Source organism: Pantherophis guttatus, chromosome 6 (assembly GCF_059756535.1).
Source record: "Pantherophis guttatus breed Tessera chromosome 6, ASM5975653v1, whole genome shotgun sequence".
Lineage (NCBI taxonomy): Eukaryota > Metazoa > Chordata > Lepidosauria > Squamata > Colubridae > Pantherophis > Pantherophis guttatus.
The window spans coordinates 22,380,859-22,452,947 of record NC_142068.1 but is presented as its reverse complement, the minus strand read 5'-3'; the positions used below and the strand labels follow the sequence as shown (position 1 = coordinate 22,452,947).

The following is a 72,089-nucleotide window of genomic DNA, read 5'->3' as shown; positions in this document are numbered from 1 at the left end:
AGTACCCACTTTTTGGAATCTGGCAAGAGGAAGATTTATTCCCTTCACTCAAGTATTAGACTTTTCTTCTCTTTCTTTTTCCTTCAGATAGCCACATCACATCTGCATTCCACCCTTTTCCAAAGATTTATTTCTCTTAGCTTTGACAAAGAATGAAATGCAGATGCAGTGTGTTTGTTTTTGGTGTGTCTTTGTGTGTGTGTGTGAGAGAGAGAGTGGGGGGAGAGGGGAAGGAATGGAGAGGAGAGGGGAAGGACTGGAGAGGAGGGAGGGTAGGGTAGGGTAGGGTAGGGTAGGGGAAGAGAAGAGAAGAGAAGAGAAGAGAAGAGAAGAGAAGAGAAGAGAAGAGAAGAGAAGAGAAGAGAAGAGAAGAGAATTCTCCTGGCTTTTTCTAGACTTTAATGAGATATGTGATTGTTACAGGATCTTGTTACTCAGCTTTTCTCTTCTTTCTTATACCCCAGGAGCAGACGGAATCTTTGTATAGTACTTTACCGCTCCTGGTCTTAACACATGCTTCTTCTGAACCTATTGTTGCCTTCATAACTTCTGGATGCCTTCTCCAAGATCATGTCTATGACTCCCTACATATAAACACACAAACACACACACACACACACACACCAGTGGTGGGTTTCTACTGTTTCGGCCCAGTTCAGGTGAGCTGGTAGTGGCAATGGTGAGCTGAGAGCGAACTGGTCCTCTCTGACGGTTAGCTTGGCCCTCCTACCTGCCCTTGCATTATACATACCTTATATTTGGTAGTTGTTAGCCCAGCTGAAAGGCGCAGCAGAACAGACTGCTGCGTCTCAGCTGTTCCATAATACACTGCGCTTGAGCAAAGCGAGTGCATGAAGCAAAGCAGTGATAACACTGGTTGAAACCCACCACTGACACACACACACACACACACACACACACACAAATATACTAGAGAGAAAAAGTTTTGCCAGATACATACAGACACTGCTAAAAAATATATGAGACAAAAGGTTATGCCATTTTGCAGTTATTATGCATCTGTGAAAAAATAGTTTCCCTTTTCTGTTGAATTCTTAAAGTTAGAAGTATCTGTCTTCTTCTAGAGACTTACTAAAGAAACAGAACTTCTTGCAACATAGATAGAGGTAAGAAAGGGGAAAAAAAGAATCAGGAAACTAGTGTGGTGCAGTGGTTAGAATGCAGTAAAGCAGGCTAACTCTGCTGACTGCCAGCAGTTGACTAAGCCTTCCATCCTTCCTTACTTCTTCGGCTTAAGTGCTTTTAAAGGCCTAAAAATAGGACTAGCTTTACTTTATTTATACTTACCTCTGTCAGAATCAGAGTCAGAGTAGAACTGGAAGGGACCTTGGAGGTCTTCTAGTCCAGCCCCCTGCTCAAGCAGGAAATCCTATGTCATTTCAGACAAGTGACTGTCCAGCTTCTTCTTAAAAATCTTCAGTGATGAAGCATCTACAACTTCTGAAGGCAAGCTGTTCCACTGTCATGCTACTCTTCTGCAAAGTTGTTTCTGCAGCTATTATCTTTTTTCTAATATTTTCTCAGTCTATTCTGTGCATCTCAGAGGACACTAAAAACCTTGTTATAAGCAATGCAATAATTGCATGTTTGAAGAGGGACTATATGAGCGTATATGTCTGTACGCACTTGCAGTTTTTATTTGGTTTTCATTACCTGATGGCAGAAACATGAGATTCCTGTCTTTAATGTGATTATTTTTTAATTAGAGCAATAAATAACTCTTCAAATTGCTATTCTAAAGTTCTAAGAAGCACACACTCTCGAATAAGTCCTTCAATAAAAGTGTGTGTGTGTATGTGTGTGCATACAAAAAAGCAGTCTCCTTCTCCCACATTCAGTTCTGCTTCAAAAGATTCATATTGCAAAGAGTCAGAAGAAAAGAAGGACTCCGGAAAGGTCATTTAACTCAATCTTTTTTTGAAAAGAGGTTAAAATGAATGGCTACATTCCAATTATATGAGATGGTTTCAATTTCCTTTTTTTTTTTAAACTCCAAGGCATTTCCTGATGCACACCTACCTTTAGAACTCTAGTTACCTGTATTACTAACATTATTATAGGATAATTCAGCAAATGTACTTTCTTCTTTATTGGTCAGTCATGAGGAAAGTCAGGGAATTGTTCATACTTCAGCATTTTGAACAATAACCAGCACTTCCAAAATTCATTTTTGGAAAATATAATTTCATAGTTAGGACTGGATTCCATGAATATGAAAGCTAACAGTGACTCTGGGACTTTTACCCAATATTGTTTCATTTGTGGTTGCAATTAGGAGGGCTAGGCCCTGTATTGTAGATAGGATCTCAAAGCTGATATCCAGGGATCAACACCTTAGAACAAGAGTATATAGGGCCCGGGTACTTGCGGGACCACCTACTACCACCAATAGCTTCCCACTGGCCGATACGCTCCCATAGAGAGGGGCTCCTCCGGGTGCCATCAGCCAAACAATGCCGACTGGTGGCCCCCAGGGGGAGAGCCTTCTCTGTGGGGGCACCTACTATCTGGAACGAGCTCCCCCCAGAGATACGGAGGATCCCAGATCTGCGCACCTTCCGCCGCGCCTTAAAGACCTTACTATTTCACCAGGCCGGCCTGGCCTAATTTTCTCCCTCTTTTATAAAAGATTTTTAAAATTTTAAATATCTTTTAGTATTTTATATATTCAATTTTAAATTGGTTTTAAAAGTTTGGGGTTTTAAATTTGTCAGGGCCAAAATTATTTAATTTGATTTTATTCTATTTTTTAAATTTTGTATTGTATGTGTTTTTATTGTTTGGCTGTGCACCGCCCTGAGACCTTCGGGAGTAGGGCGGTATAGAAATCTAATAAAATGAAATGAAAATGAAATGAAATCAAATGAGTATCAAACTTAAGGCTTGTGGGTCAGATCTAGCCTGCAGGGTGCTTAGATCTGGCCTGCGGGGCCGCCCAGGAAACAGCAAAGGACCGGTCCACAGTACCTCTGCCAGTGAAAATGGAGCTTGGGAGGGCCGCATATTTTAGCTGGCAGAGGGTTGCAGGAGGCTGTCGCAAATGGAGCTCAGGAGCCTGTTTTCACTGGCAGAGCATTCGGGCCACAATCAGCATGCCCGACATGAGTGACGTCCAGCTGTCCACACCTCCCTTCCCCCCAAGGTCAAACACAACCCTGATGCGGCCCTCAATGAAATCAAGTTTGGCCCTCACTGCCTTAGAAGGTCCCAAGTGATATTCCAGAGTTCAGGAGCTAGCAATAGGGACAATGGTCTAACATCAGCATCTGAGCGAGCATGACCATGATGTAGCCTACTCACTGACTGGCTGATGAATGGGAAAAGGAAAGAAAAAGTGTGATAACAATTAGACTTACCATAAAAAGGCTGACTGGAAGTGCAGGGTATTTGCAGAGGGAGAAAGTAAGGGGAAAATGTGAGTAAATAATGAAATGAGCATCATGATATCACAAGTTTTCTTGTATGCTACACGTATGGGATGGAGCTCCAGCACAATGTTATGACAATCATTTTGACATGCTGATTAAACTGTTGGGTACCAGAGATACTTCTGAAAAAGTCATTTTACACTGCATGATGATGATGATGATGATGATGATGATGATGATGATGATAGAATAGAATAGAATAGAACAGAACAGAACAGAACAGAACAGAACAGAACAGAATAGAATTTTTTATTGACCAAGTATGATTGGACATGCAAGGAATTTGTCTTGGTGCATATGCTCTCAGTGTACATAAAAGATACTTCATCTAGAATCATAAGGTACAACACTTAATGATTTTTATAGGGTACAAATACGCAATCAAGAAACAATATCAATATAAATTGTAAGGATACGAGCAACAAAATTACAGTCATACAGTCATAAGTGGAAGGAGATGGGTGGTGGGAACGATGAGAAAATTAATAGTAGGGCAGACTTAGTAAATAGTATGACAGTGTTGAGGGAATAATTTGTTTAGCAGAGTGATGGTGTTCGGGAAAAAACTGTTCTTGTGTCTAGTTGTTCTGGTGTGCAGTGCTCTATAACGTCGTTTTGAGGGTAGGATTGAAACAGTTTATGTCCAGGAAGTGAGTGGTCTGTAAATGATGATGACCATGATGATCATGATGATATTAATTATAGCCTAATGGGTTTATGTATGATGCCCCCTGTGGTAGACACCCCCTGTGATAATTCCTAATGCAGCTGAGAGGCAGTGGTACTTGTTAGTCAGATTTGGCAATGAACACAAAACATTTGTTTGTACTGCAGACTATTAAATAATTACCTACACCCCACTCCACCCCATATTCAGAAAATCTGAACAGTTTCAACTTAACAATGGTCAGTTTAACCCATGTTGCTTGTTTATAATTCATTATACCTCTGGTATTAGAATATGTAATTCCCAAATATTTGAATGTTGATTAAGTTATTCAATGATACTTGAAGCACTAGATGTCTATGGAGATTCTCAGTCATCCAGGTTGTCCAAAAGGTACTTTTCCAAGAGGCAACTAGACTTCTTCCTTTGTTTTTCCTTGAAGACATTTTGCTTCTCATCCAAGAAACTTCTTCAGTTCTAAAGAAGCTACTTGGATGACAAATTAATAACTAGGTTATTTCAGTAGCTCTGCCTGGTCATATGGACATGTTGCTAGGTCAATGTGGATATCTTTTATTCTTTTTTTACCCCTTCAAATAGGCTGTTATCCATGATAGTCAGACCTTGTTATTTGCACTGATATGTGCTGAGGCAAAGGGATACTTTGCAATATAATATGAAGTAGTAGATTTTAAAAATTTCTCTGTTGCAAATGATCCAGGGGGAAATGCTCCCGGTTCGGACTGGATCACCCGATCCGGTAGTGATGGAGGCGGGTGGTTCGGAGAACCGGTAGCAAAAATCCATGCCTCCCCCATGCCCAGCTGAGCTGCACAATCATCAGAGGCTTTTTTTTTTTACTTTTAAAAGCATTTTTTCTACAATCTCTTCAGCCGAAAAAATGCGTTTAAAAGTAAAAAAAAAAGACTGATGATCGCGCGGCTCAACTGGGATCGTCAAAGGCTTTTAAAAGAAAAAAATCATTTTTTTTCTTTTAAATGCTTCTGACGATCCAAGCTGAGTTGCCTGATCGGCAGAGCCTTTTTAAAAATCTCAGCTTGGATCGTCAGAGGCATTTAAAGTCACATTACCCCCTCACCAAGCCACGCCCACAGAACCGGTTATAACAAATTTTAGATTTCACCACTGAAATGATCGCTATCTTGAAAAACAAGATTATTTTGCACTTTGTGTTGATGCACAAATATTCCACAGTCATATGAAGAACCAGGTTTAACTTTGTTAAATGAAATTGTTCACTATTAAGTTTTATTCTGGACAAATATTTAGATCAACTATAGATGGACTGCATCCCATCTGAAAATGGTTCAGACCTTACATGAGTGTGAGTACAATATTTCTACTACCAGCTAATGCTGCCAAGTTCTTTTTCATTCATTTGTGCCAATCTAAAAAAATAAACAAATATGCAACTGCTTTATATGATGATGTGGGACCAGAATGAATTTATTGTTAAAAATGCTGCTTGCTGAAAGTTATATTTTCCTTTCAACTTTATCAAATTTGTATTTGCATCTCCTTTAAAAGTGTCTAGACTGAACTTATCTGCAATACTGTGAATCATCTGTATCCTTCACCACAACCCCTTGATGGAAATACACAATGCTATGAAAATATTATTTGCAGTGTTGCCAAAAGGTGCCTATGTTCATGCTGTGACACAAATGCCTTTTTGAGATTAAACTAAGCAGAGCTCTATTTCAGTCTATAAAGTTTGGAAGCAATACTTTTTTTTGATTAACCTCTGAACATCACGGTCATCCTAATTTTTGACCTCCAATGTAAACCTAGGACATCACTTTATACTTTCCTTATTCGATATACAGTAGCTCTATATTCCGCTTTATGATCAGAGTAAGCACAAACTTCAAACAAGCAGACTGATACCTCCACCACCCAATCTTAAGAGTGTCTGCAGGGCAAGTCAAAGAAGCAAAAGCAGAGGCCTCTCCCTTTTGTACATGTGTTGAACACACAATGTTTGTAAAAGAAAAGGGCTGGAGCTTCAATCATATAATTGTGGCTCCAGTTCGACTTTTTTTGTCCCAGCGATCAGTACTATAAACAGTCTCTTATGAACTGATTGGGCTAATGTTTGAATATGTTGTTGTTGCATAATTCTGAAATAAATTTATCCTATGAAATGCATCAAATTCAAATTTATTACAGCCCTAATAGCCAAATTCAAACAAAATATCTAGTATTACATCCTTCTATAATGGAAAAGCAATATGTGTAATAGAATCAAAAATAATTAAAGATAAAGATACTAAAAAGATTCCAAAAGTTTCATAAGGCCTTTGCTTTGGCCAAATTGGATGCATTGTCCTAAAGCAGTGATGGCTAACCTTTTCCTGACCTAGTGCCCAAAGCGCTTGCACCCGAACCCCCAAAATGCAATGTGCACATGGGCCCTGTGCATGTGCCCTGCCCCTGTACATGCGCACGTACCCCCCACATGTACCCGCACCTGCGCATGCACGCATGGCCCCTGCAGGTGCCTAGCCCCCCGCACATGCGCATGCAGCTGCCCGACCCTCATGCTCCACCCCCACGCATGCACATGTAGCTCCTATGCATGCGCCCTGCCCCCCCGCACATATGCACGCACCCCCTGCATGTGCAGCAGAGACCCGAAGATTAGCTGGCTGACAGGAGACATGCACACATGTGTGGCAGAGCTGAATTGGAGTGACAGCTCGCATGCCACCATAGAGGGTGCTACGTGCCACCTCTGGCATGCGTGCCATATGTTCGCCATCACAGCCCTAAAGTGTCCTTTTTTTGGATGTTTTAAGGTATTCTATACAGTTATGTTCATGTTCTAATGGTTCAGTAAAACCTGTAAGCTGTATGCCATTATGTTGTGGAGGTTAATAAAATCAATGAACCGTGAACCTTTGTCTCTATGATTTTCTACTTTAACAAATGAGCCTTTAAATCATTTAACAGTAAATGTTTTTATTTACATAATAAAAACATAACAATATATATATAATTAATAAACAGCACTTAGTTACTATGATTAATTATCCTGTCAGCTATATATCTATATCTATTCTCTCTAAGCTATGTTATCTGTGACTATTCTTCGTCAGAAGAAATATTATTATAAACCACCAGAACTACTCTTCTAACAGACTTCCAAACTGCTCACAGTTGTTTAACGGAAGATTATAGAAGAGTTAAGACCTAAGACCTAAGACCAAATAGCTAAGACGAGTGAAGATCGAAGAGCAAAGAGTTTCTGACAAGAATCTCCTTTTATACCGCTAACTATGACAGTTAGGGTAGGACCCTGGAGATTCAAAAATATTAGCTGCCCTCTGATTGGCTTATGTATCTGTCCATTCCAAAAGCCATTAATAGGCACAGCTATAGAGAAATAAATTTTCTCTAACACATTATATTGTTCCCTACGTAACGACTCTAGATAGACCCTTATATAATCTGTCCAGGTACGGAGTGTGATTTCTATTTAATGTTACTTCTTTTGTACAAGGGCTTGAAAATAATCTTTCAAGTCTCCAGTTTTATGCCACAATTTGTACAATATGCTACCCTATTACTTAGAATTGGTATTTATTATCATCTGTGGATTTGTTTTATTATTTTTTGTTCTTAATTATTTTTTATTTTTAGATTCTATTTCACTTGGTTTTTTTTTTTAAAGAAAATGAAATAATGTACTTTAGCTTTAAAGCCTTTTTAAAAAATGTTTTAGCCATTTTTATCTTCCTTTCAGGCCTTGTAGCTTGTAGTTTAAACAACCTAACAATATTATTTCAAGCTTCACTTAGAATAGCAATAAAAAGAAGTTTCTACCAAGGCTTGTATTTAATTTTGGATTCCCTGCAGTAGAAGCTCCCAGAATGTTCTAGACCAGGGCTGTCAAATTCCTGGCCCACGGGACTGGCCATGTCCACACCCAGTTTAGCAAAGGGGGGAAATGTCCTGATACATCACGTGAAACCATAGTGATGACGTGAGTTTGACACCCCTATTCTAGACCTATTGCAGAAGGTAATACAGGATACATTCTACCATTTGGTGTTAGCTAGTTTTATTAACAATTACTGACAGTGTGCCTTCTAGACATGGAAGTGTTGATATATCATAGTGCAAGCACACTGTAATTTGTCTATCATTTCTCTCAAAGTTCATTGGCATCATCATCTTTAATTCAGTGGGAGAAACCAATTCTTTTTTAAACTTGATTTTGCAAGGCACTCTTCTCAGTCTGAGCTTTCCTGTGTAAATTGCAACTGATCCACCTTTAGAAATTAACTTCAGGATTCATTTTCATTTAAAAGGTTCAAGCACTAATAACAGGGGAAATTACTTCTTGTTTCTTTAGAGGAATGTTTATTTTAAATATGAGTTCCAGAACATAATCTTGGTAAAGGTTGGAAATGTGACAGTGACTTGTGTATGAGGATGCCATGCCCCAGAATGAGGTACACGAAATCTTCAATGTTATATCCTCAGCTAAAATACATACAGGGATTAGAATCTGTGGCATTTTTTAATACCACTGAAGAAGATAAAGAGGAATGTTAATGTCAAAAGCATAGGCAACGTGTCAAAGGCAGGGCAAACTGTCAAAAGCAGGGCAAAATGTTTTAAAATACTGGATAATATCTTCAGTATTGATATTTCAAGAAAAAAAATAGATATCATTTCTGTAACTAGGGTTATCTGAATACAACTAGGGTCATATTCCTTGAATATTGAATTTACCCTGATTTACCCTGAATACAACTAGAGTAAATATTTCATAGCATTGAAATATTTTCCTGGATTCTTTTTGTGAAATACCACAAAAATAAACAAATACAGATTCGCAAAAGATTCCACAGGGTCAAAGAAACCCTGCAAATAAACCTGGAGACAGATAAAGAAAAAACGTAGCACACATAATGAGATCAAATGACCAAATAGGATCATTGAAGCTTGATCCACTATCATTAGTAGGTCTACCACTAGGAGAATGGGTTCCCCAGTCAGTTTCATTACTTCTGAATAATAGGCTGTATGGATCAGCTCTGCTTCACTTTGAGATTTCAGATTGTCTGTCACCCAGCTTTCCAGATCAGGATCAATTGGAACAGTGGTGGAATTCAAATTTTTTTTACTACCAATTCTGTGGGTGTGGCTTGGTGGGCGCGGCAGGGGAAGGATACTGCAAAATCCCCATTCCCTCCCATTCCTGAGGGAAGGACATTGCAAAACTCCATTCCCACCCCACTCTGGAGCCAGCCAGAGGTAGCATTTGCCAGTTCTCTGAACAACTCAAAATTTCTGCTACCAGTTCTCCAGAACCTGCTGAATAGTACCCCTGAATTGGCAGCTCTGGAACATTAAAATACTTTGTTCTTCATAGCGCTGATAGAAGAATCTCCTTCACTGACATTAGAAGAATCTGTCACATTGATATATTATTGTTATAAGTCATGTTGAGTGCTTATATAAGCAGCAGATGGGATGTATTTTTAATAAACAAGTTGAACAATCCCTGCAAGGCAGCATTCAAAGAGGAAGAGATGCACATGTTTCATGCTAGGTCCATAACTTTGCAGCATCCTAAATTAACATATAATGAAGAATGAGTCCTCAAATGAACAAGGGCACAACACTAATTATTCTCTTTTATTAATATTAACAGGTCAGTAACTCTATAAGACAAATTTGATTTCAACAAAATGTAAGAGTATTTCAGTAAACATGGTTCAGGCACAGAAAGAGCAGGAATATTATTCAAGCACTCTGGATAATGAGTGGTTAAATATTAAACAGGCGGAGAGAATCAAATTGCCTTATGAAGTTAAGGCGGTCAGTGTTATTATTTCTTCTAATGAATTTCTCATATTGAGTTGTAGTTAGAATTATATAAAACCAGACAGGTCCCAATTGGTTTTTCAAGATATGTGGCCTTAACTGGATTAATAGTGAAAACAATTACATTTAGTACTGCAGCATACTACAAATTGAATAGATAATGCTATTTATTTGTAAGGCAAATATTTCAGTGTAGTTCTAGCTTTGCTTTTCCCAACATAGGCAATCTGGTATTTTCTGGATTCTTTGGACTATAATTCTCACTTATCAAGGTCAATGATGTGGAAGTTAATGTCCAAAATGCCTGATACCATCATCCCAATCATTGTTGCTTAACTATTTCAACTGGTTACAGATATATTCTTTGGATGTGGAAAGCTACATGTGAATAATTGAATAATTCTTTTGCTACAAGAGTAGCATGAGTAATAACAAATTGACTGTGGTATTATAGTGAAAACTAGAAGGTGCTATTACATAAGCATTTGTATTCCTAATGTGCTTAGAACACACTTTTAATTTCAAAATTTCTACAAAAAGAATTTGTGTTTTAACTTCTAGAGTGAAGTGGCTTTTGTGGTTAGGACACTGGGCTGGAGGTTAACAAGCCTGCATTCAAGACCTGAGTCCTGCCATGAGGTGGCGTGGAACTCCGGTTCCTGCTGTGGATATAAAAAGAGACCTCAACTGGGTGTATCCCAGGCAATGGTGACATCACTGGCTAATCCTTTCAACCCAGAAGTGTCTCACAGCTGCTAACATGACTACAAAAGAACAAAAGAAAAGAAAAGAAAACCTTCTGGAATTATGAGCATGCATAGATCATAATGATTATATATGGATCATAATGATTGTACATGAATCATGGATATTAAATGATTCTATAAAAATGTGTACTGTTCAATGCTTTTATTCTCCCTATATGCTCAACAAGTCAGAGCTGCGGTGGCACAGTGGTTAGAATGCAGAATTGCATGCAGGCTAACTCTTCCCACACATTAGGAGTTTGATCCTGATTGGCTCAAGATTGACTCAACTTCCATCCTTCCAAGGTCAGTAAAATAAGGACCCAGATTGTTGGAGGCAGTATCAGCATACTGCCTCCAACAATCTGGGTCCTTATTTTAAGGATTTGTAAACTGTTTACATTTGTAAAGCACTATAGAGTAGTATATAAATCTAAGTGCTACTGCTATTGCAATGTACTCCTACCCTATATATTGATAATTGCCCAGGTATGTGTTCACACTCACTTGGGATATATTTTGTACTTTGTACTTTGACATTCACTTGGGATGTATTTTGTACTTTCATGCTGTTCAGTTATTTAGAAATTTGATTAGAAAGAATTCCTTGTCATTTTATTTTTGGATGCATCATATAATCAAGCAGGACTTCTGAGTTGAACTTGCCTGCCAAACTTTAATTAATTTAGACTTTGTATCCCATAGGATCCAAACTACTTCATCTACTTCTTCAATTTTTCTAGGACTTTAATATTTTAGTACAGTGGGTAGGTTCTGATTAGTAAATATTTGGATATGTATAATAAACAGAGGCATATACCCTGACCTTCAATTTCCTACTTGTGTGTAATAAATCAAACACTGAGAAGTAATCATATTATGTTTACCTATTATTATGGTAATGCATGCTAATAAAGGTCCTGATCTCTTTTCAGTTGAAGTACCTAAAAAAAATATTGCTTGTTCATTGGTTGAAAAGTATGTTGCATCTTGCTTTCAAGAATAGAAGCAAGAACATAAGTTCTAAGTGTTTAGAAAGGAAAGACATTACAAACAGAATGAAATATTGGAATTTCTTTTCTTTTCTTTTCACAGTGAGCTATTTTACTAGATCTATCATGATATGGCTCAACAATGACTGGCTCATATTTATTTGTCATTTGCTCTCACAACCTGTTTAACACTGTACAAAGTCATCATCATAATAAAGGATATGTTTTAAAGACATTGTCTCTGTATCATTTCCATCCCACAGCAGAGGCAACTTAGATATGTATTTAACTGTTCTAGGGTGAAAATGATGGTTTGTTCCGTATCCAAATGTAATTATTCCTAGGAAAATAAATTATTAAAATAAATATGAGTATCTCAAGCTGTAAATGGGGATATTAGGAGGAGGTAAAAATATTTGAGAGTGTGTAGAACTGTAAATAAATATGAGTTCAAAACTTCAAGACTGCTATAAGGAAAGCACTGATTTCACTCAGTTAAACAAAATAGTTGAAGAGTAATAAGCACAGCTTAATGGTTACTTTTTTCCAGTGACATGGTTAAAAACCAAAAACACTCTTTGGATCATTTTCTGTTTTTAAATTCCAGGTTACATTTGGGTTTATTAATTTCAGCGAGGCATTGGAATGCAAATGCAAATTTATATATTATTATACAACCAATATCTAAGATTTTAAGTAATTCCAAGTATCATATGTTTCTTATTATATGAAAACAAGTTTAATTCATCCACAACCTAAATAATATTAATGTTTATTGGACTCCACCCCATATATCTGTACATCTCCACTCCGGACCACCCCAATGATGCCCTTGAAGTGATGTCCCGGTGTCTGGAGGCCGTGCGGATCTGGATGGGAAGGAACAGGCTCAGGCTCAATCCATCCAAGACCGAGTGGCTGTGGTTTCCGATGTCCCGATATAGTCAGTTGATGCCATTGCTGACTATTGGGGGCGAATCGCTGCCCCCCACAGAGAGGGCTCGCAAACTTGGGCGCCCTCCTGGATTCACGGCTGTCTTTAGAAGAACACTCGACGGCCGTGACCGGGAGGATCTTTCATCAGGTTCGCCTGATTCGCCAGTTGCATCCCTTTCTGGATCAGGACTCCCTACACATAGTCACTCATGCCTTCGTCACCTCCCGCCTGGACTATTGTAATGCTCTCTACATGGGGCTCCCCTTGAGGAGCACCCGGAGGCTCCAACTGACGCAGAGTGCGGCCGCGCGGGTGGTTATGGGAGCAACATGGCGCTCCCATGTGACACAGAGGATCCCGGATCTGCGCACTTTCCGCTGTGCTCTTAAGACTCTCCTATTCCAGCAGGCCAGCCTGGCCTAATTTTCTCCCCTTTCTTTTAAATCTTTTAAATTTTTTAAACTGAAATTTTAATTTGTTTTTTAAAATATTGGGAATTTTAATTGTCTCGGGCGAAATTATTCAATTTGGTTTTAATTATGTTTTTTAACTTTGTATTTATGTGTTTTATTTTGTGCCTGTTCACCGCCCTGAGTCCTTCGGGAGTAGGGCGGTATACAAATCTAAATAATAATAATAATAATAATAATAATAATAATAATAATAATAATAATAATAATATATCAGGAAGGTTGGTTATCAGCCTTTCAATATTGAAGCGGCAAAACATTTGAAAGTACATTGTAGATGAGTCTAGAGGTATCCTTGAAAAAGGAATGCAAGAATCATTAGGAGAATGATTAAGAAAAAATAAAAGATAACTCAGTCATGGGAAAGGAGGAAGCATCATAAAGAAAATCAAAATAATCCAATTCTGGATTATGTTTAGCGTAAGAAGAGGTTGATAGAAACTCTGGCAGGCTTGAAGACCCTGCTATTATACCTTATAACAGTGTTACTAAAATTTATACACTTTAAGATGTTTTGGACTTCAACTCTCAGGATGTCCTATTCATTCACATATTCTGGTCACTCTATTTAATATAAATTTTGGTGATATGTTATTACTATGTTTAACCAAGTTCCTAGGGTAAAGTTAAGTTTAAAAATATTAATATATTTTTAATTATACTGCCAAAACCTGGAATTTATTCATTTAAGAAGAGCTTGAAATTATTGGGCTTGGATTATTGCCCAAACATTCATTATACAATCCTGGAGGGATGTGGTCATATTAGATTGCAAAGGTTGGCTTAATTAAATTTGTCCATTTTTAGCGTTGGTATGATTAAGATTCAATAGGATGTTTCAAAACAGTGAGATCAGTAAAATGAGGTTCTAGATTCTTGGGGACAATATGAAAACAATGCTTCTACATTGTGAACTACCCAGAGAGTACTGTAAAGCTCTATGGGACAGTATATAACTCTAAATGATTTTGCTATTGCTATGATCTGAATATGGATGAGAGGGCCAATTTGGTGTACATCATTAAAACCTGTCTAAGGTTGGGGGCATTTCCTTTGTCTATAACACATTTCCTTTTGTGTTTTCAGTGTGGCAAAGAGATGGAGATGTGGCTGTTGTTATTCTGGAGTCTCTAGTAGCCACTAGAAGTGCAGCCTCAGACATAACTTGTGAAATTTGGCTGTACTACTATGTGGGGTGCCTTTGGCTTGAGGTCTCCTACCCTGAACATGTAAGGTAGAGACACCACAGGTGATATCTTCCAGAACAGTCAGTGAATTATGTATATGTTTGCTGGTTTTGACATAGCAAGAAAAGATATTAGGACAGGATGGGGATGATGCAGAGGAGTTGATGGGCTTTCATGTGCCAGGGTGATGTGAGTCTCATTTGTAAGGGTCATATGATTATCTTATTTTATAGTTTTATGGGTTCTTGTTGTAAACTATCTTAGATTATTTTGTATAACATTGGCAGCCAGATAAATTGATAAATTGATAAATCAATTAATAAAGCATTTAGAGATCCTTGTGTCAAGGCTCCAAATAATACCCCCGATGAAAGAAGACTCCAAGGCTAGAAGTTCCTCAAAGTTCCATTTTATTAGAGATGTCATATTGGCACATGGGAAAACCCGAATCTGAAAGCTTCCAGGTTTTCCCCACCCATAGAAAAGTCTAAGTCCCTGCCCAGCACCCACATGTCCATCACAGGGCCCACTTAATGCACCATCCCAACTGGAGATGCCTCCAAGTGACACCCTTCCAAGTGCAGGGCAAGATGTCCTTGACTCTCAGAGAAAGGAATGTTATTATGACTATATATCTTCTCTGCTCCATATAATCCCCCCTCCCAGTTTCTCACAGCACTAAATGTAGCAGGCCTGAAGATCCAATGCAAAGATGGCTTCAAGGCCTGACACTTTGCATATGATATCCAGACATAATGTAATTTAGGGCTACTCTACCTGAGCTGTATTTTTTTCCCCACCATCCAGATTTGTAATGTAAATGTCTCTAACAGTTATTCTATATCACGGGGGTCAAACTTGCGGCATCACGTTGCTGTCACGGGACGTACTGCGATATTTTTTCCCTTTGCGGAGCTAGAGTGGGCATGGCCTGCCATGATGCATCCAGCCTGTGGGCCGCCAGTTTGACACTCCTGTTCTATATCCTCATTGGCCACTGCTATGAATACTGACTGTCATTACTGAACTGAAGTTTGGATGATATGAATTGCATGCCCTGCTATGGTGTATATTTTTGGCATATTACCATAAGAAGATAGTCTCTTATTATTATCATATTGTATTATTCTACTGTACCCAGTCTTATTTTAATGTTAACCTTAAAATTTCTTTTTCATGCAAAATGTGTACACTGGAACAAGATTAACCTGGATGTGTTATAATTACACACAAAGTAATGTTTTGACAGAGAAGTTATTTCAAGAGAAAAATCAGTATAGAAAGCATATTCATAAATTTAATTCAGGTGTAGGTTTTCTGAATTCATAACAAATTCATGTCTTCAAGGCTGTCAAACTCATGGCCCGCAGGCTGGATGAGTCACGTGCTGGCCATCCCCATGCCTGGTTTAGTGAAGGGGAAAAAAGTCATGATATGTAATGCTGCCATGATGTTTGACACCCCTGTACTAGATAGTAATGATCTACTTTTGAAACAACTTATTCATAGATTTACTCTGGTGGTTTTCTGAAGTGTTACCTCTCAAATTGTTTTTATGTAAATAATATAAATGTTTTTAAACAACAATTATATTTTTCTGATGAATGGGTTAACATTCAAGAACATGGGTTAACATTCACAGTCTCAATAATTGAGACTCTGACCTGGTCTTCCTTCCAGTTTTAGTTGTCTCAGGTAGCAACAGTTCAAATTCTGGTTCATATAGAAGCTCATTTACTCCCAAAAGAAACAAAACAAAACAAAACTTCCTAAAAAAATGAGATGGGAGCAAATTATATTTTTAGCACAGTGCAGTCAGTAGCATCATACCCCAAGCAAAAGTTATCAAGAAAAACAGTCAGTGTAAGGTTGGATGTCCTACTTACAAATATAAAAAGACCATGATTACAGACCAATGGACTGTAAAGGTAAAGGTAAAGGTTCCCCTCGCACATATGTGCTAGTTGTTCCTGACTCTAGGGAGTGGTGCTCATCTCCGTTTCAAAGCCAAAGAACCAGCATTGTCCAAAGATGTCTCCATGGTCATGTAGCCGGCATGACTAAACACCAAAGGTACACAGAATGCTGTTCCCTTCCCACCAAAGGTGGTCCCTATTTTTCTACTTGCATTTTTTACGTGCTTCTGCTAGATTGGCAGAAGCTCTGGGACAAGTAATGGGAGCTCACCCTGTTATGTGGCACTAGGGAATCGAACCATTGAACTGCCGACCTATCAATCGACAAGCTCAGCATCTTAGCTACTGAGCCACCGTGTCCCTTTAAAATGGACTGTATTAGTTGCTTATTTGTGTCAATAATCATACAACCTAATTTAATTAATCAGGCAAGGTAAGCTAAACCTAAACTAAACCGAAAGATTTGGGTTTTTTTTCTTCTTACTGTATTGTATGAACTAAAGCTTTAGAGACAAATATGTATTAGAAGGGCAGGGTCTGAACGTTTTTTTACAGGAAGATAAATAAGCTGTCAAAATGTTCTTCATTTCATTTCTTTTTAAAGTGCAATTGTGTATACTGCCACATATGTACAAAACTTAACTGACTTTGACTTTCTCTTTTGTTTCTCACCTGACAGGCACCCAGCAACCCCATTAAAAATGCTTCTTTTCTTTCACTTCCTTCAATGCTATTAATAAAAAGGAACCATTTCCAAAATTCCCAATTGGTACTGCATGTAAATTCAGCTAATTATACATTAATTGACAAGGCTGTAAAAGGACACTCTAGAGAGACAATCACTTCGGAAGCCCACTGCATTAAAAATGAATGTGTGTAAGCTTTTGATGCATCTCCCATGGAACCTTGATGTAGGAGTAAAATAGAAAAAGAGACAAAAGTGGAATATCCCTGCTCCCTGCCATCAGTAAAGGATCATTACATTACATAGGGCTCTGATTGTTTGCAATTGCACACATATATAGACATACTGAGCTGAGCAAGCATGGACATTGAGAGAGATCGATAATACAACAATAATGACACAGCTTCTTCTGGGAAGAAAAAAAAATCAATTGTACCAGACCATTACCTGAATCAGCAGGTTTTAATTCTTTAGAACTCCATTGTTGGATTGAATAAGAGTTGGAAATAAACCAGAAAGCTCTGTACACAGGCATGTAAAATGCAGGAGGAAATGGAGAAATTTTAGTTGATGTTTAAGTAGAAACTTCTACAACCATCTGGGAAGATTAAAACAATAGGCAACTTTTCCTTTGAGAGGAATGGTTCCTGATCGGAATCAAAGTTCACCCAAATCTATTCCAAGAAAAATGTGAATTTCTAAGTACAAGGTATTTTCTCCTTTTAGTTCCGTACAAAGTGTCTCTGTATGCTCATCAGAACTAACAAAATAACTGAGATGTTGGAGATCTTCTAGTAAAATCCCCTGCTGAAACAGGAGACCCTATATCATTTTGGACAAGTGGTCGGCCAATCTCTTCTTAAAAACCTCCAATGATGGAAGACCCACAACTTCTGAAGGCAAGCCATTCCACTGATTAATTGTTCTAGCTATCAATCAGATGTAGAATGGTAGACTAGGAACCAATGTCATAAATTTGCTTCTGAGCACCAATTCTGTGATTTAAAAAATATCTAAGAGAAGAATAAAGAAATGACTGGGGCTAAGTTCACATTTTAAATGTATTAAAAGTAAAATTTGATGTTTTCAAAGAAGGCTAGATGGCCACTTTAATTTTACTGGGTTCCTGTTTTGAGAAGAAGTTTAGACTAAAGAAAGAGCAAAACAATTTCTTCCAATCCATACATTTTATGATGCTATGAAATTTAACTCACTGGAGAAGAGCCTAATGCTGGGAATGATTGAGGGCGAAAGAAGAAGGAGATGACATAGAATAAGGTAGCTGGATGGAGTCACTGAAGCAGTTGCTGTGAGCTTAAATGGACTCCAGGGGATGGTGGAGGACAGGAAGGCCTGGAGGAATGTTGTCCATGGGGTTGCAATGGGTCGGACATGACTTTGCGACTAAGAACAATGAAAGAACAATGAAGAGCCTCAGTGGTGCAGTGGACTAAGTGCTGTTAAGTGCTAGCACTTAGCTGCCAGCTGCCTGCAATTAGTGCAAGTTCAAATCTCACCAGGCTCAAGGTTGACTCAGCCTTCCATCCTTTCGAGGTAGGTAAATTGAGGACCCGGATTGTGGGGGCAATAAGCCAGCTTTGTATAGAACAACACCGCTTGGGGGGGGGCCCGAAAGCCCTAATAAGCAGGTATATACAGGCTATTGCTATAATGCCCAGAGTCTACGGAGAAGGGCGGCATATAAATTGGACAAATAAATAAATAAATAAACAAACAAATAAATAAATAAATAAATTTAAGCTACTTGGATTTAGGAAACCTGAGGAAAGAAGCAATATTAACTCTCCCAGGATTAAATTAAGCAATGTCTTCAGCCTACAAGCATTATCTTTTTCTCTTGATACTGCTTATGGCCTTTGGAACTGGATGCTTTTTAAATACTACCAAAATTTGTATTGATTGATTGATTGTATAGCGTCAAAACATTTTTAACTCTTAGCAACCACCTAGATAGATTTTTTTCCCCATGGCAATCTGTCATTTACCTGGACTTCCAATGATAATATTTCTATAAGGCCAATATATAATATGTCTATTTTTTCAGGTAGGTCTGAAATATATACTACATGTATACAGTTAGCTAGCTCACTGAATTTCTTTAATACTGTATGTGCTAGTCGTTCCTGATTCTAGGGGGCGGTGCTCATCTCCGTTTCTAAGCCAAGGAGCCAGCACCATCCGAATACTTCTCTGTGGTCATGTGGCCAGCATGACTAAATGCCAAAGGCACATGGAACACTGTTACCTTCTCACAAAAGGTGGTCCCTATTTTTTCTACTTGCATTTTTTACATGCTTTCGAACTGCTAGGTTGGCAAAAGCTGGGACAAGGAACGGGAACTCACTCTGTTACACGGCACTAGGGATTCGAACCACTGAACTGCCGACCTTTCGATCGACAAGTTCAGCATCTTAGCAACTGAGCCACCGTGTCCCTTTTATGGTACTAATTTTATGGTACTACTCCAGAAAAAAGTGGTGTTATTAGCTAGTTTTAGAAAATATACTTTTCCCAAAAGGTTTCCACAATTTTGGCCACTACTATAATTAATCTATTGGAGAATTAGTCCTACCAATTCTTGAGTACAAAGTTGTCATTAATATTCACTCAGAAACATCATTTTCTTCTGCTTTCTTGGAACTGAATCTGTACCTTGACAGTTGGCTGGGATTCCACTGTTTCCTATAAGACTTGTTCCTGAACAAATAATGAATCTTTCTCATTAGAAGACTCAAGACAGATGTGACATTTTCTCTAAAGTGTTATCTTTTTTTTTCATTGTTAACAGTCATCAATTTGAGATGACTCTTTGGCTTCATTTGAATTGAAGCAACAAATTGGGAGTAACAACTTAGCCAGCAACTTTGATAAAGTAGAAAGGGGTATTTACATAGGTAGTATCCCACCCACACTCCCAATTATCTAAATGACTGACCTGTACTTGTCTGTGCTTTCAGTAATGAACTTCAAGCCAGTAAGGTAATCTTAAATTTAACCTTAGGATGAAAAAATTTAATACTTTACATTTTTTATCTTATCTACATTATCTTAATGAATTTTATGAAACAAAAGTTCTAATCACGAAACATTAAACAAATTAAACAAACTCTGTTTTACACATTGGCAAAAGGAATCAGAGCACAAAATACAAGCTGAGTGGACATGACCTTGTAGATGACCCTCACTCTGTCAAGGACCTTGGAGTACTCATATCAAATGATCTAAGTTCCAAAACCCACTGTAACAACTTCACCAAAAAGGCATTAAGGGTTGTAAACCCAATCTTGTGTAGCTTCTTCTCCGGTAATATTACACTACTAACTAGAGCATACAAAACATTTGCTAGATCAATTCTTGAATACAGCTCATCTGTCTGGAACCCACACTGCATATCAGACATTAATACAATTGAACGTGTCCAGAACTATTTCACAAGAAGAGTCTTTCACTTCTCCGCTCACAACAAAATACCTTATGCCACCAGACTTGAAATTTTGGGCTTAGAAAACTTAGAACTACGCCACCTTCGGTATGACCTAAGCATAGCTCAAAATTTTCTGCTACAATGTCCTATCTGTCAATGACTACTTCAGCTTCAACTACAACAATACACGAGCACACAATAGATACAAACTTAAAGTGAACCGCTCCAAACTCAATTGCAGAAACAATTGAGCAACAGAGTGGTCAATGCCTAGAATGCACTACTTGACTCAGTGGTTTCATCCCCCAAAATTTTAACCTTAGACTGGCTACTGTTGACTTCACCCCATTTCTAAGAGGTCTGTAAGGGCCGTGGATAAGAGCACTAGCGTGCCTACTGTCCCTGTCTTAATGTTCCCTTTAATTGTATTCATTTTATGTATTCAATTCATGCTTATACTTATATATATTATCTAATATGTACTCAACAAATATCTAAACAAACAAACAAACAAATAAATAAATAAATAAAATAAAACAGTCTTACAGGTGAAGGTATGATTTCTCTTACAAAGTATTCTAAAAATTCCTGTATGTCAAAAGGCTTCTCTTCAGCAACCTCTGTATGCAATAGGCTTCACAGTTCCTCAGTGTCATAATTAACAATATTTTAGGGAAAAACGCAAACAATTGTTTTATATTTGAGGGGGGAAAAACTTTCTTTACTCTTTTCTTCTGTTTGCAGTTTTATTTTTGTACAGATTTTTGTTTATAAAGTTTTCTTTGTTTGTTGCTAAGGCACTTCTTACCTCCCACATTCGTTTATTATTTTTATTTGATTTGAACTCAATAGCAATTTATAAATCATATATAAAAATAAAATAGTCTACTTGTAGCTGCAGTTCAGCTAGCCAGTGCTAGCTGTGCTCTGTTAGTCCCTTGTGTCTAGTAATATTATGCTGATAACTGAATGTTATATTTATTTTTAGAATCAAGTTGGTGAGATATATTGATCCCCAACAGGAATGAAGAGGCAAAGTATATGGCATGAACTAGAAATTTTATTACATTGTAAGATCTGAGACAAACATAAAAATGTTATGAAGAATCTAGTATTCTCTCATCATGAGCTCCTGAATCTCACATGAAAATTCTTAGTATACACCTCCAGGTCCCTCTCTACCAAAAATAAGGCCCAGATTATACTTGTTTCTATATTTTTTTAAAAAAAATATATTACTCTCTTTGTTCAATAGAAAGGGAAGCAATAGAAGCAGAATACAGATTTACAACCACAATTTGTCCAAAATTTATGTTGCTAAGTGAGAAATTTCTTAAGTGAGTTTTGCCCCATTTTACAATTTTTCTTGCCACATTTGTTAAGTGAATCATTGCAATTGTTAAGTTAGTAGCATGATTGTTAAGTGAATCTGGCTTCCCCATTGATTTTGCTTGTCAGAAGGTTGCAAACTATGATAACATGATTCTGGGACACTGCAACTATCATAAATATGAACCAGTTATCCAATATCCACAAGTAAATCACATGTGAATGGGGATGCTGCAACAATCATAAGTTTGAAAAAAATGGTCATAACTCACTTTTTTCAGTGTCATTGTAACTTTGAACAGTCACTAAATGAACTGTTGTAAACTGAGGACTACCTGTATATGTTCAGCATACAGGCTGAATAAATAAGATAAGAGTATATAGCCTTGTCTCATTCCATTCCAGTCTGTTCTACCTGTTATATCTGTAATATAGCTTTGCCTGAATATAGGTTTCCCATGAGGCCAGCATTAATGGATTACCATTTTTCTAAGGACAGTCTACAACATAATGACCCAGATTGTTGGGGGCAATATGCTATTTAGTATACTGTCTTTGGTGTAAGCCACCCAAAGTGTTCGGAGAGTGGACGGCATAGAAATATGACTAATAAAATAAAAAATAAAAATAAATAATCAACACAATCAAAGAATTTTTTATAATAATGTACTTGATTTCTCTTTTCAATTATCCAGCTTGCCTTAACAGTAATGTTTCATATTCCTCAGCCTTTTCTAAAGTCAACTTGAACATCTGGCATCTATTTTTCCATGTAGCCTCTAATATGTGTTGGATAATCCTAAATGTTATTTTGTTAGCATGTGGAATGAAGAATATTGTGTGATAATTTGCACATTTTCTGCTTTTAGTTTTGTAATATAGTCTGATTTCTTCTAATCTGATCACCAGAGTGGTTGTCTGTCTGTCTGTCTGTCTGTCTGTCTGTCTCTCTCTCTCTCCCTTCCTCCCTCCCCCCCTCTCTCTCCATAGTGAATATAATGTGATTAGAAGCTTTACTCATTCTTTTTTTTTTGTTGCTTGTCATTTTTCAGTGGGTATGCCATCATTTCCTGTATTCTTCTGACTTCATAACAACTGAAGTGGTGATAAGAAACATCTACTAAGATGTTTTTGAAATTGACAGCGCTACTGTACTGAATTTCCAAATAAGGCGTATAGCAAGCTGATTATTTCACCAACACATTTTCTGAGTTTACCAACTGCTATCAAATAAATTAGCTTTGCACAACATATACCCAAAATTAATTCGAATAAATTAAAATATGGTAGGAATATAACTTCAACATATCTAATTGACCTGGTTAAATATGGTGTACAGACCAAGTCAAGGAAGAATTTCAGAGATGAATCAACTTTTTAAAGTCCCTATTGGCTAAAGGTCATAGCAGTGTACTTGAAAGGTGTGTGTGTATGGACAATTCCTTCCTTTCTTGAAGGTTTGATAGAACATATTTTTTCAATACTGATAACAAAATTAGTTTTTTTCTTTCAAAGCATGCTGGGAGTCTATTTTCCCAAGAGTTCATTTACTCAAAATGCGATACAAAATTGTTATTTGATTTTTGTGTTCAATCATCAGGAAGTTTGCTGGAAACAAGGGATGAGAAGGAAATATTTCTGCATTTGTTATTTCCTTCCTTCTCCACTTTTAATTTGCATCAAGTTTCCAAATAAACAGAGTTAAGTTCTGGGTAGCTAAATGTATTTAAATTGATACCTAATTATATTTTTAATGTACTACCTTTCACTATGAATTCACTATGAAATCTAATATTTTAGATTTCTGTATAGTAAAATTTGTTTCCACACACCTGCTTTCCTTGTGTAATTGATCTTTGCTGAACCCTAGTATGCTATTGATTTATTTCAGTGATTAGGATTTGTTCTTCATACAAGGCAGGGATAATTATATTTTATGGGGTAAGATCATATACAGAAGTGGCTATTTTTTATTATAGAGCAAGGAGAGAGATAAATAGGTATGAAAAGAAAATCTATCTACGTGGGTTATTTATTTCATAATACTTTCTAAAGCATGGTGACATTTCAAATGTAATTCTGCACATCATAAAGGGATTTATTATTATTTTTATTATTTGTTGTCAGAGAATGATAAGGGGGAAAAAAGAATGATTGCTAAACTCCACAAGAATAAAACTTGAGGTAGTAAGTAAATCATCCTTAGTTATGAAAGATTGACTATAGCAAAGGAGATCTGCATATGAAACTAGTCTGCTTGTTCTGATTAATCTTCAGAATTAATTGCAGATGCAAGCCAGAGGTTGCCCGAGGCCAAGAATGAGTATTACATTCATACATACAGTGCTTATCCTGTATGCTTGTCTGTGGCAAAGTGTTTCAGATGGAGAAAAAATAAATTAATATTTCTTGGACCTTAAACTCTAGCTTGGCTTTATTTCTTGGGTCTGGCAAGAAAGAACCTGGACAGGTCCCTTCAGTTTTCTTGGTAAGATTTCAGAAGAGTCTTACCCTTGACTTCTTCCTAGGGTTAAGAGACAGTGATGGGTCCAAGATTACTCAGGTGGCTTTGTGCCCAAATTGGAAGTAGAAATCTTGTAGTTTCTAGCTTGGTGCCTTAACAATTTTACCAAATGATAAAGACATTTGACTCTTCAAGATAATAAATATCTTCCATTAGTTCTTTGGAAATGTATTTGCCAGATCCGCCCATATGGACTTTCAGTAGCACTATTAATATCTGTTGGTTGATATTCACAATCTGCCCAGAAAATGATTGGTTTGAAAAGTATTATTTCTCAAAGCTGAATACAATGAGATGCATATGTTTGATGTATTTGCACTAATAATTTACCTCAAGGAAAGGAAAGGAAAGGAAAGGAAAGGAAAGGAAAGGAAAGGAAAGGAAAGGAAAGGAAAGGAAAGGAAAGGAAAGGAAAGGAAAGGAAAGGAAAGTCTAAAAAATAAAAGCAGTGGAGAAAATATTAAAAAGCTTATGTAAAACTGACTATTTAGGAAAACTCATATTAAAACATATTACTATTAGTATTACCATTACTACTATACCAGGGGTGTCAAACTGGTGTCGTCATGGCAGCATCACGTGATGTATCAGGATTTTTTCCCCCTTCACTAAACCGGGCGTGGGTGTGGCCAGCACGTGATACATCCAGCCCATGGCCAGGAGTTTGACAGCCCTGTATTACACTATTCATAGGATTTATGTCTGTAGCAAGAAATGGAGAGATTTGTAGCCTTCTGGTGTTAAGGAATATGGTTACAACTGGTTTGGATAGAAGAAATATGGACAATTTAATATGGACATTTAATTTGGTTTGGAATCTGTTTGTATATTGAAGGCCTTTATTGTCATTTAGAATTGATCAATTGTTTTGATTGGCTATTAATTTCCTTGCTATTAATTTCCTTGCTCTGTTCTAAGCTCTATCGTGGGATTGTTGAAGAAGGAAGCAGAAACTGCTGTATCTATTTATGCAATGCTTCCTTTGCCAAGGCAATTCAAAGTCTGTAAAAATCAAGTAAAAAGACCTTCATTAAAATACATTAAAAGTTACTATGAACAATTGAAACATTAGATTTAAAATATACTAAGAAATGTCAGTAATGGGTCTAAAAGTAATATGTACATAGTTTATGCAAGGAAAACATGGCTGCAAAGTTGGATAAATCATTAAAACTTAATTTTCCAAAGTGATGCAGAAAACATTCACTCTTTGTGTTTCCTAACTTCCTACAAACTCTTTCGAATTTTATTAGTAACAAGGTATTCTCTGACGATCTTATAAATCAAAAGTTGGATTCATGTTAGGGAAGTTTTAAATCTTTTCAGCTTTTTAAAAAATATAAATGTTTATTAAAAAAAAAAAAAGACAGAATATTTCCTAATGATCGTAAACACTTTATACTGGTCCGGTTAGTACAGATTTATACATTCATTGTTTTTGGATAGGTAGAATTTCATCTTCCATAATTAAGCTAAAGAGAATGATAGGAACATAATTTTTAAGATTCATAAAATATTGCAGTTATGTCATCAAATATTCAGATCTGAATTAGAGCATCCTAATGTTAACCATGTTTTTAACTCCAATTCTCTTTTTAGTATGGAAGATCTTACAAAATGTGCACAATAGCTTATATCTAGAGATCCCGGAAATGGAAGTGAATTAATAAGAAACTATTAATTTTTCTTGCATCTTCCTATAGTTTTTGAAAATATATTATGAATAGCTGGAAGTCCCTCCAGAATAATGTAACCGACTTCTGAAGAAGTTAGTAAGTAAGTTAGTAAGAAATGACTTAATCATTTTTCTTCTACTAGAAATCAATATTAGATTTCAGTCTATTAATCAGATGGAGTAAGAACTTCCATTTTTGAAAATATAAACTTTATAAACTTTGCTTGTGTAATAGGCTCTGGGTTATAAAAAAGCAAGCAAACAATCAACAAAGGACAATATTTGTAGCTCAGGGTTGACATGACGGGTCCTTGTGCTTTCTGAGGTTGCTTGTTTTCTTGCAGATGTTTCATTACCCATCAGTAACATCACCAGTGCTAGAAAACAAGCAAGCTCAGAGAGCACCAAGGACCCCTCAAACAATCAACAATCCATCAAATACAACTTTTATTAAAGGACATTTCAAATTTACAAAGCTATCCTTTTGAAAAATTTTTTTAACATTTTGATAAACAATAGTCAAATTGTCTTTTGCAGAAAATAAACAAAGAGTCTTAGGAAAATGTAGGCTAAGAATAACAACTTAATTTGTGTGTCTCTAAGGTGTTGCGGGATTTTTATTTTAGAACATTTGCATTTGAAATGGATATGCTGAAGCTACTTGCTGGATATAAATATGATCCTTTAAAATTCTTAATATTCTTATATTTTAACAAAACTTGGATGGTGTTAAATGTACCACAATCTAGAGGCAGAGTTATTTGGCAGATACAACATCACGCTAAGTGCAACTTCATATTTATAGAAATATAATTATTTGTGGTTATTTAAATGCCAAATGATCTCTTAGCCCTTCTAACTTTCAACAGAATATATTTCCCTCTTCTTAATATTGCAGGACTATATTCATCCCATATAAGAGGGATCTCTACAAAAAAGAAAGTGAGATACAATAAAAATAACTGTTGAAAATTGGGATGAAATTTCAGTGCTAAATTTTATTACATGATACAAAAGATCTTTTCATATTCCATCTTCTTATTTTACTATGACTATATTTATTAGATTGACAGCCTGATGCATCCTATTTATGAAATAAAAATAAAATTACTTTCAGCCATTAATCAGACTTATTTTAATTAATTATACAAATGGGCCTATAGAAACAGAAAAAGTTAAACATTTTATTCCTTTTAGTTGATGGCAGATCTTGAGAGTAAAAAAAAAAAAATTCCCATAGTAAAGTGTCAAATTCCATTTGATGAATTTATAAATAAAAGAAAATGCATATTTGCATCTCTTTATATTCAACTTAATTTAGCTAAATAGTGTTTTCAGAAAACTTCCTTTGAAATTATTCAGATATTAGGTTGAAATCCCACTATTGCTTTGGATTATGCTCTTGATAAGTTATAATTAAATACACAGTGAACAACAGTATGGGCTTCTTCTCTGAATTCTATCAGTTATAAAGCAATATGCATAGAAAGTTAATGTAATCATTTGACAGTGACTTTTCTTCCATGTAATGATTACAATAAATAGAGTTCCATTCCTCAACCTTGCTTTCAAAAGTTATTTTTCAAGGACAGACATGGCAGGTAGAACAATGATCAAGTTCAGTAGCAAATCTTATTAACTAGCATTTGCACACAACTCCTGCCATATAACTTACACCATTTCATTACCCTTTTTTTCGTATACCATGACTAAAGATTTGTTATGGTTCAATGAACCATAATTGTTACCATGGAAACAAAACTACAGAACATCTGAATAAGGACAAAGCAAATACCTAGTAATCAGAATTTACTAGGCATGATGATGACATAATGCAAAATCAAGCTTATTTAATATATACAGATTGTGGTGGAATCCAGTCCTCTAGGGGACATAAAAAGACATTCCATCTTGGAGTTGGTTTTGGGGAGGAAACATTGGAGGTAAAATCCTGTCATATCCCAAGGAAAGACAGCCAGTCTGGTGAGATTCCTGTAATACAGGTGATCAGCAATAAAGTATCTGTTTGGACCCGAGTGGTTGTTTGCAACTGACTGATTCATACGTATACAGTTTTCCTGGTAGTGGATCAATGGATTGGGAATTGGGGAACAATCTTGAATTATGTGCTTCCACCAGGTTCTAGTTTTTCCCCCTGCTATTCAGTATATATTTTCTGCTGCAGTGGGAGGAAAACACAGCCAGAATACTTTGAAAGGACATCAGTTGGCCTTAGTAGTTGGCTGCCTATAAAATGGAGACTCTATGGTGGGAAAAAAGATATTATTTGTGTCAAATGCTTTCTTCTTTTCCAGTATAAGTACTTGGCAGTTACCTGGTAGCTGAGATGGATTGAAGAAGAGCTGAAAAACTGAAACTAAATTCAGATGATATACAGGTGGTATTAATGTTATTATGTATTTGAACCACTAGTTCAAAGTGGTTCAAATACATAATAGTGTATTACAACTAGTATTCATTACAACTAGTGTAATGAATACACTAGTTCATTAATGTACATTTCATGTACATTAATATGGAAACTGTATAAAGTACAACTATATTACAATTGTAATCTATGGTTTCAAAGAAAAAGAAAACCATTAAATGGAACTGAAAATAATTCATATTGAACCATAGTACCCAGTTTTGCCTGTCCATTGTTGGATGTAGTATGATGCAATTCTATCAGTTACAAAGCAAATGGGTATAAAGTTAATATCACATAAGATAGTCATTCAATAGTGAGTTTATCAATGAATGTTCAACATTAGTTATAATTATAATTGAAAGGGTAAATTATTTACGTTTTTTAAAAAATATTTTTTTTAAAGCTGCTGTAAGATTCTCTGGCAGGAAGAATGGAATATAAAATACATAGATACATATCTATATGCATATTATTTTAATTAGTTGAGGTTTGCTCTCCAAAAAGATTTATAGAAATTGGCAGGTAACCAATATATCAAGATTGATATCCTCGCACCATCAATAGAACCTCCCTTTTCCATTGTGTTAAAAATGTACTTAATATCATCAGACTAATACTAGAAAATACAATTGCAATTGAAAACACAATGCAAGTTTCTGAAAGGTTAATGGGATTCTTGGTGATCAAAAGTTTTGACTTTGACAGTGTATGTAGTAAGATAAAGTATGGGGACACATTAAAACTTGTTTTATGTTTCTATTTATTCTATACAGCGGAATGAATTGAAATCCATTTTCTACAATCTTACAGTTTTTCAGTTTTATAGCTTAAAGAATATTGGATTTACACTTAGAAGCAACTAATTTGATAAAAATATAGATGCAAGAGTGAAAAAAAGGGCACCATATGGGCAAGCTCTAATGAAATCCTCCACATTTGACACTTTTGTTGACATAAAGCGCTAATAAATTGTGGTGAAATCACTGTTTTACATAGGAGGCAGCTGTTCATGCTAAAAATGAAAAAAAAAAAAAAAAAACCCCACACACATACACACAGAGAGATACAAAAAGATACAGGATCCAGTATCTTTCAGAGGGATATAAGGGTAACCAAACCTTTCTACCACATCTTCATTTGGGAGTCTGGGGCCATCTTTGGATTTCATTCACTGCATTAATGAATGGATTTCAAAACTATAGAAATAATACTACATTGAAGAGAGTCAATAACACTATGCTATGAATACCTATTCACTATGATAACACTATGTAGAAATTAAACATGACAATGGAATCTGCAGACTCCAAGCAATACAATTTCCTGTCCTTGTTAAACTCTCAATAGGAATGGATTATGGGAAATGAATTTGTGCTCCAAGGGACATGTTTAGTAATTTACAATGACATCTGAGTTGACAAATTGGGCCTTTATAAACATTGGTTCCTGGTGCTCAAACAGCATTGTGTCATAAATCAATGATAGAGCCTTTCCAACGTGGTAAAATAAAATAATCTATCCAAATCATGTGTCGATGATGACAAGATGCGATTTTCAATAAAGTGTGATATCTTTGCACAGAAAAAGAAGCTGAGTATCAAAACTAACTGAATAAGACTTAATCAAGAGGGAATGTTTTGAAAGGATGTACAACATACTGTAATAAAAATTGTAACAAAAATATGTACAGTAAATTTGGTGATTAAGTTGCTATGAGACATAGATTTGTATTGTTATTCTTTTAAATTATATAGTATTTAAAAGGTGTTAAGAAATGCATTAAATGATTCCTTCTTTCAAGAATTACAGAGTTTCTAAAGACCAATTAGGTTGCTGAGTTCAACTCCCTACAAGGCAGGAATTCAGAACACAATATTCCTGATTATTGGAATCTACTCTTCACTTGACCAGCATATGATCTCTTGGGATATTTAATTCCATTATTAAACTATTAGGATATTTTTCTCTAACATGTATTGAGAATTTGCCTTTTCATAACTTAAATTCATCTTGTATTCTGCACTGTACAATGACAGAGAATGTCCTATTTTACTTTTTGCCGTCTTTTCTGTAAAATCATTTCACCAATTTTGGAGACTGCTATATCCTCTTTAGATGTTACACATTTTTCAGTTGAGGAGATTTCTGGTCTCTCAGCTGTTCTGAGCTGATTTTTGCCTCTTCTTCTTTTATTTTTCCATATTTTTGTTTGATCAATAAGAACCAGCCACTAAGAGCATACTGATATAAATCAATCTGTGTTGAGATGACGACATAACATAGGCTTCAAAGAAAATACAAAACTTAATTTAAAAAAAAAAAAACTCACAGAGGAGAAAATTCAAGGTCTACCACTATTAATTCATTGGTTGATTTTTGACTTTTCGAGACTAAATAAATAAATTTTCTTCAAGATGATCTGCTCTAATCTGATTTTTCAGGTTTTTCTAATGCTGTAGAAATTGCTGCTTATGATTGAGTCTATCCACTTTGGTCATCCTCTACTTTTTCCACTTTCCCAGCATTATAACATCCTCTACACCAGGGGTGTCAAACTGTCATTTGCAGGCCACTCCCACTCCAGCTCCACAAAGGGGAAAATGTCGTGAAATGTCACGTAACATTAACATGACACCCATGCTCTATACTGAGTTAGGTTTGTGTGTGATGCCATAATGAAAAAGGAAACAAAATGAAGATGCTATAATGACTTTCCTTAATGTTTACCTTTCAAGGTTAAATATTCTTAGTTCCTTTAATCACTCTTAATAAGGCTTAGTTTCTGTTCTAATCATTCATTAACTTGTTTTGTCCAAAATAATCCTGTTTGGTCAGAGCAATGCAAAATGAATTGAGGCTTTTAATTTTCCATGATTTATACACATTACTTTGTAGATTAGGAATTTGTGTTTTGTTCCCACTCATTTTGAGTTTGTTGCCTTTTTCAAATTACCATTGCCAAACAGGTGTCCTATATCTGAACATTTAATTTCTTACTTCTAAATCTATGTACTTTGCATCACCTCCTCTTAAATTTTATTTTTTGAAATCTAAGTCCTATGTTTTTTAACTTGAAGATCAGTTTAAATTTCAAGTCTGCATTCTAGGGTCTTGATTATCTCATCCAATTTTGTGTCACTGAAGTTTTGATTAGAATTTGGAAATTCCAAAGAAGCAGTTTTTAAAGCTTCTATAGAATTAAAACAGTTGGATTTATGTCAAGTGTTCTTGGAAACTCATTTAGTTCAAGCACTTGTTATTTTGTCTATTCAATCTAGGTGTTACTGCTGCTTCTGAAGAGGTTGAATATTTTGGAAGTATGAATTGGGGTTGCTAAACTGGAAAACTATATTTTTATAAGAAGTTGTAGGTGTCAGGTTCCAAGTAATGCACCCATCAAAAATTGAACTCTGAGGCATTTCATTTCCTCAAAGAACAAATTTATTTAGATACATCATCTTGGCATGAACTTGTGGAAAGCCAGTACTAAACGTTCCTGGGCTTTCCACCCCACTATAAGTAAGAGTTTCTCAATTTTCCAAAACAATATGTCACATTGTCCAGCCGGGATGAGAGCTGGTTGCTTGGCGACTTCACTCCTCCTCCTCTGGTCAGTGAGCCATTGGAATGTATCTGATTCATTGGCTAGCTATGTTGCTTTGCGAAGACTCCATCCTTTTCAGCTCTCCCCCTTTCAGCTCCAAACTGTGTCAAATTGAATTCATGTTAGAGAACCAAGGATGTTGTAGCGCGGGAATAACGAGAGGCACAAGCAAGCTAGTGACAACAGCTCTTTAATTCAGGGTGAGACTTCAGCAAAGAAACACAGGCAACAGCTCTTCTTATATACAGTTCAGAAATAACCGTTAACCAATCACAAGCATTCTTGCATTTGAATTTCCCACACAAAATAGATACATACATAACACCCCTCCATTCCCAGAAGGCACTTATCCTATCTATTTAAATATTTACATACAAAATCACGCAGGTGACCAGGGCGTGACTTCACTCTGGTTGACCTGTGCAGTTCAGTTGGTGGTGAGGCATTGAGCCGGTCAGAGGGACCTCCCGTCTCTCCTGGCTCTGCCAATGGAACCTCCTGGATTTCTCCAGAGGCGTGGCCATCCCCGGCTGGGAGTGTCGACTCATCGGGGCGGCACTGGAGCCCAGGCTTACCCGATAAATAATCCGGTTTATTCGGGCTTGAGATAGCTGTTTCGGGGAAACTTTGGAAGTTAGGTTTGACAATATCAGTACTTTCACAGGCTTCACAATTCAAACGTTTACGCAATTGATCTATATGCCTTCTCCAAATTTTACCTTGCCCTACGTCCACTGTGTATGATTTCGGGCCGGTGATTCCAACAATAATTCCCCCTATCCATAGTGGGCCCCTAGTATAATTCCTTGCGAATACCGGGGTCCCAATTTGGAATTGTCTTAATCTTCCCTCTTCCCCCTTGAAGTTATCTTGGGAATAGTTCGGATGTAAGTGATTGAGAGTACACCTAAGTTTCCGACCCATTAAAAGTTCTGCTGGACTGCGCCCTGTGGCAGTGCATGGGGTTGCATGCTGTATTGCTAAGAATTGATCAATCCTGGCCTGCCAGAACCCCGCATCGAGTAGGGACAGGGCTTCTTTGGTCGTTCGTACGAATCTCTCTTCAAGGCCATTAGAAGCCGGATGGAATGGGGCTGATAATGCGTGTCTTATTCCTAACTCGGCCAGGTAGCTTTCAAACTGTGTTGCTATGAATTGGGGCCCGTTATCAGATACTAGGGTGTCCGGTAACCCGTGGGTTGCGAATAGCTTCCTGAGGACCTTGATTACCGCCTCAGAAGTGGTTGATGGCATTAAAGCTATTTCCAGCCATTTGGAAAAGGCGTCGACAATTATTAGAAAATTCTGCCCATGGAATGGCCCTGCAAAATCTATATGAATCCTCCCCCATGGTCCCTTAGGCTTCTCCCACTCTCTAACGGGAGCTACAGGGGGATCCGGCCGGGATTCCTGGCAAGGCCTGCATTTCTCCACTCATTCTGTGACATCCCGGTCAAGTTGTGGCCACCACACATAACTCCGAGCCAGACCCTTCATTCTGACTATACCATGGTGCCCCTCATGTAGCAATTCCAACACCCAATGCCTTAATCGTGAGGGAATAACCACCCTATTGCCCCACAATAAACAGCCCCCCAGCATAGACAACTCATTCTTTTTGGTAAAGAACACTTTAAAATCCCCACTGTCCACTGTAGTTGGCCAACCCCTCATGACCCAGCCCATAACAGTTCGTAAAACAGTGTCTTTGGTAGATGCCCTTGCCACCTCGCCAGACAAGAGAGGCCCCAGGGATACAACATCGAGCAACAAGACAGGGGCTTCCGGTGTCGGGTTTTCCAACAGCTCGGGCAAGGGGCATCGGCTGAGGGCGTCAGCATGGCCCAGAGTCCGGCCGATCGGTGGATTAGTCGATACGAATAAGCGGCCAGGAAAATAGACCACCTGGTCATCCAGGGGGAAAGCCGGGGGTTGGTTTGTTGCCAGCCAAAAGTCCCAACAATGGCTGATGGTCCATTATAAGTTCAAAAGTCCAGCCAAACAAATAATTTTTTGACCCCGCCACAGCCGCTAAGGCTTCCCTGTCCAGCTGGCTGTAATTTCATTCTTCACTGGACAGGGTGCGAGAGTAATATGCAACGGGCGCCTCTAACCCATTCGGTAGTCTATGGCTCAATACGGCGCCCACTCCAAAAGGGGACGCATCGCAGACAAGAACAAGCGGCAATTCCAAATTGTATTGGATCAGAAAACTGTCTTCTGACAAAAGTTTTTTGACAGCCTTAAACGTGACCGCTTCAGTATTGCCCCAAACCCAAGGAACGTTTTTCCCTAGTAATCTGTGTAATGGTTCCGCAATGGTGGCCTTGTCTTTGAGGAACATGGTATAAAAGTTCAGAAGTCCCAGGAATGCCTGTAATTTGGCCTTCGACTTTGGTGTGGGTGCATTTTGGATGGCCCTTACTTTGCTCTCTGTGGGGTGAATGCCCATGCCGTCAATTCGGTAGCCCAGAAATTCTACGGACGGTACCGCAATTTTACATTTGGACTTTTTGAGCTTTAGTCCCACTTCTCTAAATCTGGTGAGCACTAGCCTAACTCTTTCTCCAAGCTGAGCCTCATTCTGGCCACTAATGAGGACATCGTCAAAATAGGGTACAACTCCCGGAAGTCCTTGTAGTAGGCGCTCCATAGTGCTTTGGAAGAGCCCTGGTGCAATGCTAACCCCAAACTGCAGTCTAGTGCATTTGAACGCACCTCTGTGCGTTACTATAGTTTGTGATTCTGCCGTAGCATCATCTACCAGCAGCTGCTGGTATGCCTGCGCAAGGTCTAACTTAGCGAATATCTTGCCAAGGCCCAGGGAATGAAGCAAATGGTGGACGATCGGGACTGGGTACATGCTCTGTTGGAGCGCCTTATTGATTGTGCATTTATAATCAGCGCAGATTCTGATTGATCCGTCTGACTTGACTGGCATGACTATTGGGGTTTCCCACTTAGCATGATCTACAGGAACTAGCCCCCTTTGCTTGATCAGTTTGTCAAGTTCTGTGTCTATTTTTGGTTTTAGGGCAAATGGTACTAGTCTTGCCTTTAACCTAATCTGGGCTACATTAGGGTCTAGATTAAAAGAAATAGGGGTCCCCATGTACTTGCCTAGCATCTCTTCAAAAACATCCTGGAACTCGTGCAGGAGACTGTCCTTTAGAGATGGTCCGCCGAGGCTGTGGACACCCATGAAGCCCATGCTGAGGGCTCGAAACCAAGCTAGGCCCAGGAGGCTTGGCAGTGACTTGCTGACGATGGTCAGGGGAAGCTCTTTCTGGAACCTGCCATAGGTGACCCGGAACATGCCCACGCCTTCCACAGGAACTCGATTTCCTTGGTAGTTGAGGAGGTGAACTCGTTGCCGTGAAAGCTGGTTTCTCTGGAACTTCAGTAGAAGTGATTTAAGCATTGCCCAGGACATGATTGACAGGGCAGACCCAGTGTCGATTTCCATGTCGCATGGTCTTCCTTCAATTTCTACTCTCGTGTAGACCTTTTCCTCTACAGACGTGCTGGCTTGGCCGACTCTCGTTGTCAGCCTCAGCTTGCCTGCTTTAGCTGCCATAAGAAATGGGGAGGGATTAGGTATGGAGCAAAGGGGGGGAAGGGAGCAGGAGGGGGTTTGTCTTTGTAGGAGGGGACTTCGTGGGAATCGAAACTGTATTTCAGAAGGGGACGGCTGACCAACTGTCTCGACATTCCTGATGGATGACGCTGCCAGACGTGTTGCCACCTGACCTTTGGAAGACCTTTGGATTGGCTGAGAAATTATAAACACGAGGGGGGGAAGAAGCTTAGTAGATGCATTTCGTGCGTTTTGCTCACTTCCAGCTTTAACTGGGTTGTTAATCATTTCTTATTCAGTAAAAGTACCAAATTCTTCAAAATGCTTGACTTTGGGGTTTTCTTTCCTGGATACTGAAGGAAGCATACCTGACATTAAGCTGGAAGTGCCGCAACCAGTCATCCCGGACCAAAACCGAGGGGACTGTAAATCCAAACTATGTCAGATCGGGGGAGTGATGGAGAAGAGAAAATGGGGGCAGCCAGTTCAACTGCCTTCCAGTCGGAAAAGGAGACTGCAGAATGGTTAGAAAAACTCCGTTTGGAGACGGAGGAGGCCAGATGGTCAAAAGGTGTGGGGAGACTGCCGGACTGGGGAGAAAAACCCCAGGGAGTGACAATTTCCAGACCCCGGAAAAGAGAGGCAGTGTGGATGCAACAGCACAAGGAACGCCTCATGATAGACCAAGCCTTGCAGCTTATCCGTGATGTGGAAGAAAGCAGGAAAAACTGTGAGTCTTTTGAAATTCCTGTGGAGAAGGTGAAGCAGGCCCCCCGGGGGGGGGGGCGAAGAGACAGCCTGCGGGGAAGAGGAAGAGTTTGAGGAGGGAACATCCCAGGCTTCGGCAGCTCGAGGGAGAGATGCAGCCGGCCAGAGAACCCCAGCCGTGCAGGCCCCTCCCTGCAGACGTAAAAAGCCAAAAATCTCCCCCCTTCCTGGGAAGTTTGATGGGAATCCAAAAACCTTGGGATTTTTCCTGACCCAAGTGTGGAACCACATGGAGGACTGGGGGGGAGGACTACGAAACAGAGGCGGCAAAAGTCAGAGGCGTCGCGAATGCCCTAGAGGGAGTAGCTGCTGAGTGGATGGTGGTTCTCCACAATAACAACTCCCCCTTGCTGAGAAATTACAACCAGTTCATGAGGGCCCTTAGAAGGCGTTTTGAAGACCATTTAGCCGAATGAAAGGCGAGACTCAGAATGAAGAGCATTCAGCAGGGCCGGAGGCCAGTGGCAGAGTATATCCAAGAGTTTCGTGAACTGGCACCCTATATGACAGGCTGGTCAGAAATGGCTCTTTTAGAGAGTTTCAAGGATGGATTGAATGAAGAGATATATCGAGACTGCAGGAGCATGGGGGTCCCCGATGATTTGGATAGATGGTATATAGTAGCTGAGGATGTGGAGATCGAGCTGAAACGGAGCGAACTCCGAGGAAGGCGGATGGGGGACCAGTCATCCTCCTTCTACCGTAAGGGGCCGCCCAAGATGACTGGCGGGAAGACCGAATCCAAACTCAAGTCAAAGCCCTTCACCTGTTTCAAATGTGGGAAGGAGGGTCACCGGGCGGCCGAATGTTTCTCCAAACCACCGCCAAAAGCCACCGGGGCCAGCCAAAAGAAAGGCGATAAAATACCCGCCAAAACCCGCGGCACCGCCCTGAAAGGAGAAGTCGTTGAGTTCACTCCCCGGAACCAGGGTGAGTTGGGAACTCCGACCAATGATGACGACAGCGAGACGGACTCCGACTCCGACACTGACGAACGGGTGAGTCACACGGAAGAACCCTTACTCATCCCTGTAGAAGTAAGGGTGCCCTCCACAGGAACTCACGCGCAATTGTTAGCCCTGTTGGACTCTGGGTGCACTAGGTGCATAATTAGCCCCAAAGTAGTGGAGAAAATGGGACTGAGACTGAAAACTTTAAAAAGACCCATTGCATTTTGTCAATTAGACGGGTCAATTGCAGGAGGGGGCCCAGCTAGTTTTATGACCGAACCCCTTGAACTGCAGTTGGGGAATCATGTAGAGAAGCTCAGCTTTATCGTAGCACCTGGCATGGAAAGGCCCCTCATTCTAGGACTGCCCTGGCTTCGTAAATGGAACCCACGAGTAAATTGGAGAACGGGGGTCCTGCGCATCTGTACGGCAGAACCAACTCCGGAAAAGGAAGGCCCCTCCCTAAGGGACGACATAAGTCCAGAAAGGGCAGCAGTAGCCATTAACTATATTGAGAGAGAAGAGAAAATTCCAAAGGAATATTGGGACCTCAAGGAAGTGTTTAGTGAAAAAGCATCGGATGCTCTACCTCCCCACAGGGCCACTGACTGCACCATTGAAATACTCCCAGGGGTGAAGCTTCCCAAACCAAAAATATACCCCATGACACCTCGAGAATTGGGGGAATTGCGAAATTTTATTGATAAAAACTTAGAACGGGGATTCATCGAACGAGCCAAACCCAAGGTGGCAGCGCCAGTAATGTTCCGCGAAAAGAAAGATGGATCCTTCAGATTAGTTGTTGATTATAGAAACATGAACGCCATTTGCGTGGAAAATGTCTATCCCCTCCCACTTATGAAGGACATGTTGGCCCATTTAGGGAAGGGAATTTTTTTTTACCAAACTTGATTTAAGAGAGGCATACTACCGAGTGAGAATAAAAGAAGGAGATGAATGGAAAACAGCATTTAATTGCCCACTGGGATGTTTCCAGTTTAAAGTACTCCCTTTTGGACTACAGGGGCCCCCGGCTGTATTCATGCAGTTGATCAATGAAGTGTTGCATGAACACCTATATAAGGGGGTGTTGGTCTATTTGGACGATATTCTAATTTATTCTGACAACATGGCCGACCATGTAAGATTGGTTTGAGCGGTCTTGAATAAACTCAGAGCAGCTGAACTCTATGCTAAACTTTCTAAATGTGAATTCCATCAAGACAAAATCGACTATCTTGGATATCGTATATCGTATGAGGGAATAGAGATGGACCCGGAAAAAGTCCGGGCAGTAATGGAATGGGCCGCGCCGCGCACCCATAAACAGTTACAGAGTTTCCTAGGGTTTGCTAATTTTTATAGACAATTTATCCCCTCTTTCGCGAAAATCGCACTACCAATTACAAACTTGCTAAAAACCAAAGGGGAAGTAAAACCCAAACCCTCGAAACCACTAGACTGGACTATGGACTGTCAGGCCGCTTTCGAAAAACTGAAACGCTTGTTTGCAGCTGAACCTGTGCTCAAACACCCCAACGTTTGTAGTACAAGCTGATGCTAGTGACGTCGCCGTAGGAGCAATCCTCTTGCAAAAGAATGAGAATGGAATATTACAACCCTGTGCTTACACATCCCGTAAACTATCCGAGACAGAAAGGAGATGGGCCATATGGGAGAAAGAAGCGTTTGCAGTTAGATGGGCGCTGTTAACATGGAGACAATTTTTAGAAGGGGCGAAACACCCTTTCGAGGTGTGGACTGACCATAAGAATCTAGAAGCATTAAAAACTCCACGCAAACTATCACCCAAACAGGCACGCTGGGCCCAACATTTCAAGCGATTCAATTTCACTTTACGTTACCTTCCTGGCGGAAAAAATTTCATGGTGGACGCACTTTCCAGATTGCCACAGTACAACAGCATAAAGAAGGAAGTGGTTCAACCAATGATCCCCTTAACTCAATTGGCAACACCTGTCACTACCAGAGCACAGAGTAAAACCAATTCAGAACTCTCGGGGGATTTACTCGAAAAGTTACGAGAAACGCTAAAAACTGATGAGTGGTTTAAAATCCACTCGAATAAATGCACACTTCACGACGGACTAGCTTGGGTTGGATTGAAATTGTATGTTCCGACCACATTAAGGCCGACCATATTGAAATATGCTCATGATGCCAAAGCCGCAGGACACTTCGCGTTTGTCAAGACTTTACATCTTGTTAAAAGACAGTTTTGGGGGCCTGCACTAAAAAAAGACATAGAGGCATATGTCGCTAGCTGTCCAGTATGTGCCTCGGCTAAAAGATCTCCAGGAAAATCTCCTGGATTACTGCAAAGTGTGGCTAGACCGAACGCCCCATGGAAGGAAATATCTATGGATTTTATTGTGGACTTACCAGACAGTGAGGGCTGCACTGTCATTTGGGTAGTAACTGATTTGTTTTCCAAACAAGTATATTTCATACCTTGCTCAAAGATCCCTTCAGCAAAAACCCTCACAAAATTGTTTATTAGGCAGATTTATCGACTACATGGGTCTCCGAAAAGAATAATTTCTGACAGGGGTGTGCAATTTACTTCCAGTTTCTGGAGAGAATTTTTGAAATTGATAGGCTCCGCACAGGGGTTGAGTTCCAGTCACCACCCTCAGACAAATGGGGCTTGTGAAAGAACCAATGGGGTGCTCGAACAATACCTTAGGTGTTACGTAAATTACCAACAGGACAATTGGGTAGACTTGTTGCCATTTGCAGAAGTGGCATATAACAATTCTGTACACAGTAGCACCGGATTCATCCCTTTTAAGGTCGCATCGGGCCAGGATTTTGTACCCATTCCCAAGTTACCTCAAGATGATCCCCAAAATCCCTCCCTGATGGATTGGATTGAACAACTAAGGAGCACCTGGGCAATGACTTGCAAGGCATTAGATGAAGCACACCGAGCTCATAAGGCGCAAGCCGATAAGAAAAGGTCCCCAGCTCACATTTATAAAGTAGGGGACAAAGTCTATTTGTCTACCAAATACTTACAAACCACCCAGAGGTCCAAAAAGCTGGGGCCTAAGTATGTAGGACCATTCCGTGTAATTAGACTGATTAATCCAGTGACAGTTGAATTGGAATTGCCAAAAACCTTGAGACGGATACATCCTGTATTCCATGTTAGTTTATTGAAACCTGAACACTCATCTCCCCTAAGGGCTGATCAAAGTACCCCTCCAATTCCCATTCTCATAGAAGGGGAGCAACATTTTGAGGTTAAGGAAATCTTGGACTCTAGAAAACACCATGGTAAAGTCCAATATCTGATTGCCTGGAAACATTTTCCACTATCTCAGGCTGAATGGGTAAATAAACGGGATGTCCGAGCTCCCAAGAAAGTACAACAATTCTATGCCAAATACCCTGATAAACCCTAATCATTGTATATATTCTGTTTCTCTCTCTCTTCTTTCCTTTTATTTAGGACTAACGTCTCTTCTGCAAGAGGGGCCGAATGTCAGCCTCAGCTTGCCTGCTTTAGCTGCCATAAGAAACGGGGAGGGATTAGGTATGGAGCAAAGGGGGGGAAGGGAGCAGGAGGGGGTTTGTCTTTGTAGGAGGGGACTTCGTGGGAATCGAAACTGTATTTCAGAAGGGGACGGCTGACCAACTGTCTTGACATTCCTGATGGATGACGCTGCCAGACGTGTTGCCACCTGACCTTTGGAAGACCTTTGGATTGGCTGAGAAATTATAAACACGAGGGGGGGAAGAAGCTTAGTAGATGCATTTCGCGCGTTTTGCTCACTTCCAGCTTTAACTGGGTTGTTAATCATTTCTTATTCAGTAAAAGTACCAAATTCTTCAAAATGCTTGACTTTGGGGTTTTCTTTCCTGGATACTGAAGGAAGCATACCTGACACTCGTGCTGTAGGTCTCTCACTTTTGATTCTCACGCCATTTTCTCACACCGCCATCTCTGGTTGGCTGATTTGAACGTGTCGGTTCTGGTTGGTCGTGATGGTCACGTGACTTGTTATTTCTAGGAAATTGAGCTCTACAGACTCTAGCCAAATGGCCCTTCTTTTCACAACGCCTGCAAGTGGCGTCTCGGTATTTACAGGATTGTCTCTCGTGAGCTCCACCGCAACTCGAGCAGTTTTCTCGGCGACAACTTTGCTCACCCTTCTTTTTGTCAATGTGGAAGATGTCCTCGTCTGACTCTTCTTCCGTACTGGTCCGCGCCTCCTCTCGATGAACAGGTGTTGACTTTGGGCCGTCTTTGCCTGACTGTGGACATTGTAGCACTTTGGAAGCCTTAGTGGACGCTTCGTGTGCTCTTGCTTCATCAAGTGCGCCGGCTAATGTCAAGTCTGGCTTTGCGAGCAGGCGCCTCTGTAACCGGGTGTCTCTCACGCCACAAATCAACTGTTCCAGGAGTTTGTCGTCTAGATCCTGGTAGTCGCAATGCGTTGAGGCTTTTCGAAGGGCAGCCACATATGCGCTGACCGGTTCTCCTTCTCTTTGTACTCGTTCATGGAGCTCATAGCATTGTACAAACTTCGAAGGAACAGGAGCATAGTGGGCTCTCAGGTTTGCTTGCAGGACATCCCAGGGGACCGTCTGAAACGGAGTTGGTTCGCAGAGAGATTCGGCCATCTCGAAAACGTCTGGCCCGCAGTTGCTCAGGAAGAGAGCTCTTTTTTGGTTCGCTGAGAGCCCTTGCATCTCACTAGCTTCCAGGGAACACTCGAACCTGGTCAAATACGACCCCCACTTCTCTCAGGTCGGGTCGAAGGATTTTGGCGGAACGTAGGCAGACATCGCAGTATGTCTCCATAGTCCGCTCATCACCCTGACTGAAACTCAAAGCTTCTTTTGCTTCTTGTGGCCTCAATCCCACCTTCGTCGCCAATGTTGTAGCACAGGAATAATGAGAGGCAGAAGCAAGCTAGTGACAACAGCTCTTTAATTCAGGGTGAGACTTCAGCAAAGAAACACAGGCAACAGCCCTCCTTATATACAGTTCAGAAATAACCGTTAACCAATCACAAGCATTCTTGCATTTGAATTTCCCACACAAAATAGATACATACATAACAAAGGATATAAACCATCCCACACTCCGATCAGATTCAGACTTGTCAGTAGGAAGCTGATAAGTTATTTATGTGATTTAATATATATGAATGTCCTATTGCAAGAAACCAGAGGAAGATTAGTTAAAAGAAAATAGAGTTTTCTTCGATTTTCATGCAACAAAATATTATAAATCTTTGCATGCATACACAACACAAGGGTTCTGCAGAAATTTGGATATGAAGCAGCAAATCTTATTTCAAGTGTATGTAGTCAAACATGGGTCGACTTTGAACCGAAGCTGGCAGAAGCCATTTTACTGTTCCTAGGTTGCCACACAGAATGGGAAGGAGGTTGGAATACCCTACTAGACACAACAAAGAGCTTTCTCATTGGAACCAAGATCATCTCTATGTGTAATGGATAAGGTTGGGCAAGGAATGCCTGGAGAGCCTGCCAATTGACCTAATTGGCCAACGTGACCTGTGACACTTGGGGATGGGCTTATTTCCTACTTTAACTATACTGAAACCATGGGAACTATTTAGAGTTGCCGATATGATGTACTCAATAAAGAAGTCCTTTTAGGTGGATTCAAGTCTCAGAGTTCTGATGTGCTTGGGTTCATTAGTTGGAACTTTGACTTACTGGAAACTTATTTAAATCAGCAGTTAGTATAAAAGTTAGCTTTTGGGTTTTTATTTCAAGCACACTCTAAAATTATTGGTATGATTGATGACAGTCACATTTCTAATACAGAAGTGTGAATTTAGAGTAAATATTATTTTAGGATTTTTTCTGTTTCACATATTTTGGGACCAGTAGAGTTCCATGATGGTTTATTTCACAGCACATCATACTCAATGTTCAGTCTCTATTAGCATCTAGAGCAGTGGTGGGTTGCTACCAGTTCGCACCAGTTTGGGAGAACTGGTAGTAGCGGCGGCGGGAGGCTCTGTCCACACGCCTGGAAGTCATCAAGTACTACTTCTACGCATGGGCAGAAGTGGTGCACACGCGAGCGAACCGGTAGCAAAGGTAAGTAAAAACCGCCACTGATCCAGAGAGGTGTTACAGAGAAAGTTACCAAAATAATAAGCTAATGATATTTGCTTATAGCATTCCATAGTTTGAGCTACAATATTCTCACCATTGGCTGTGTAATTAGATAGGAAGGTTTCTCGCCCTACGTAGATTTCATCTCTAGTATGTTTAATGTTTGATAATGCTAATAATACCAATAGTATTATTATATCACTTCTTTATGAGCTAGGTAATGCTCACAACAAGCACAAGTTTTCATAGCATTTGGAGACCAAATATCCTATTAAAGAAGAAACACAAAATCCTAAGCAATTTTTTTTAAAAATTCTATTCACAACAAAAAGCAAATAAGAAAGTCTAAAGGCTCTATGATTACTCCATGCAATATATTTAAATATATACCTAAAAATAGATACAAATAGATAATGAGAATTAAATTGAAAATACTGACTTTGAGGAAAAAAAATATTTTAAGAATAGATAGATGAGAATTGGAATAAAATCACATGAGGGAAAAAAAACCCCAAAGCAAAACGAAATCCCCACACCGTCAACCATCTGTGCAGTTCCATGAGTTTTAATGTTTCTATTCCTAAGAGAATCAATCAAGCAAAAGAATATAGAACAGATTTGAACTTCAGGATCATATGCACACACACACACACACACACACACACACACACACACACACACACACACACAAATGCTCAAGGGAACATATGGCATACAGAGTCTCTGTTAATCTGCAAAAGTGTTATTAATTACAGCTGCTTAAACCTGAGAGAATGAAATTTACAATCCCTTGGCATGTTGCATTCTGACCAGATGATGCACAGAGACTGGACAGGACACAGGTGCCCAGAGATAGTATGCACAAATAAAGAGGCTTCAAAACAGCTGGCTTGCTTCTTTATATGTTTCTATTATTATCTGGTAAAATGCCACATCAACCTCTCCCAACATTTTAATTCTTGTAACATGGGTGCAGGGGTGGGCTTCAGACCCTTTAGCAACAGGTTTGCTGCCCAGTTGCTGGGTGGGCATGGCCATGATGGGCATAGCCTAGTCAGCTGCCTGCACAATGGTGGGGGTGGGGCATTTGCCCTCCCCAGGCTCCGGAGGCTTTCCTCAAGCGTCTGGGAGGGCAAAAACAGCTTCCCCCGGGCTATGGAGGCCAGAAACATGCCTGTTTCTGGACTTCCGGAACCTCCAGTAGGCCCATTTTTTTGCCCTCCCAGATCTGCCATGCGGGCTCTGTACTTACCTGGAATGATGAACAGGCCGTCTGGAGACTCCTGGGAGGGGAGGGGCAGGGGAGGGGCAGGTGTGGCCAGCCAGGGGTGCATTTGGGGGTTCGCCGAACCCTGGCGATCCATGGCTAGAGGATCGCCTGAACCCTGCTGAACCCCAGGAGCTCACCCTGCACAGGTGTCAAATTGCCATTTCCCTACCGTGCCTCCAGAAAATCTGCTCACAACAAAAATTAATAAAAACTTCTCTCAGTCCCTCACACTCTTCTTATGCCTTACCATCCAGGAAGCCAGCTATCTAATGCTGGTGTTTCTGTCTTATATCCAGCTCAACAATTTCCCTAATCCTCTACAATAGTAACTGCCTTACTGCTCTTAAGAGAGTGTTTTCACCCCTTTCTTAGCCTTGGCCCATACTTCTGGGCTCCCCCAAACTTACCATATTTTTGCCAACAATTGACAGCTCTTTTCCTGGGGACCTTCATAGACGATGATCTGGAGAGTAGGTAGGTCTTTCAGATGGTGAACCATTTATTCATCACCATTTCCAGCTAACTTTGTTTTGGTTCTTCTTCACATTATCCAATTTTTTGTGACCTTTTTCTAAACTCTTTCTTATAGCCCTAACTTCCTTCTTCTTACTTTCAACCAACTCTCCAGCTTATCCCTTTTCTTAAGCTTACATCCCTTATTTTGCACACTGAATAACTAACTCTCTCAGCAGCCATTTTATTGAAGTAATTGTTTGGGAATTCTGTGTATTCTGTCCAGTACTTGGATACCGTAGTTTCCAGCAGTTTATTGTAGAGAAACCAACTTCGATAGGAAGATAATAGAAACAGATAGACAGACAGAAACAACACTGGTTATGTTAGGATTTCAGATGCTGAAAGATATAATTTCCTGCTGCTGTCATTTAACACTTAGTTTGCAAGCAAGTTAGGGTACAAATTAACCTACTAAAATAATCTGTGGTTTTTGAAGTGAAATGATGTGGAATTATCAGAACATCCACAAGGTAGATAATAGCTAGCTCACCAGACCTAAAATATACATCTCTATTATAGATCTAAACTGTCATGCCCTTTAGCAAGCTCCTACCAGGAAGACATGGGAAATAATTCTATCTGCCACAGTTAATAACCAGCCAGAAGCCATCTATTCATCTTAGAATCAGTGTGCTGTAGCACTCAGTTTTGATGTTCCTGGATCATTTCTAATGCCATAAATGCACTGGAGAGTTACCGAGGGGTAACGATATGTGAAAAGCAACAGAAGCTGGTAGTTATAATGCTTGGCAGTGTGCATCAACAGGCTTATTATAGCACCTACAAAGCTTGATTTACTGGAATATGCTTTTTAAAACTTCTGCCTTCAACAAAGTTACTACAGTCTGAGTAATAAAGCCCTGTGCTTTCTTAGTAAGCTTATGAGAAAGCACCCTGAATAATGCAGCCTGATATCAGTGGTCATCACTGATATAATACAGCTAAGTATTTCTGTTACCTGTTAACATAATAAAATGGGAACTATAAACTAAGACAGTGTCCTAGCAATAATAGAACTACTATGAACAAGCAGGGTGCCAAAATCTGTCTTCTCAAAACTCAAGTGTTACTCTGTAAAAAATGTTTTTACTCTTATATCTTATTTTCACAATGCTTTAGAATTCATACTACGCTCTGTTATCCAAGTCTAAAATGTGAGGGTTTCATTCTCAAACTAATTACTTCCTTTTAATTTTCTTAATTTTTCCTGCATTTTTTTAAAAAGCGAATAGTAATTTAATTTATTTTTGGAAAGGTATTTAATAAATACCAAAATCATTAGTTCTCTTCTTGGGTTTTAATCTCCATGTCTCACCACAAAGAATAATCTCTACCAAAAGTTGAAGAAAGTGGATTTGGTTCCTCTTGTATATACATTTAGATTCCACATAAGGATTTATCTTTAGGGCTTTTTCTAAATTTCCCTTCTCAAAATCAAGTGCTGCCTTTGAGCTTTGATGACTGAGTCTCCTGTGTCACAAGTTCAAAAATATCTTGTGTGACCACTGTTTCAATTTTAGTCTTTTGAAAGGTCACTTTCCCAGAAAGTTTCCTTTATAAGCAACTCACCTCCATCATGACAAGTCAGTGTTGTCCTTTAATGTTACTTCATAGCATCTTTTGTGAAATATTTCACTTGACCTTAAATTACAATATTGAACATTTCTACTAATCAGCAAAATCTTCTGCTTGAAGACTGAATTTTCATTTTCCATTTAATCTTTCTTATCCTTGTGGTAGAGAAGACATAAGGAAATGTCAAATTATTTCTGTGATAATCAGGCTGAAGCAGAAGGGTAAAGTATCAAAAGTGAGAAAGAATAGGGAATCCCTTGTTTACTTTTTCTTGTCCCTTTATAAACAATAGAATAAAGGATGGAAAACATTATTCCAACAGAAGTCAGCAATGGATTCCACCTTCTAGTTTACCGACAACTTCCTTAATCCATCTTTTTCTGAAATTGGGAATGCATGGCTTCAGAGACACCCTGTTGTGAATGAGGAAGAAGACAGATAATGAATACACTGGACTTACAAGGTTAATAATAATGTATTTTACCAGAAGGGTCACCCATTCCAGACAGGTGTCAGCAGAAGAGCCAGATTAAGTGTGTTCATCAATCCATTAACTATGGTGAGAAAACAGGAAAAGAATCCTACACCAGATCAGTCATTGCTTAGGTCAGAGGTCTTCAAACTTGGCAGCTTTAAGACTTGTGGACTTCAACTCCCAGAATTCTCCAGCCAGCTTAGCTGGCTGAGAGAATTCTGAGAGAATTCTGGGAGAACTCTTAGCTGGCTGGCTGAGAGAATTCTTAGCTTAGCTGGCTGAGAGAATTCTGAGAGAATTCTGGGAGTTGAAGTCCACAAGTCTTAAAGCTGCCAAGTTTGAAGACCTCTGGCTTAGGTCAACAAGGACCACATCAGATGGTAGAATTCCTGGGTATCTGGCAACAAGTGAGCAACAGGTCTCAGGAGCTGGGTCTGGACAACTAGGGTTTAGCCTGTAGGATTACTGCAAGAATAACAAATACACACAAGAAAAAAAATATATACTGTGTTTGAAAATTACACCATTATGGCCTATTATTATAATTCAGGACCAATAAAGAGGGATTACTGTTTGGATCTGTACATATATTATGGTGATAGATTACAACATCCTAGGTTCTTAGAAAAAAAATTGATATATATGAAGGTCAACACCAGTTAAAGAACTTGGAAATGTGATTTCACCGTGTTGTGTATATAATAATGATGATAATATTTAATGGAAGACAGAAATGTTCTTTGCTGGTTTTTGTTAATGACTTTTTGAATAATTGATAGATCTCATTATTGAAGCATTGAAAGTTTTAGAATAGGATTCTTCTATTTCATATTTCATTTAGGGTATATAAAATTGAAGAAGCAAATCATATATGTATTTAATGGAAGCTAATTGTTTATATCAGGATTATAAAAAAGAGTTGTATCAATTTAAAATTAGTCTCTATATTTCCTAGTATGTGTACCATATTAAATTGCAGCTGTAAAATACTTTTGCTACACAGGTTGTCCTTGACTTATAGTCATTTATTTAGTGACTGTTTGAAGTTACAACTGGTCTGTTGCAATATTTTCAGGATCAGACTCAATAAGATTAGTAAGAGTTAAAGGTTTAAATATATTTCCTTTTATTTACAATAGGCATTCTATATTCACTGAATATTCACAGATAGAAGCAAGGAAAAGGGTGCATGTAGCTCCTTATATATACAATGGGTGGAGCTATATGTGGGAGTGGTGAATTATGAATACATTAAGAAGTGGAGAATAAGTTAACCCCTGATACCCCGTTCATATACTATTTACACATTAGAGAATAAGGCATTTACATCTGACAAATCCCCCTCTAAATGCCGATTCGTTATGCAACACCAATTACATTCAGATTCAGGACAATACAAAACATACAACTTAGAAGTTAAATATTTATGTTGCTTAGAAGGTAAAGGCTTTGTCAATATGTCAGCTAATTGTTCTGAAGTATCACAATGCACTGCTTTGATAAATCCATCCTGAGATAACTGTCTCACATGTTTAAATTTTATATCTATGTGTCTGGACCTTTGTCCAATAGCATCAGATCTAGATATTTCAATGGCTGCTTTATTGTCTTCATGCATAACAAAAGGCAAAGCAGGTTTTTTCCAAACATCTGAAATTAAATCATTAAACCATACAAGGTTATTTGCAGCTTTGGATAAACAAACATATTCCGCTTCTGTCGTTGAAGTGGCCACTAGTTCCTGTTTACCAGTGTACCAGTAAACTGGACAGTCATTTAAGAGGAATATATAACCAGATGTACTTTTTCTACATGAGGTGTCTCCAGCCCAGTCCGCATCTGCGTAACATGTAAGCTTTGGTTCTTTATTGTCATTAGGTTCTAACATTAAACAAAAGTCTAGTGTACTTTTCAGATATCTTAAAATTCTTTTAACAGCTTCCCAGTGATACATTGTTGGTTTGCTGACATGTCTGGATAATAAATTGAGTGGTAAGGCGATATCTGGTCTTGTCCAATTAGATATATAAAGAAGTGAACCTATGATTGATCTATAAAATGTGTTATCCTTGAATTCGGGGGAAGATTCATCAGTATTTCTTAGAAAATCAGTTTGCATAGGAGTATCACAAGGTTTGGCATTGTTTAAATTGCATTTATTTAAAAGTTCTATGATCTTATCTCTCTGAGTAAGTTTGAATCCACTTCTAGTCTTATTAATTTGAACACCAAGATATTTGTTTACTTTGCCTAGGGATTTTAACGAGAAATGTTCATTTAGCTTAGTTACAAAAGTTTCTCTTCTCTCTTTATGTTTTCCTATGTATAAAATGTCATCCACATAAATCAATACAAATTCAATGTAATCATCACCCTTTTTGACAAAGAAACAGTTATCAGCAGTGGTAGCGTTGAAGTCCATGGTTTTAAGTACTTTTACTAAACAATCATACCATCGTTTACCAGATTGTTTTAACCCGTATAAACTCTTGTTTAACAACCAAATCTCATTTTTGTTTGTGTATTGACTGTGAGGAGCTCTTACGTATATTTCCTTATCTAGTTTTGCGTGTAGATACGCAGTCTGTATGTCATATTGAAATACATCAAGATTGAGTGCTGATGCTACCACTAGAGCTGTTTTGACACTCTCTGTTCTTACTGTGGGGGAATACATGTCAGTATAGTCCTCCGGATATTTCTGTGCATAACCTTGTGCAACTAGTCTGGCTTTGTATAGAGTATTGCCTCCCTCTAAGTTCTTAATTTTATATATCCACCTGGTACCAATAATTGTTTTATCTTTAGGTGCAATTGCAGGTGTAAATACATTTAATCCTTGTAAACTTTCCATCTCCTTTTTCATCGCTAATTCCCATTTTTCTTTTTCTTCACGAGGGAGTTTTAACACTTCCTCATATGTATTAGGTGTTGTTGGCTCACCATCCATGTGCATTATATAATCCTTGTATTTATTTGGCATTTGATTTCTGGTGTTTCTAATAGTTTTTTCAGGTTTACTATCGTTATCATGCAAATATCTTGCTTCCTTTTTTGTTAGTGTGTCTGTCTTTATTTTGTGTTGGCTATTTGTCCAAGTTTTGGTTTTGTTTTTATATTTGTTGATATTTTGCTTTTCTATGGTCCCTTTCTCATGAGATTTTGTATCTTTGTATTTATTTGGAAATATTTCATTAAGATGTAATTTAGACCAGTTGGCCTGTTCATGGAACACAGCTGTTCTGGAGACTATAAATTTGTTATTATTATCAATGAATCTGTACCCTTTAGTGCCAGTCTCATATCCCATAAATCTGAGTCTTCTGGATACGTTTTCTCCCTTTCTTCTTAATTGCTTAGGTATGTGTACGTCTGCAGTGACTCCGAATATGTGCATGTGTGCTAATTTTGGTTTCCTATTATACATCACTTCATATGGTGTCTTATTTACAATGCTGGACCAGGTTCTATTTTGTGTGTAATTTGAATAATGTAAGGCTTCTGACCAGAATTGTTTGCTTAAGCCAGCATCTTCCAATGTGCATCTAATCATGGTTTCTAATGTTGAATTCTTCCTCTCTGCAATCCCGTTCTGGAACGCAGAAAATGGACTAGATGTGTAATGTAACATTCCTTTGTCTTTTAACCATTGGGAGAATTCTTTAGACATGAATTCACATCCCCTATCTGTCATGATTTGTTTTATTTTGATATTGTGTTGTGTTTCTATGCGTTTGTAAAATTCTTTAAATTTTTGAAAGGTTTCATCTTTGTGTTTTAATGTATAAACAAATCCATAGCGGCTATAATCGTCTACTATTGTCAAGAAGTAACGTTTTCTATAAGTGATTGATGGAGTTAATGGACCAACTAAGTCCATGTGTACTAAATCAAAAAATTTGTTAGTTGATCTAGTAGATTTTCTTGGCCTGGGACTAGTTTTTAGTTTTGTAGATTTACATACTGAGCATTCCAAATAGTTTTCACAATTTTTTATTTTAACACCTTCTGCGTGTTCAGTCATTTTTTGTACTACAGGAAAACTGGCATGTCCTAACTTCCTATGTAAGATGTGAGCACACTCATCATGAATTGGCTTACCTATTTTTGGTTTTTTTTCATTGTGTGCATCTATGTGATCATGAGATATTTTACATTCATCATTATCACTGTTGCTAATATTTTCATCATCTACTTCAATACAATCTCCCATATTTGAATCAATGTTATGCAGCCATTTTTCCTTTGTTATCAGATAAGGTAGGCCTCCTTTAATCATCACAGTGCCTATATTTATTTTATTCTTCTCTAAAGTCGCTTTTCCTTTTGAAAAAACAATGTTAATGTCAGAATCTCTACTTAGTTTTATGGCACTTAGTATGTTATGAGGTATTTCAGGTATTAGCAATACCCCCTCTATTTTTCCTAGACCAGGCAGGGTTACATTCCCTCTACCTAATACTTGAACCTTTTCTTGGTTAGCTACCTTTATTACAAATTTATCTTCTGTAAATGAAGACAATATATTTTTGTTATTAGTGGTGTGATTAGTTGCTCCAGAATCAATAAGCCAATTATTGTTCTCATTTTGCTGTATGTTAGTGTTGTCTTGTTTATTTAACCCATTCAGTGAGCCAGATTTTCTATCCTTTGAATTATCTCTGCCCCCTCTATTCTCTTTGTAATTTGGTGGGCTTCTATATCTATGTCTATCTATGGAAGACTGTCTATAATTGTATTTGTTCCTATATTCTGACCTATGTCTTTCCTTTGAAATCTTGGGGCAATCTCTTCTATTGTGTTCCCTGGATTCACAATTGTGACATTTAAATGTTTCATTATATTTTTCTTGGAAAGCTACTTTCCTATATGGTTTGTGTTCTGTGTGATTGTTAGAACGATTTCTTCTTGAATTGTCTTCTGCTATCAATTTATTGGATAGACTTTCTATGGATAAGTATCCTAGATTGATTGTGTCTAAATGTGACATAAAATCGTCCCATGGTGGATCAAGTGAGTTGATAATAACACTTTTCATTGTTTGGTCTGAAATCACCTCCCCCCTCAAATGCAGCTCAGCTCTTATTTTGTTTAAAGATATTAAATGCTCACTTATGGAAACCCCTGGTTTTATCCTAGATGAAAAGAAATCTTTAGACATCCTTGTGGTGGTAGCTACACTATCACTGTGAAACAAATTAAACATGCATTGAATAATTTCTGAAACAGTCAGATTTGGCTTAATGCTGTGATACATTGCAGGAGACACACTAGATATTATTAAGAAAAATGCTCTATGGTGTAAACAATCTATTTTTATAGTCCAAGGTCTTTTTGGGGGACTAGTGATAAAAAATAGTAAGCTTTCCTTCATAAAGACAACCTGGAGCTGTTGATACCATTCTTGCAAGTTAATGCCATCAACCCTTAGCTTCGGGAAGTCACTGGGTAAATTTCCGACATTATTGGGTCCATTACTTACAACCTGAGGTAGTCCGTGGTCTCGTAAATGCAGAAAATTGCAAAACGGCGTGGGGATGCTCGCAACGAGTCTGCGCGGTCTTCTCGTCAGTTCATGTCTTCCCGGGCCGTCTGCGTAGTCTTGCGCATGCGCGTTGTCCATTTCTTCTTTGGAGTCGTCGTGGAAGGTTCTCCCCATTGCGGCTCGCTCGTTCTGCTCCTCCTCGGACGAATCGGTCTCTGGTTCGATTCTGGGAGTCCTGACGACGGCGGCTGCTCTTCCTCTTCTCCTGAGGGCGTTGGTGCTTGCTTCGGTCTGTGGCGTAGGGCGGTATCGGCAAGGCTCTCTGGGTTCGGGCGTCAGCGCTCTCGTAGTCAGGATGGGAGCGGGCAGGTCTTGAGGCATTGGCTTGCTCGCTCGCTTCTTCGTTAGCTTTTTAGTAATTTTTAGTTTTGGCCCAAATGCGGCAAAAAGCGTTTTCATTGCTGATTTTATTTGGTAGTTTGTTGAATCACCTTCACTTTCTGATTCTGATTCTTCTGAGGTGTTTGAATCTTCTTTTTCATTTTCGTTGTCTGGTAATGTTTTTCGCGCCAGAAATTTTGAATTGAGCTTTTTGATTGGCTCTGCTTCACTCATCTTGGAGGCCTGTTGAAACCAAGATGGCTGCCATTCAAAATTTCGCGCGGGATCACCGTTTTTCTTCTTCGCAATGATTTTCTCTGCAGTCATATCACTCACTATTTTTGGGTCTTTAGACTTTTCATTAGTGATGGTTTTCTCTCTCGCTGCTCCGCTGTTCTTCAGCATATCTTGGAGGTTCGCGATGAGGCTTTCATCATTCTTCTGGCTCTTTAATAATTTTAATATCTCTGACCTGAGTTCGTTATTCTCTATCTCGATTTCCTCCTGGTCATCATTTTCATCTATTATTTCTTCGTCTTCAGTGGTGTATTCTTCGGATTCTCTCGAAATTGCGTTTGTGGATTCGTTGATTATTTCTTGTTCTGTTTCCATTTCTTTGCTGTAGGCCCTGGTGTTGGGCCTATCTTTCTTAGACATTTTTAAGTTTTTATTGAGTCAATTAACCATCCTCTGCTACCAGCTTGTTGCAATATTTTCAGGATCAGACTCAATAAGATTAGTAAGAGTTAAAGGTTTAAATATATTTCCTTTTATTTACAATAGGCATTCTATATTCACTGAATATTCACAGATAGAAGCAAGGAAAAGGGTGCATGTAGCTCCTTATATATACAATGGGTGGAGCTATATGTGGGAGTGGTGAATTATGAATACATTAAGAAGTGGAGAATAAGTTAACCCCTGATACCCCGTTCATATACTATTTACACATTAGAGAATAAGGCATTTACATCTGACATGGTCCTCACATTTACAAGCATTGTAGCATCCTCACAGTCACGTAATATTTGGTAACGAGCATTTTATGATAGTTGCAGCATGCCAGAAACATGTGATTTCCATTTGTGGCCTTCCCATCTGGCTTCCAACTAGCAAAGTCAACGTGAGAAAGCTGAATTTGCTCAATGACTTTATGATTCACTTAACAATTGAAGTAATTTGCTTAACAGCTATGACAAAAAGGTTATAAAATCAAAGGTTATAAATTTTTGTCCTGGTGGTGGTCATAAATGGAGCGCTACCTCTATATTAGATTTTTTTTTGGTCTGTTTTATATTTCAGAATTGCAAACACATAGTGCAATTTTGATATTGAAAATAAATGAAACGGCATTTTGATACCATTAACATCCTAGTTTAATGATTAGTTATATAAACTAGACACTGCATGGCTTAATTATAGGGGAAACATAATCCCAGCTGAGAGCACTCTGAGCAATATGTATTCAGGAAAAAAATTGTCAACTATAATTGTAACCAACTAGATCCTATTTTGATTGTAGAATAAAATATATAATTCTATTTTATATTGGTGTTTTGGATCTAAGCCATAATGAATAAGAAAGAAGCTAATGAGTTCTTGCAATGAAAAAGCTGCAATTATCCATATTTATATTTAACCTTTTGAAACACCAGTCATTAATGTCTAGTTAACAATGGCCTAGTTTAACATTTTATGTATCATCCATATTATATCCTGTTTTTGTAAGGAGGTGTAATATACACACACAACTTTTTCAAAAAATACTTTATTTAATAAAGCATAATGTAATTGCACAAAAATAAAAACGTACACGCTTTAGATTCTTAACAATTATATTTTACTTATTACTGGATTGTAGATATTACTCCAGATTCTATGCATTTTATGAGTAACATATCTTTCTATACTGAATGCAGCAGGCAAACATTTCTCGGCTACAAATTCTTTCATTAAGAATAGACACGGATTTGGTATTTTTGTCCATTTAACAAGTCCTTTCCAAAGAACTAGGATATGCAGATGTTGACATTTAACAATATCATTATTGACCAACTGATTGGTCACGTAGTTATCCAGATGTTTAAAGTGATTTGGCATTTTGTCCACTTACTGGGTCCTTCAAAAGGACCAGGGATAGGCAGATATTATTATTTAATAATATTAAGGTTATTGTTGCAGAATGTAAGCTCTTCCCAGTAAAGCTGCCCTTTCCAATTGACTGGGGGCAGGAGTAACCAGTGGTATCCACAGCATTGAAAAAGGAGCACAGCTGACAGGTGAAATTGGTGACAGTGGTGGCAGCAATGATGAATGTAACTGACAAGCACAATCGGCAGCATTGGTGGTTATGCAACCTCTACTATTTAAATATGACAGGAGTGAAAAGCAACAGTGATGTTAATATCAGGTTTGCCTTCCCTGAGAGTGTCCTGCTCTTTAGCTCCCTCCATATTTCCCTGCCCAGTGGCGGAATTCAAAATTTTTTACTACCGGTTCTGTGGGCATGGCTTGGTGGGCATGGCTTGGTGGGCATGGCAGAGGAAGGATACTGTAAAATCTCCGTTCCCTCCCCACTCCAGGGGAAGGATACTGCAAAATCCCCATTTCCTCCCAATCAGCTGGGATTTGGGAGGCAGAGAATAGATGAGGGTGGGGCCAGTCAGAGGTTGTATTTACCGGTTCTCCGAACTACTTAAAATGTCCGCTACCAGTTCTCTAGAACTGGTCAGAACCTGCTGAATACCATCTCTGTCCCTGCCTGACACTACCTCAATGTTGCTCCTTGTCTAATCTCCACTGGTATTGCAGTCCACCCACTATTTTCCAGTCCCAAAAGCTAATAGGCTGATCCCAAAACAATTTCCAGCACCTTTCAATTAAAGTTATTTTTTCCCTAATTTTTAACCCCCTATTAAAGCATACTATTTATTGTTATAAATAAATGATAAATCTGATATATTCTTGAAAGCTAATCATATTTTCTGGATTGATATTCTAGGCAAAAAATAATGGCACATCATCACATCATCTGCAAAGAAACTAATTAAATGCTCCTCATCATTAATTTTCAAAGTCTTGATATGTTGATTATTTCTAATTGTTTGAAGAAAAGTTTACAACTGTTTATACTAAACAGTAACAGTAAAAGTGGCAATCCTCTTTATTATCTCTGTTTATTCTAAAACATTCTGAATTTCATGAATTTATCTGACTTGCTACTAAAGATTTAGAACAGAAATAACGATTAAAATTTATAAAATAATCTGGTAACTTTTCAACTAATTTAAACAAGTGAGCTTTCTAAAATTGATCAAAATCTTAAAACTATATACAGAATGCAAGTAATTCCATTTCTTAATTTGGCTTTAGTATATTTATTAAACTAACTTAATATAGTGCCATATAATTGCCTTGAATTAAAGGGAATATTTTAATAGGAATACATCATTCATGATGTTTTTTTTTAAAAAAATAGGCAATTGTAGTAATATTATCAGTTTCAGCTCTTTAGTTACTTTTCAATTCATTTTTCAAATAGAATTGTATCATTTAATTTCATCTTCATTCAAGCTTCTAATAAGTGAGGGATTTTTAACTATGTCTATGAAATTATCTTTTTTTTAAAAAAAATCATGTTGGTTGAACAATACAGTTTAGCATAAACCTATACAAAAAAAAAAAGTTTTAATTGATCTGTTAAAAAACCAAAACAAATAAAAATCTCTTTCCTGGGTCAGCTTTAATGAATTAGATTTAATCCATTAACTCTTTTTCTAATGCATTTGATAATAATTTAGATCTCTTATTATCCCGTGCATAAAATTTCCACTAAGTAACTTGCAGTTGATTGGCAAATTTATTATGTTATACTAACTCCATTGTCTTTTGCAATAATTTTTCATAACTATCCTTCAAACTCAAATTTTCATTATCTTTCTGAAATTTAAATGTCTTCTTTTAGAACATATGTAGGCTTTTTAAAAAGGGAAATTAAATTATTTAAATTTAAATTTAAAAAATGTTTATTTGTAATATTTACTGGGCTTGGTGAAGATAAACATATTGATCTAAGGTCTGATTGGCATTATATTTGATCCAACAGCAGATGAAACCAGAACATAATCAATGTTAGAACATTTTTAAATCTGGGAATAATATATGTAGGTGTCCTTCATATATTAATTAAAATTATCTTTACTTTTATCCAATCATTCTTATGACTTCACCTTTCCCATATTTAATAAACTGTGCCAAGATTGAAAGTTTAGTGTATCCTTATTATAACATGTTAAAGCAATGTAATATTTATACATATCTTCCCCTTGACAGAGACAAACATTAATGGTTTTTCAGAACAGTTAGATGGTTTATAGAAAATTTCTGAGCAGAGAATCATGGTTTTGTGCCTTAGTTTAGATACGTGGCAAATTACATGAAAATTTATAAAAATAAGATCTATTGATGCAGAGTGAAGAATTTAAAAGTTCTTGGAGCTATTATACAAAATAAGGAAACAATTAAAATTCTATATAACACCACCCTACAATATACAAAAGTTGAGCGATGTATTGGGTATGTATCAGACATCTGTCAATCTCCATTTAAGCCTCAGAGGGAATCAATTAGAATTAAGTAAGTGAAGCTCTTCAGGAAGTGTCAGCTTGAGAGATGCCAACTTTATATGCCTTCAGAGATTGAATGTGGATTTATCCTCCCTATTATCATGCTAATACCTTTAAGATCACCCGTCTAGTTTTAAAGAAAGAAGGTAGAGCAGATAAGGTTTTCATATAGGGATCACTTTTGTTGGAATAGTTTTTTTTCCAATTTTGAGAACGAAGTACCACTGATTTCAGTGATCTGATACATTCTTAGATGAAATGTACATTTCGAAGACTAACTGATCACAGTTTGTATCTATCAAACATCTTTCTTCAGAATCTTCAAAGATTTACCTTGTCAATGTGATTTGCTATGTATTAGGTTTTAGAGTCACATCTGAATCTTAGCATATGGTAGCAGCGTGATAAAGAGATGAAAAGAAATGAATCATCATGTTGATTTCTATTCGTGTTTCTTTTTTATTCCTGTCCCTAACCAGAAAGTGGTAATAGACTAAATGTCTCCTGGGAATGTGGACATCTCAGGCATTCCAGTGAATAACTCATACTCTGACATGATTTGATTAATGCACTGGAGAGAATCAATTTAAGTGTCTGAGACCAATGGAAAGGTGTTATATTAGCAGAGCAAATTGCAGTAAACGTCATTTATGCTGGTGACTTAGACAATGCAGAAGTTTATTTTTCAGATAGATTTTTGGTTTCCTTTGTGCCTCTTGAATCACATTGTAGGCATTTAGGCATACAATTTCATCAGCTTAAAAAAAAAAAAAACATAAAAATCTGCAAATATTAGATGCAGCCAATGGTGGAATTCAATTTTTTTTACTACCAGTTCTGTGGGTGTGGCTTGGTGGGTGTGGCTTGGTGGGCGTGGCAGGGGAAGGATATTGCAAAATCTCCATTCCCACCCCACTCTGGGTCCAGCCAGAGGTGGCATTTGCTGGTTCTCTGAACTACTCAAAATTTCCACTACCAGTTCTCCAGAATCTGTCAGAACCTGCTGAATAGCATCCCTGGATGCAGTTGTTTGCATATACATTTATATTAGTCCCCATATGCATTTATTTAGAAATTTTCGGTAATTTGAAAGGAGACCTTGTGCTTCTCTAAGTCAGAGATAATCAGGAATATCTTTTACATAAAAATCTGAAGGGCAGCATCACAACAGAGTAAGTTTTAAAATCAGTGGCAGTTCCTGGAACTGCTAAAATGAGGTTTCCCCATAGAGTTAGAAGCCCACACTCTGCTTCTGTTAAGAACAACTATGGAAAAATCTGTCTCTTTGCCCAAGACTTTAATGAAAGTGAATGAGACACTTGCTTCATTCCATCTGTGCTGCCAACTTTATTGATTTTATTGTAATTTCTTTGTTTGATGGTTGTAATTGCCCGGAATTGTTAGGAAGTGGGTGGCATTCAAGTTTAATAAATTATTGTTACTATGATTATAAATGCTTTTGAATTTGTAATGGCATAGTGCTGCAGAAGACCTTTGAGAGTCCTTGAACTGCAAGGAGATCAAATCAGTCAATCTTGATTTGGAAATTAATCTTGACTGATCTTTGGAAGAACTGATACTGAAGCTGAAGTTCAAATACTTTGGCCACCAAATAACAAGAATGGACTCATTGGAAAAGACCCTGATTTGAAGATTCGAAAAGGATTACACAGGATGAGATGATTAGATAGTGTCACTAATGAAGTAGACATCTCTGGGAGATGGTGGAGGACAGGGGAGCATGGACTGCTATGGTCCATAGCGTCAAGATGAGTCAGACACAACTTAGTGACTGAACAACAGCAAATTATATAAATAGACCCACAATGCTGCTACCAAATAAATTCTGTAAAGATGTAAGTGAAGCTTGTGACTTCCCTATAAATTTTCTTCCTCTGAGGTAATTTCCTTTCTTCTATCCAATAAAAGTCAACAAACTTGTTTAGGGATTAATTTTGAAGTTAAAGGAAGCTTTTATGGATCTTCTTTCTTTATAGGTCTTCTTGAGATATTATGGGACCAACTGATCATTTCAGAAATACAGAAGAAACTTATACTGCTATTTAAATTGTAGAAATTGTATAATTTTATGCTGCTATAGGTGCTTGTATATAGCAAGCTTAGTGTTTAGAAAGGAAGAGAAATTCTTCAACCATTCACACTTAACAAGGCAGGTATATCTCTTGCCTTCTGCTGTGATATTTCAATTCTTTCACTCTTTGTGAAGGGGGAAATGTTATTTGTACAGAGAAAAAAACAACATATGGGAATACAGATTGAGACTGGGTACAGTCTTGATTTCTGCACCTCTTTCCTTAACACATACCCAGTTGTATGCAATATTTTCTTATGTATTTATGTACTTACAGTTATAAGCAATGTGTCATTTTGATATTTAATATTTTCAAATCTTTTTTAACTGTATACCATATGGGGGTCATATTGGGCTTCAAGGTTTAGGGACTATGATCCAAATCCTGAAGCTCAATATTGCTCAACAGACAGGCCATGAAAGTATATACAGGGGTGGGATCCTACCAGTTGAACAACCGGTTCGCTGAGTGTGCACACCAGACACACACTGTGCACACATGCAGTTTCCATAATTATTTTTTTGTTTTAATTTGATTTATATGCCGCCCTTCTCCGGAGGCTCAGGGCGGCTTACAATGCATTAAACAATAGCCTTCATACTTTTGTATATTTATACAAAGTCAGCTTATTGTCCCCACAAACTGGGTCCTCAATTTACCTACCTTAGAAAGAATGGAAGGCTCAGTCAACCTTGAGCCTGTGAGATTCCAACTTACAGTAATTGCAGATAGCTGGTGTTAATCACAATGCTTTTAGTCTGCTGAGCCACCAGGCCCATTTGAACTTGAAAATTGAACTTCTGTGTTGCAAACAAGGAAAGGAAAAAGGAAAACAGCTGAGGAGGACCATTCAATCTGCCACCCCACATTAGCTGGGCTTCAGAAGTAGAAATAAAGGTCAGTATAACCCGGGGTGGGTGTGCGGGCCCACTTTCACAGCAACAGAGAACTGGTTCGCTCTTGGCAGGAAGTGGGAACTACCGGTTCGGGTGAATTGGTCTGAACTGGTAGAATCCCACCACTGAGTATATAAGAATTTTTATTTGTAGTTTTTGAATGAAGAAAAATTATGGGATGGTTAAGTGTTGACTTTATGAATTATTGGACTATTTGTATTACGGTATATTCTGCTTTCAGCATCTTCATTTCCACTTGAAAAGCTCTCTGTTGGATTTTCTTTACATCTTTAGTTACCACCCAAAGATCTTACCTGTCTCTAGAGTGGTTAAAGAAAATACAGATATGTCTTTTATTCAATTTTACGCCATCATGAACTTGGAATCTTTTCACCAAAGATGATTAATCAGTGCTATTATCTGTTAAATCAGGATACCATTTGTCATGTTCACTTCTTTGTGAGTTTTCATCACCCCACTATTGAGATAACAGTAAGCTATCAGCTAAATAGGCAAAAAATGCTGCTATGGAAAAAAGTGCAAGAGCTGAGGTGGCACAGTGGTTAGAGTGCAGCACTGCAAGTTACTTCAGCAGACTGCTAGCTGCAGTTAAGCAGTTAAAATCTCACTGGCTCAAGGTTGACTCAGCCTTCCATCCTTCCAAGGTCGGTAAAATGGGGACAATATTTGGGGGCATTGTTGGGGCAATATGCTGACTCTGTAAACCACTTAAAGAGGGCTGTAAAAGTGGTATAGACTAAGTACTATTGCTATTGCTATTTTATTAGCAATATAATAAGTATCTGAATTTGGCAAAAAAGTAAAAACGTTGAGATATAAATATATTATATAAAAATGGGGGTGTTACTTGGAACCCTGACATTCAGACTATCTAATTATATTGCTAAGACTAACAGCCTATGATATATGATGGGATAAAACATACAATTATGCCTCAGTAATAGTAATAATAAAGTAGACATATTGGGTCTTTCTTTAAAAACAAGCCCCTTTCCAACTTCTGGGTTGCCCCTGAAAGAGATTACAAACAAGGCCAAATGTATTCATTACAACAGGATGAAAAATTCTGCTCCAAAGACTAATTTGGCCTACCAATATAGCTGATCTGACCATAGGTCTCTTAGCATGAACCTTTCTCTCTCTCTCAAGGTTTCTTCTCTTCAGAAAAATGTCATCAAATCATAGTTCTATATCCATGTTTCCTTTTTCTCCCTTTAGGCAGTTTAATAAACAATTCCTCTGGTTGCCTTTCTGGAGTTGATGCTCAGGTCAACAACTAATGCTAGATACTATTCTGAATGGGATGACTATATTCATAAATGTTCGTAAGCTCTTCTTTGAATACAAACTGATATAAGATGTCTTTGCTGCTGAATTAGTTAAATGAAAGACATTCATATAGTCCACTAGGTTTGTTACAGGAATCAAAATTTCTTAAAGAGCTGTCATCTTCAAGTACCACTTTTCAGAGCTTAATGTAGGAAAATGTACATAACTCTGGCATTTTGGCAATTATTCTGCCACTTTGATGCATAATAACTTCTCAGGCATATTGACATCTTACTGCTCTTCAAAAGAAATTCAGCCAAAATGGCCGTGGTGTGGGGAAAACATAAGTAGGTCATCTTAAAAGTATAATGTTGCTTTAAAAATAGGCATTTTAGGCAAATCTGGGTTTGCATGATATTAAAGATATGAACCATTAGCTGCAAAAGAAGCTGTTTTGTTGTTAGATGTTAGATTCTTGTTTTATCAGTTTTGAGCAAATTAATATTAATAGATTCAAAACACTTACAACTTTGTGCCCAATCACAAACTGCTTTATTATACAAATGTTTTAAAGAATGGAATATAGATAAATCTGCTCCAATTTTCATTGGCACCACAGAATTCATAGAAGGTAAAAATATTTTTAAAAAGAGTGGGGGCATAGAGAAACACTTTCATCTCAAGTCTACGATGAACAGGCACATGGAGAAGAAGAGTTAACTTTATAAAGAGCATAGATGGGAATGGAACACTAAACTTTTCCATGTACTGTGGTTTGATGAAAATCTAATTGAATATATTTATATTATCTCTTTCAGAATTGTAAGTTAGATTTACTGGTAGTTGAAGCAGGTAGGGAGTTAAAGGGTTTGTTAATATTCAAACTGAAAAAAGTCAAAAGCAGTTAAAAATCTAACCAGTAGGATGCAATCTTATTTTAGATTTCTTGAAAGGTAGTTCTCAAGCTAGACTAACTAAACTAAATTAAATCAACACTGAACAAAGACCTTCAAAGCTACTATAGTATAAAAACTACTATACTATCATAGATATTTGATTTCAATATGGAACCTCAAAAATTTTAATCGATGGAACAAATTTACATGTTGTCTTCTTTTGCTAAGATCTGTTTGGCAAAGAATAGTTTTTGGCACTATTTCACATATGGACCAAAGTCTAATTTCAAACTCTTTTCTTAAGCTGTCAGTTGCAATCTCTTTCAAAGGAGAACTTCCCTTTATCTCACAACCCAGTGGGCATTAGATAGAGATAGGGAAAAAGAGTAAGAGAAGTCACAGAAAACAAAAGTGAAAAATGGTAGCAAAAAATCAACATTTTAGCCAGACTGGTTAAACATGACTACCCATTGTCAGTCTGAGACCCCTGAGAGATTGCAATTGAAAAGTAAACTACAAAAGAACAACAAGAAAGGAAATATGTTTCCCATTCTGTCCTAGAATAAATACTGTTACATAAATGGAAACTGAATGACTCAGTTTAATGCAAACTAAATTTTCTAGAAATATTTGTTGTAATCCAGGAAGTGTAGCGGTCATGCTTGACAGCAACAGAACAATCTGAGGCCAAAACAGAACTAGTCTCCGTTTTAATTCAAATTTTCAAATATATGGGAGAACTTTCATTTAGATCTCACTAAATGATCAAAATCATGCTATATGTTCATTTAAACCATTGTTTCCCAAACCTGGGCAGATGTTTCATTACCCTAACTAGATAACATTATCCCCAAACCTGGGCAAATTACTCAAAATTGAGTAAAAATGATTTTTCTTTGGATAGTAACACATAAACCTTACTGAATCACAGCAGGGACATTTAAATTGACTTAAAGTGTTTTATCTACATTGGGTAACAAAGGCTCTCTGATAAATGGTTTTGGATAATGAAGGAAAAAGTTTGAGAAGACTGTTTTAAATCATTATGTTTTCATCAGGCTTGTAGAATTTTTTTTCCGAGGCTGATGGTTTTCAAAATCACAGCATCAGTTCCATTTATCACGACTCGGTCTCATATAATTCTCTTGGCAATACTTTTTCATAAAAGTATTCTTTACTTCTTCAGAAATAAGACTCCCACCTTCATTCTAGCTTATTTCCAGGTAAACATGCAGAAGATTGTAACCTCATGACAGGAAATTACACAATAAATCTCTCATACAAACACATAAGTGGTTTCTTTTCTATATGGAAGGTTGGATCAATTGTTTTTTGCTCAGTGCAACCTTTATATCCCTATTCAGGTGTGGGTCCATCTTACCTCAGATGACAAGAATATAGTAGGATCACAATCTTCTTAAACAGAACTATAAAATATAAGCAGAATCATACAGCACTGATGTCAGGCTCAAAGCCAAACTGGAAGCACCCATTTCTTTTCTCAGGGCTTCTGGCTGACACAGCACTGACAACTGATTTCATTCAGAAAAGACAATTCCTTGCTTTCTGATGACTGGTGTAGACATAACGCCAAGAAATATAAATAATTATATCTCATGTTATACACATCAGAATTTTACCAATTATAACTTGCCCACCAAACTCTCTTCTAGTCAATGTACAAACAAATTATGATTTTTTTTTTGTCTTTGAATACAAAGGAAATACACAATCCTTAACTGTAGATCAGGGGAAATTGGCTCAGCTTGTTAATTTATCTTTCTTTTCTTCTTATTGTTGTTTTCAGTTTCCCTTTACCCCCAACTGGCTGCAGAAAATCATACTTCCAGGAGCAGAAGAAGATAAATCTTCCATTTATAAAATAACTTCAAATGAGAATGCCCAGATGAAGCCCTGAGGGAGGAAAAAAAAAAGAGATGAGAATAGAAACTAATCAAGTCAGTAAGTTTATTGATTTCAGCTGATTTTTCTGGGGCAGGGTTTTGCTCTGAGACTGGCACTTTGAAAAATGTGCCAGTGCTGGAAATTTATGACAGTTGGTAAGTAGACACTTTTAGATATAAACATAGAAAAATTGTAAAAGAGGACTAACTTAAGAAACAATTCAAATAATCATTTCCAAAAACAAAAGAAAGAAAGAAAGAAAGAAAGAAAGAAAGAAAGAAAGAAAGAAAGAAAGAAAGAAAGAAAGAAGAGAGAAACAAATCTAGCAAGGAAACCTCAGCCCTTTACCCACTACAGCTTTTGTCTCCTTCTGCTATATAATAGGATTACCAACATGATCGCCAACGTCTGATGACAGATATGGCACAAGAAGAAGCAGAAGCTATATAATACTTGGGGATGTGATGGCTCAGCAGGTAAAGATGCTGAGCTTGTCAGCTGGAAAGCCGACAGTCCAGGTTTGAGACCTGACCACCATGCAATGGGGTGAGCTCTCGTTCTTTGCCCTAGCTCCTGACCACCTAGCAGTTCAAAAGCATGCAAATGCAAGTAGATTAATAGGTACCACTTTGGTGGGAGAGTAACAATATTACTTGCACCTTTGGTGTGTATCTATACTGCCACATGGCCATGGAAAATGTCTTTGGACAATGGTGGCTCCCTTGGCCAAGAAATGGAGATGAGTACACACCCTAGAGTCACTGGACAGGGGCACCTTTACTTTTACTTTTGCTATGTAATGGAATAATGTGGGCGAACTTCATACTATCCATCTTCCCTACAGAGATGCTCATCTATTCATGCTGCTAAACTTCCCTCTCATTTCACCCTCAAATTTCTGGCTTTTAAAGACAAAAAGCAGAAGGATTTGTTCTAACTTCACACCACAGAAGCAACTTTCTTTCCCTTGTCATAGTGAAGTTATGATGTGTTTTTCCTTTTCACATTGCAACATACAAAGCACCTCTCATCCTTTAACTGGAAATGGGCTCCTATACAAGAAAAGGATGTTATATGGCTATTTATCAGTAGAAGAATCATTTGTTTGTTTGTTTATTGTTTGCCACTGTATTAGTACACAAAAGTGCATTGTGTAGTTAATTCAACCTTAATTGAATTAAAGCAATTTATGAAAATGTGCAGGTCCCTGATCCACATATCTCATATTTAATCTGATTCTGTAGGTTCATTAATAGTCTGAAATGCTGAAATGCTATAATAGAATCTTTACATAGAATGTAACATTTCATTAAGACAATTGCTGAGGATGGTTTATTTCTTGCTTTTCTATATTTTTGAGAACTCACTCTTTTGTGGAATTGTAAAAAAAAAATGTGTATTAGTCCTTGGGTTGCTGGTGTTAATTTTTTTTTTTTAGGGGGGAGAGAATCTTTTATAAACCTTTGTATATGACCAAAATGATGAATATTGAGTTGACTCAGAGAAAAGAAAAAATACCAAACTTTTGAAGAAAAAATATTTTGCGTTTGGGGAAAATAGACAGCATGAGAAAGAAAGTAAAATAACTTCACCTTGACTGTGTTAGGTTTAAGCTGAAGTAGAAGGAGGCTATGACAGGCTTTTGAGATTCTGTTATGATATTCAAACTGCATTATTGTGTGTTCCAAGATTCTGTTTCTTGACTTTGCCTATCTCAAAGCAATGACATTTCTATTTCTATTTCTCTCTACTGCTCTATTCTAAATGTCTTTCTGTGTGTTTGAGTTTTCCTCCATATCTTAATCTTGTTTTTTCTATTTCTTCCTTGGTTTTCTCTATTCTTACTTCTGTCTCAATTAGCTTCTTAGATTATCATGACTCATCCTTCACTGTGAGTCATCAACCATCTTCTTTCTCCATGACATTCTGCTCACTAGAGGCTTCTAATTGGCTGTAGGAATTCTTTTAGGATAACTGAGATGCATCAGGGTCTGTCCAGCTCTCCAAGGAAGGGAGAGGAATACACACATAAGGAAGAGGGTATTTCACTACTTCTTGTTTCTTTTCCACATATAATACTACTTGTTTTATCTCTCTCATAACTAAAGGATCTCTCTTCAGAACTAAAAGGAAAGTGAAAACTTGTTATTCTTTGAAATGCATTGACATTTTTTTCAAGTAAAGAAAAAAGAAATTAGAATTGTTAGTCAGTGCATCACCTCAGAACAAATCTATTCAAACAGCGAAGAGCTATGTGCAAGCTACTCCAGTTAATGAAGTGTGCTGTGATAATTAATTTGTCAAGCTCGTGTTATTATTCTAAACACATCCCACACAAAACAATGCTGAAAAAGTAGTAGTTACAAGGTGGCTCAACTCACCAAACCATAAGAAGCAGCCATTAAGTCTCTCATAGCATCTTTATTATTAATCATATTGTTAAGGCTGGCTCATAAATTCACCCAAGAAAGATGAGAAGTAATTCCATCTGACTTTATCCAGTCTAATTTAATGTAATAATTCATTTTAGAAGCAGCTCAAAGCTATTTTCCATGAAAAGGTGGATTTAACTAATTTTGTTTTGATCTTAAGAATTTGGCATCCAGCCCAACAGCAACAGCTTTTGTGGCCAATTGAATGATAAAACCAGCAAAGGTGACTTTGGAACATGTAGCTCCTTGTTCTAAGAGTACTCCATCATTTTGATTCCATATTGTATAGTATTCTGTGAGGTTTTGGTTTAGGAAAATTTTCAGGAGAAAATAGTTAGAAAACTCATTAACATATTAATAAAAAGGGAAAGATAGTGGCCTGCTTTGAATGCACTAGAAGGATATTTCATATTGTTTTTTTTGGACTATAAATAGACTTTAACTAAGAATTTTCACTGCTCGTTCAGCCACAAAATGGAAAAATAGCCTCTCATCTGAGAATAGGATATTTCTGTTAATCCTAAATTACAACTTAGTTCTTGATAAAGAGATCATTTGATTGTGAATGAATAGGAAAACCAGATATGCATTGTTTAAATTCTGGAGCATGGGTAAATTTTTATGTACTGTATATATTCTAACAGCTTTGCTCACCAGTATATTTAATACAATGCAATACAACTTTTGGAGGGTCATGTTAGAAAAGGGTGGAATTGATTAGTCGGGATCTTATCTCTTTAATTAGAAAAACTATCAGTGGGTCAGAATTGAAGGTTCATTTCTAGAATGGTATCCAGGGCTTCAGAACAAGGATCTTGTTGATATACCTTTATCCTGTACAGCATTCTCCAATTAGAAAGGCAGTTGTCATGTTTTGATGTTGGATGATAGTGATGCTGGGAGAGTTCAATACTGAAGCTAAGTTTTCATGGCTTTGGAGTTTATGGTTACCTTGAGCTTTCAGTATACAAACCAGCTTCAAAAATGTTGTAGATGCCATGTCTGAAGTGCTTTTAGATGCAGATCATACTTTAAGTGATTCAATCTTTACGTTTTATCAGTTTTTATCATAATTAAATAAACCCTAAACAAGATTGATCAGACTAGTCACTAGCCCAAGTAAAGTAAAGCCAGTGGTGGGTTGCTACCGGTTTCCTCCTGTTCGGGCAAACCAGTAGTAGCGGCGGTGGGAGGCTCCACCCAACCATCCAGACATCATCCAATATGTTCTGCGCATGTGCGAACAAACTGGTAGCAAAGGTAAGTGAAACCCACCACTGAGTAAAGCCAAAGTAAAGACTACCAGATATTATTTTTGATTCAGCTCAGTGGTGGGTTTCAATTTTTTTTTACTACCGGTTCTGTGGGCGTGGCTTGGGGGCATGGCAGGGGAAGGATACTGTAAAATCTTCATTCCCACCCTACTGCAGGGGAAGGTTACTGCAAAATCCCCATTTCTTCCCAATCAGCTGGGACTTGGGAGGCAGAGAATAGATGGGAGCGGGGCCAGTGAAAATTTTTACTCCCGTTTCTCCGAACTACTTGAAATTTCCACTACTGGTTCTCCAGAACTGGTCAGAACCTGCTGAAACCCACGTCTGATTCAGCTCCAGAGACATGTGGAATTTAATGCATTTCAGAATACCTTGGAAGATTTCCTGATTTATATTTTCAACATATCCCTAGTTTCTCTTTTGAATGGCATATTGGGAAAGGCAATTGTCTCAATCATTTGAACCTTCTCTTCATAGCTGTGGAATCAAGTGAAGTCCCTATTTTAATAAAGTATCTGTGACTATTAAATACTCAGCTAAAGTGTTTAAAACAACATGAAAGCTAGATAACTCCCACCTACTTTTTGGAATATTACGCTCCTCCATAGACAGATACCATGGGATCAAAATTACCCAGACTCACTCTATGCTGTAGGAAAAGAAATATTTTGGATGTCATGTGATCTAACCTGAGTATTTGTCACTGATTTAATTAAAGTTAAGTTGGAGATTTTGAAAAACAGGCCTTCATGGTGGCTGATGCACGCCTCTTTACAGAATCTTGGAATAGGCACTATTTTGTCCCTTCTTAAAGAAACCCTAAAATTATGGACAATTTGTATTTCCACTATTTCATTGTTATTATTTATGTAGATGAAATCTGGAATCTATCAACCATTCTTTTGCTGGTCTTTTAAGACAATGAAATACAGAAAACTTGTGATTACGGTTGGTGTGTTGCATTAGGTCTAACTATTGCATTTAACTGCTTGGAAGATCAAAAGAAAGATAGACAGATATGCATATACTTTATGTGTATGTGTGTAATTAAGACTCCAATTGAACAGAAATGTTTTAGTAAAATATATTTTCATGCAATATATATTTTTTGTGCTGGTTTGTCAGTAGATGGCACACTAGCTGTACAAATTCCAAGAAACTGTAGATTAAGCCTGTCCTGAATTAGGTACTTAAGAAAAATACAAAATTCTGAAGACTGTTATTTTATAGATACATGGCAGTCACAACAACAAATCAAGCTTATAACTTATATTTTCTACCCAAATAGCCAAATAGATTTTGAGAAATACTGTATAAACAGGGAGAAGAGAATGACTAAATCCAATGTTTAAACAGATATTTTCATATATATATTCTTTATACTTTATTCTTTAGCCAAATGTATACTGAATTTACATTTACCATGGAAATTGTACATAGAAATAAAAATACTAAGAAAAATGCAAATGCAATGACAGATAATTTCCTCATTTTAGAAAAGACTGAAGAGAAACAGCTCTTTTTATTATTTATAATTTGATAAATAATTTATAATTTGATTTATATGTGTAGATATATTAACAAGTAATCCTAAATTTGACATCTCAGAAGTGAGTCCCATTGAATTTTATGGATTTTGTTTCCCAAAAGGGGGTAAATGTGTAGATTGAGGTAGGGGAAAATATTTTAGGAACAGGATTGGCAAAACAAAATATTCCTTATTGGAATAAGAAGATATTGGGAAAGTTAAAAAAACAAAACAAAACCCCACAGCAGTCTTCTCTTTTATCAATTCCATGAAAGCACGTCAAACATTTCTGCTCAGATAAGACCGAGGAAGAGGACAAAACCTATTACAAAATTGAACATTGCTGCCTTTGTACACTGAGTGGGCAACACCTGGTAAATCATTGATTAAAAGATAAATTTGACAGTCCCTCAGTTCCTTTCTCTTTTTCACTGTTCCCATTTCCATATCTGCAAAGTCAAAAACCAAGCATCCTTATTTTACAGTTCAGTTGATATGTTAATCCACTATATTGAATTCTTGTTTGAGTAGCCATGGTCCATTTGATTATCACAACTGAATGAGTTCACACAACATGCTAAGCTATAAACATGGTTTGAAAACTTTAATGCTTTGGTTAATGTAACACAATAAACTATAAACAAGCAAGCCACATTCTGCTTATTATGTATGAACCCAAGCATTACTTTTTTTCTTTCAACATTTAAAAAGTCTTTATGTCTCAGGTTCAGTTTCCATTAAATGAAACTTTAAACCTTTAATCTCTTTCTCTCTCTTTCCCTTCCTGTAATGATTGGACTGAGTAGCAAATCCCAACCTAAATACATTTTTCACTGACTTATTGCTGGAATCTCTTTAAAGCTTATCCATGATCAGTTATGCTACTAAGTATTAAATTCATCAAGCATATTTTGTTTGTAATTAAAAGAGCTTGGAGGGTTCTGTCTGAATAGAATGATAAAGGTATGCTCTATAGAAGTATTAAGTGTTGCAAAATGAATTATAATAAATGAAAGGAGGACTGTGATGACTTGTGATTTTCACAAGACTAAGACATTTGGCAAAGTGGAAAGTTCTTTCCTGGTACACATGAACAATTTTATTTTTTAAAATCCCCTTTGGCACATGTTTTTTTTCTGTTTCTTATTTTGTTTAACTATAGCTTAGTTTGGTAATAATAATTAAATCAGAGAGACACAGTGTAAAATAGAAAGCTGATATGGAGAAATATATGATTCAGAATGTGTTAATTAGTTAATTCTTGCACTTCTTCAGCTGAGCTCAAGGAAGCTAACAAGGATACATTAAAAACGAAAACAAAGCAAATCTGTGATGTTTACAAAATAACATTGAAACATTTAGAGTAATATAATAGCAATAGCAGTAATAGGACTTAGACCAGTGGTGGGTTTCTACCAGTTTGCCCTGGGTTGGGTGAACCAATAGATGGCGGCAGCGGGAGGCTCCGCCCACCACCTGGACATCATCATGGATGCCTTGCGCATGTGCAGAAGGTACGAGTGAAGCGAGTGCATGTGTGCATGCACTCCCAGTTCCGGAGGTAAGAGAAACCCACTGCTGACTTAGACTTTTACCATTTCATAGTGTTTTACAGTACTAAGTGGTTTTACAGAGTCAGTATATTGTCGCCAACAATCTGAGTCCTTATTTTACTGATGTCAGAAGAGTGAAAGGCTGAGTCAATCTTGAGCTGGTCAGGATCAAACTCCTGACTGTGGGCAGAGTCAGCTTGTGATACTGCATTCTAAGAACAGTTAAATCACTAATAATGATATTATCTGTGTGCTCTTACTTCCAAGTTGCACACGACTGAGAAATTCAAATTCACCTTTCTTACAGGTTGAAATTCATTTGTGGGATTTGAGATGTAAATTTCAAAGCTGACTATGAGGGTTCAGAGGCAATACAGCCTGAAGGAGAAAATAAAGTCATGTCACTACTATAGTTCCTTTTCAGACTAGTTAAAGACAATCTAAAACTTCAGCAAATAAGAAAAAAAACTCTCTTCTATAGCACTAAATGATCTGCTAGGTTTATTATTCAAGTATCACAATGCATGATATACATATTGTTCATTCATATACCCTTAT

General features: G+C 37.7%; 1 long non-coding RNA gene across 1 annotated transcript; it reads left to right on the top strand.

Annotated features, from left to right (window-relative positions):
• Nucleotides 1-14,040: 14,040 nt before the first annotated feature.
• LOC148113051 (uncharacterized) lies at nt 14,041-17,997 on the top strand. The gene is made up of 2 exons (XR_015728492.1): nt 14,041-14,157; nt 16,903-17,997. It is a non-coding gene; the product is annotated as an uncharacterized LOC148113051 (long non-coding RNA).
• The last annotated feature ends 54,092 nt before the right edge of the window (nt 17,998-72,089 follow it).